Genomic DNA, 72089 nt, shown 5'->3' with positions numbered 1-72089 from the left:
GGCATATCACTTCTCTAGGCAACGCAGGAAGGAAAACACAAACAGAACAGAAGGACTACAGCCTCACAGGGCCTAAGGTCCAAGATTTAAGCTTATGGCCAAATGCTTTTGCCAAACCAGAATTCTGCTTAAATTAAAATCAAACTGCAAAGGACAGAAAATTATAAGCAGATACAAAGATCAAGAAGTAACTGAAATTAGTATGTGGTAGTTAATTTTAAGAAAACACTGCTAAGTGTGTTTGACAGCTAGTCTTACTGATCAGTGTTGGACACCACAGTAGGAATGAAAGGGGGTTGAACAGTTGCCCACCAACAAATGAGTATAGCACCCCTACCTCAAGGAACAACAGGACAGAGACAGTGGATAGCTGCTGGCATGGAGCAAAATCCTGAGCATGTGAGCAAGGACAGAGGAACTGTAAGAAGGTTTAAATATATGGGATGGGAAGGTGGCATACAAATAACCTAACAACTGAAGGAGCCAAATAAAGGATCTACACATTCTGAATGACCAGATCTTCCCCACTGCTCTCATTCTCTCTCTTACATAGGAACAAAAAATGTATGTATTGCTTATTAAGTATCAAGGAACATAAAAAGTTTATACTCTGAAATGCTGTTATTCACAGTGGGAAAATTTTGCTTACTTTTCCTGTTACTCCCACCCCACAAAATGCAAAGTAGCAAAAACCTGTTCAGCTTCTGGACTTAAGAGGAAAAGAGAGGCTGCAAAGACAATGGAATTTTGCAGAGTATGCCCAAAGTGCAGTTAGACTGCAGGCTGCTTAAGCACTTAGATCAAACACTGGAGAAGAGCAGCAGCACATGACTCTAGGGGCAATACTGACCTGTAAAATGCATGTGTCTCTGTAATTGCTCTGTAGAGTCCACTTGCTGCCCTTGTACTGATCATCTTAAACAACAGAACCACACTATTACCAGACTCCTTGGTAACAGTCAGATATACATTCTTTCCAGACTGAGTTGCCATCTGAACAACAGGATAAGCAATCCTATAAATTAATGTAAAAAAAGGTTATTTAGTTGTTAAGGATTAGGGCATTTTCCACTAACTATTACAGTGCATTTTCATCAGAAGTTACAATGATTTCTGATGGTAGTCAGCAATGCTGACTGAAGATGCTGCGTCAAAAATATATATAAAAACCAAGATTATTAAAGTCACCACTTCATCTTGATTACAAGCAGGTACTGCCCTCAGACCCTACAACCCAATAGTCACTTTTAGTAATTCTCAGAGCCGTTTTGTGTATTTATGTGAAAACTAGAGGCGCGCTCCATATTTTTGAAAAATTGATCATGCCAACGGTTCCAGGAAACACATACCTGTTGATTGGACTGAAGTCATCTTTGCAGATGGATATGCCTTCAGGTCCAACACCAATAAGGAGTTTTTGCCCTTCACTATCTCTCACTGAGTGCCACTCTACCCCATAGTTCTCCAGTGTTGTAACAATCTGTAGAATCTGGTATTCAGCAGATGCTTGACTTAGACCTTCTAGCTCCTTGTGCTTTGTAATAATGCTGTTGATAAAAAGATTAAGGATAGGTGAAATAATTCAAGTATCTGCTGTTACTGTCAGCAGCTTGTTTTAACACGGGTTTTTAGATGACCTAGTTAAACCAATTAGTAAATGCTCCTGACCTGCTTTATCTGTCTATAGATTTCCAGCAATTATGAACTGGAAATAGTTGAGAATTACCAAAACATCCTGAGAATGTCAAGGAGAAAATACTGTGCATTTGCTTAGAAATGAAAGCTACATGTAATCAAAGCTTTCCAAACACCACCAGCCCCAACATATTTCCCTGAGCTACCACTAAGTTTATAGTTCAAGAAAACACTACAGAAAACTATGACACACAATGTTTCCTGATATTCAGGAGCTATAAAGATGTTTCAGAATTGTGTTTACTTTTCAGAGTAAGGGTATTAAGCCAGATAAATTCCTTCATTCACAAGTACAGGTCTAAGACATACTTACAATTTAAATACCTGTTCCAGGTACTTAAATATATCTGTATTTCCTTACCTACCAGAGTTTTCGTAAGAAACAAACAAACAAAAAAAACGCCTCATAACTGAGTTTGAAAATTTAACTGAAATCAGAACATCAAACATTCGGGTTGGAGATTTTGAGCTCCAAAGCTATTACTGTTAAATTACTCATTTACACTGTATCACCAGCAATTAAACGCATAACAAAATCTTCTGCTGCTGGTCTCCAAAAAGGAGACCAGATCATCCACTAGAGATCATTGTGCTTTTTACCTCTCCAAAATGGTAGTGGTGAGCTCTTTTGCACACAACTCTTCATAATTGTACTTGGCAGTGTTCTGGTTATAATCTCCAAACTTCATCTGCGCCAACAACGCACTAAGTTCAATTGCATGCTCTGAAGAACACTGAAGATTACCAGCAAGAAGATCTTCTTTTATATGCAAGAAAAACATATGCCTGCAACACAATCAGAAACATTTGCTTACACAAATTGTTACACAATATCTGTAATCAAGACATGTAACAAGTAACAGCTATGTTTGGTAATCAAGAATTTGCAATGAATGCCCCAAGCAGATGAAGCCTGGCACAAGGGAAAGAAAAGGGCCTCCATCTTTTTCTTTACTTACTCTTAAACATGAAGCTACAACTGAAGATGGCATCTAAAATCACTACTAAAAAAAATGAGCACTTCACCATCACCCTGAGCATCTCAAGAATAAGAACTGCTTTAACTCCTAAGGCCACTTAGTAATTTCAATTTAGTGAGTAAAATATCAATGAAAGATTTCAATTCGTTTCCCATGTTTACATTTTTGTTGTGACTTACAAGTTATTCTTTGTTTCACAAAAGCAAATTTGGGAAGAGCATCTGAAAACATACACACTTCTGTCATGCAAGAGGGGAAGCCATATTCTCTCTGCACACTGGAAGTGCCCCTGCCACTACAGCCATGGTGTTTTTGCCAGTACAGGATTAACAGAGTAACTTGAAATACCTGAAAAGGCATTGGGGAATGAAATAGAATAACAGCTACGGTGTAAGCATTCATCAGACCAACCTTTGCACTTGAGACCAAGACAGGTTTGACAGCTTGATGAAAATTCAAAAAGCTGCTCTTAATTATCCAATAGGTTACTTGACAGACAAATCAACATTTTCACCAACATTAACAGCAGCATGTCATTATCCCCTATGGTTTGGCCTAACTTCTAGAGATCATCCTTGTTTTCCTTCAGGGGACACAATATAAATGTTTTACTGTTTAAGGCTCAACATATTTATGGAAGCCAGATGGAGAATTATGTCTCACAGAAAAAAAAATCTTTAAATAAATGAAGCCTAGCACCCACATGGATGTGTCTTGGCTTCCACAGGAACACAACATTTACTCTTCTAAAATGAAGTCAAATCTACTTTTCAGAAAAGATTTACTGAAGCTCTGTATTTAACCTCTCATCACTGAAGTTGAAGATGCTAATAAGTGATAAGCTTTCCTTCCAACTGGAATTTTGAATATCTTACATATATTATATTGTAGCATTCTATAATTCCTCTGTACAAGAAGGCAAATAGGACTTTTTTCAGCATTATGAGCAATTACAGAACTCACAAAAGTTGTGTTCTTTCTTACCTCTATTGGTAAATATTGCAACTAAGAAGATACCAGCCCAAAAGATGCCTCATATCCACAACTTTTTGAATCAGGACAAACAGAATTGATATTAAATTATCCTGTAAGCTTTCCTACAGTCCACTTCATGCAAGAATTCACAGCTCCAACACTTCCCTTTGCAAACCATTTGTCATGCTACAGCATCATGCTAGTTGTGATGCAAGTGCTTAATCGCATCACTCTCAAGTCTAAACATCAACCTACACCCTTCAGCAGTTCCAGAGGGGGGGTCTGGTGGAAGCCAATGTCCTCACACTGTGCAGGACACACTTTAGGTGGCAAGAGGAGCAGACTTTCAGACAGAGTTGTGTCCACTGTCAGCAGGTTATTCCTTCTTTAGGCTTTTTTTTTTTTTTTTTTTTTTTCTGAGAGAGAGTCAAACCTCTGCTCCCATGTGTTTCTCCTACCTTGCAGAGTCACAGCTCTTTGGGCTTGGGGCCCAGAAGGGCATATCTGTGGTCTTTTAACATTATTCAGTTGTACAGACACTTTTTTATGCTCAGCCCATAAATCTAAAGAATTCAGTATAAATTAGGAAAACACTAGGGCCAAAATAAATTCAAATAGTAGGCCTTTCCCTAACTCCAATCAATATTTCATAAAATAAACAGCTTCTCATGCACTCTTGATCCTCTGACAATACTAGAACAGGATTTCCAGTCATTTTAAGTACTAATTAAACAATTTCAAAGAAAGATTAGACTTTTTTTTTCTCATTACACAATTACAGCTACCACACCTACATTCTTGTATCTTCAGATTATTTTTCATATGACCGCACTGACTACACAGGGTAAAGTCAAGAGTTCTCCTTTTGCTGGGAAGACCTTATTGACACCTCAAGGGGAGCTGAAAACCAAAATGCTGCTCCTGCAAATACAGATCAATTACAGAAACAAATACAGCAGATGCATGGCTGGTCACATTCCATTACTACAAAGCCAGTAATGGCATAGGAAGACAAATGGGTTTAAGGCACAATGTGAAGTAGCATCACATCAGCTAATGTGCAGTAACTTCCCATAACTGGCTCACATCACATAAAGGAAAACATCTCACAAATACTCAGCTAACTTTGCATTTTTTTGATAAATAGAACAAACAGCACATATAAAGGACAGTTATTGCAAAGTAACTAGCCCTGCAAATTCAGTCCATCTGCACCTAAATAACCTAAACTGCGCTCATAACAAGACAGTGAATGACTTCACACTGACCTGTTAGAGCAGCTGCCCTGAACCAAAGTTCAGGTAGCAAATTCTGTGCTGCCTTTTTTTGTGTGCATGTTGGTGGGGGCTTTTTGTTTGTTTTGACTCTTTAAGTGTGTTTGATGAACAAAAGGCACCTAAAAACTGAAAGACAGTGAGGCTTACAAACACATCTGAAAAAGTGGTTTTGATTAGCCCATCCAGCTGCAGACTGCACTCCTTCAAAGTTGTATAATATCCATTGTAAAATCATTCCTCTTCAAAGGTCCCAAAACATGACACTAGCCACCATCTGATAACAAACACAGGCTTAATTTATTTTACACTAAACTAAACAAAGTCTTTTGATCCTTAAATAAAAAGGCCTAAGAATTTGATTTTATTGCTGAATACAGTCAAGCAGAACTAAAGCATCAGGATCCTTGATGCAGTTCCTTATCTAATTCTGCAAATTCTAAAGGACCTGACAGACTGTCTTGTAGAAAACCTGCTCAAGTATCACAGACACTACTAGTTGCAAGAAAGGATTTATGTAAGTTTTTGTAAATTTGATTGTGATCACTTCATACACAATCCACCATCCTGTCTCTCTCTTAGAACCTTTGGATATGATAAAAAAAATTAAGACTTTCCTCACCTCTAAAGATAGCCAGGTGGTACAGTAAAAGGATACATTTTTTTCCAAGGAATTATTTCAGCAGTAGTATTTTAGACTTAATGGAATTCTTACCTAGCAAGTTTTAGAACAACGAACTGTTAAAACTAAAAACTGGACTATTTTTACATTCCCTAAAGGTTGCATTTCCAACATTGCTGGTAGAAAATCTAAAGTTTGTCCACCATGTAAGAAACTAAATGTTTTTGTTTCTGCATCATTCACACTTCAATTGCACTTGATACATTAATATTACATGTTACAAATTTGAGAAGTAAGTGAAGTCAGACCAAAGGTATGTCTGACTGTTCCTACCCCCTGCCCCAGCCCCAACAGTCTCTTAGCACATTCTGCAGCTTTTTACTACCCTAGCCAAGGGTTCATTTAGTCTTTAAATCTCCACAACTCTGAACTTTGCCCATCAATTGTTGTGACTCCTAGTCATCTTAACACCTGCCAGACATGTTGGGACATTGATCAACTAGTGGCAACTTTAAGGACAATCAGAACTTCCCATGGCACTTGTAGCCAAAGTTCTCTACACGTGACAGCATCAGCGCAGAAGACAGCCTGTGTAAGCCAAAAAAGCCTTTTCTGCCCCTCTGAACCCCATGCTACCTAGACATACCTGTGTATTCAATTGTGGAACATTTCCTCTGAGTTTGGCAGCTCAAAACACTACATAAGCATACTGACTAGAGGGCAACACTAAGTCTGCCAAAGCGACACTCCATCAGTCACTGCCCAGACAGATTTCTTCCTTTCCAGAAGAACAAAGGGCAGTTTTACAATTAGAACAGGAACACAGATTTTCTTCAAGCATTAGCTACACTGGTGATTTTATATTCATTTTGCATTCTTAGTTTTGGATCCATGTTCTGCATATAATTTAAGATTTATGTACATACAAAACACTCAGTAAAATCAAATGTGGTGTGATTAATGTATGGCAGTTGTATGTAAATAATTTGATAGAAAAACTGTAGAGAGGGGAGGTTGCAAGGAGATTTCAGCAGATGGTCCATTTCACAAAAAAAGTATAGCTATCAAACCAAAGCCACAGACCCAGATATCAATCACATTAATTGCTTTTTGCCTCCCTCTGAAGCAATTTATGCAGGCTGATGATACTGAACACTGCTACCAGAAACAGACACCAGTACTTCAATACAATGGAACTCCAAGAGGGGGCAAATCACCTAGCTAGTGTTCATCCAAATGAACTGGCAGTAAGAACTCCACAAAAAAATACTATAAAAAGTACATGTAACACAAGATCATATTTTCTTTTGTAACTCATTGAAGACAATTATGTGCATTAGGAATCAAGGCTCTGCACTACTAGCAGTAGTTTCTACTATTTATTTTAATCAAGGCTAGGGAAACAGAGCAAATAGGTAGCTAAAATTTTTAAGCTCTAAACTTAGCTGTCAGTGGAAGAAGTGACAAACCCCAAGCTTTTACCAAAGAGGTGTCTCCATATGACTAATGACCCCTAGAAGCATAACCAAAAGACCTCATTCTCTTGCCAGACTACTGGCAAGAATCTTGGCATACCTCCCAAGGAACTACCTGTTCTCTTTGGGGTATGATTCCTTACCACAGGTTAATGCTCTTTCCTACTGTGCAGTACATTTACTGCTCTGTAGTCTAAAATCAAAACTAAGAGGCATGATTGTTCTTCCTAAAAATATATTGATAAAGACTTCTAAATCTACAGAATATAATTCTGTTTTTAAAATAAGACAAGGCTACCTTACATTAAAAAAAGCAATGTTTTTTTCTTTTTTATGCTCCTCACTCGTAACAGACTGGAGAGCAGTTTACCAACTGCAATTTAACTCTGACTTAGACAAACAGATCCATTAAACTCACCCCAGTGTCAGTCACACACACTTATATTGCCTTGTAACAAAGGCCACACCACTGCTGCACTGGCTACCCGATGTTCTAGGATAAAGAGCAAGAAAACCATCCTGCTGTATGTCTCTGACTCCTCAACAGATTTAAGGCCATTCTTAATTTCAACTAGTTCATCGACACAACTGGACAACACAGCAAAAAAGTGTACTTTGTAATTATAATTCAAATACTGGCAAACATCACACAATTTTTTAACAACCTCAAAACCAGTAATTGCCACTTTCAAAGTTGGCAAAACACCGCTCTTATGAATGCTTCATGCTATGGTGTGGCTCACTGGAATTTGACATATTTTGTGGCCTACATGTGAATACATATTTGACTTTCAGTCGTGCTACGCAAGACAAATAATGCTGAATTTAAAACCTAAATCCATCATTCTCCCAGGCTGCTGCCGTGCACCATTGGCCTCTTGGGCGGCTCGGCAAACACTCTTCCCGGTAAAAGGTAGGTACAAGCTTCAAGACTCCTGTGCTCCACGTTCCACACCAGCGTGTGGCCGACGCCCGGAGCTCTCTGCCCTGGGCAGGGGTTGCGGTATCTCAAACCGGAGCTGGCTCCCGGGCCGCGGCCACTCCCGGTCCCTGCCCCCGGCACCCGCACCCGGCACGGCGGGACCGCCCGGCCCGCACCGCTCCTGGGCACCTCCTCCCGGCCCCACCCCCGGGAAAAAGTCTCCTGAAAACTCCGATTAGCGAAGTATAATCCTTTCTCTAAGCCCTAGCTCCTTACTGCAATTCAACACTTCACAACATTTGATACGTGAGCCACCCACAAGTCATTTCGTAAAGAAGTGAAAAGCAGGTTTGCTTTTTTCCACCCCTGTTGCACGACCCATCAAAGAAATACAGAAAACAGTGAAAATGAACAAGACACAAGCCAGAGTTATGATCTCGATCTTGGACCATCACATGTGTCTTTAACCAAAGAGATAACAATCCTTTCAAGCCAGTGTGATTTTTCCATGCTAAAGAAAACTTATAGCTAGCTCTTCAAACTTCTCTAAAGCAGCACACTGTTCACATCTCAGACTTGTTTGTAAATCTCTGACAGCAGCAGATTAAATTTGAATGACATTCTTGCACTGAAGCACTTTTATTCCATTGAAAACAATTCTAAACTATGTAATCATGTGGTGCAGTTCAGTACCAGGTAGTCAAATAAAAAAACCTAGAAGCTGACATCCAAAGAAGAATAAACTCCTTTTAACCCTGTAAAAAAAAGTGCAGTAGAAAGGGTTTCTCCACGCAGTTCTCAGATTCACACTTTGTGAACATGGTTTGTTGCCACAGTAGTCAGAAGTAAAATTATAATCTGCTGTCTTGGTGCTCTGTAGCAAGAAGGCTGCCTTTTATAAGAATATTTAAAATTGGCTGCAACCTCCCTCTGGGCTGATGAAGATAACAGAAGCAGAGGTCGATGTTCTGTTGCCAGATCGGCTTTCACAGCATGTAGAAACCTGAACATTAAATTGCTAAAAACAAACATACACCTAAGTTCTAAACTCAAGTGCAAGGCAAGGGTCCCTAATGAAGCACTGCAACTGGGGTTGGCAAAGGCTCCTAAGTATACAGAAAAAAACCTGGTAACTCAGTCACAACGCTTGCCAATATAATCACGATGAAGCACATCAACAAAATTTAGAATTACTTGCAGCTTCTCAGATTTCAAAAGTAGTTTCAACATGCATCTAATTTATATGTAAAAACAGGATCAGAAGCTGCAAGCAAAAGACTGCAAAACTTCCCCAGCATTCTTCACACACAGGACCACAAGGCAACAGCTCTGCCAGAAACAGCCCATACATCAAATGTGGACACAACAGCTAAAGAAAACTAAGGATACCCATCACTTTCTTCAAGACTTTGCACACAAAGATGAAACGATCTGTCAGCTTTAACTGTACTGCTAATCTTTGCAATTCTATGATATATCTATTGATTTTTAGTTTGGCAACAGGTTTACAAGTTTTTAATCTTTTTCTTGATGTTTACACACAAACTGAGTATGAATTCACAGTTACATACATGTGTAAATCCTCAAGCAGACCTAAGCAGAAAAAAAAAAGACACTCTACTAAAACTCAGTGTCAAGAATCCAGGAGAACAGACATTTACCACAGGCACTGGAATTCTAGATCTGCTACATGTGGACTACTGGGCTTACACAACTAAAAGGCAGTAATTACAACTTGACATAAAACTTGTATTTGGTTTTATATATCTCTTCTGATGCCTAAGCCTGGGTTAATTTTTAAAATGTTTGTTAAAAATATTAGTTTCAGATCAGCCTTAACACATAACAGAAAGCTTGCCCCACCTACATGCTTTTAAATCATCTTTACAGTGGAGAAAGACTTGCTGCTTTGATGTAGGTGTATAAACTCTGTTACATTTTAGCTACACAAGCCAGCATTTGAGGCCCTTGAGGCATGTTTCACCAGTTCAACCTCTCTATTAACTTCCACCTCCTGCCGGGTCTTGCATTGACAGTGTTGAAGGCAAGGACACAGACATCTGTAAAAGCCTTGTGAAGTTGAACAAGCATTCATCAATGATAGCATAAAAATGCCACTTTGAGGTTTCCTCAGATTTTCACCCTGATTTGCTTTGTGAGCGGAGACACATCCGACATGCTCAGGGTAATCTCTTCTGCCTCATGAGGTACGAAATTGTGTGGCTCCTTTTGTTCGACATAAATCCCATTTGTTATTTGGTTTTATACTTACCAAGAATATTTAAATAATAGTTTCTTTAAGGAAAAATACTCCACCATATGCCATGGACAGCAGAAATTATTTCCTAAATAAAAGTATATCAGAACTGGAATTCAGTTTAAATGCATTTGCCTAACTGAAACTACTATCCTGGACAACCATGGTCTACCACCACAGCATTCTGAAAACTTCAACCATATTGATGAGCTGGAACCACTGCCCCCCAAAAGCCTCCCTCCTACATATTAGATCAAAAAATAAACTCAAAACCTTTTTCCTATGAAATAAACATCAAATCAGACTGTCAGCCTCTGACCAAGTTCTTTAGACATTCTGTGGAAATGCACCATGTTGTACTCATAGTCTTAATTCTGAAAGTACTAAGTTAACTATTCTGAGAGTAACAAGTTCAGGTGAATAGTGAAAATGGGTTTTGGCATGATCATACAGACAGTAGATTTCAGTTGGCCCCATTCACATCAACTGTACTATCCAAAACTAACAGGAAAAAGTAGTTGGAAGGTCAGCATTAAATACACAAGTGTACAGCATTCCTTAAAGGTAATTCCATTGCAATTCATGTGGTAATCAAGCTCGAGGAGTAAAAGCAAATGTACCCTACTAATCTTTGAAGACTATTTCTTCTGATTTAATAACAGTACAACAATTTGGTTAAGAGGACTTGCCACAGAAGCAGCCAGACAGCTGTTTCTTCTGTAGCCTCTAAGAGCCTGTAGCTATATGAAAGTTACTGTAACATAATACCAGACAAAAAGGAATTCAGCAAGTTTTTTTGCACTGTGGGAGGAATTGTTTCCTGCCTTTCTGTACTAGTGGTTCAGAATGACCTAGAGTAACACCACAGAAGGGAGGTTACTATCGGACACACAAATACCATATAAAAAGTTTGCTACTAGTAACTTAGTTTCTTCCAGTTCCAACACTAAGTGCTCACAAAATTACTCACATTCATTAGTTACTGGCAGCTACACGAAGCTTAATGTTGCCACTTTCATTAATTTTTTCTTAAAAAAAGCAATAAACTTCAAAAACACTTATATTTTAAAGCTACATAGGAAAGTCATAAAAATTACCACATGATAAAAAAATAAAACCAGTGTGCAATCACTTTTGTAAGTTACAGAAATTGAAAACAAAATATTAAATTAAATGCGCTTGCAACCATATTTACTTACCTTGTCTGTTCCTGTAAGATAAGATGTGGCTCAACAAAAAACTTGACTCTCAGTTTCAATCGATAAGGGGCTAAACCATCCATCTGCTGGGAGATCCTGTTCCTCAAATTCAGCCAGAGATTCTCCCCTTTGCTGCCAGTGAACTGCAGTCCAAAATAATCAACTTCTATAATCCCCAGCCTTCTGCAAACCTGAAAGAATAAGATTCTTTACAATCAGGCTACATGACAATGAAAAGTAACATCTGAAGGGTCTTTCAGACTGCTCACTTTAAACGCACACACAAAATCCTGCTGTTAGCACCTTCATACAAAGGCTTAATCACTTGGATTTTAGGTTGCATACAAAACAGCCCAGAAAAACGCACAAAGCATGAACTAGGAATTTCTCCACTAGCCAAAATATACATGGGCTTCCACGGTCAAATTTCACCCCTAGGACAGTCATTTCAGAGGGTCAGCGGATTTCTACAAGAGGAGAATATCTGCTACTTAATCAACATCACAGCCAACAGCACTTGCTGGGCAAGGAGGAGTAAAGAGTACAGTCACCCACAAGTTTTATTTAGGTGCCAGCAGCAGACCGGACTGTTCGCCTGTGTCCCCCCAGCATCCCCACGGCAGCCACAGCGAGGCGGTGATGACGGAAAGGCGAGAAATGCACCTGGACGGCAGCTCCAACCCGCCCGGCCCCGGATGCAGAGGATTGGATGCAGTGGGTGCCACATCCCCTGCCTCTGGCCCCACTCCTGTCCCCTCCCGGGGACACTTCCAGTGAGATTCAGTGGCGAGGCCCGGGCCTGCGCTTCCTACGGGAGAGGGGTCGGAGAGCCCCGTGGCGTGGGATGCAGCACCTTCTGCATTCAACACCGAGAAGGGGTTGGGGAAAAAAAAAGGAAAAAAAGCCACCGGAAAATAAAAATAAGAAACCAAAACCGTAAGGGAAGCGGGGAGACTGCGGCGCTCCCCGCCCCCACCGCCGCGGCCGCCCCCGCACGGCCCAGCCCCGCGCCACCGCCGCCCCTCGCCTGGCGCCCGGGCCCCACCGCGGGGAGAGGGCGGCGGGCTGGCAGGAGAGCCGCGCGGTCGCCGGGCACCAGCGCTCGGCGCTGCCCCGTGGCCACGGCTGCGCTCGTCACAGCCCCCGGCCCGAGCGCTGGCACCCGGCGAGCGGGCGGCGGGGAGAAGCCCCTCACCTGGTTGAGGCAGTCCTCGCCGTTGGCTTTCGCCTCTACCTCCACCTCCATCACCACCGCGTCCGGCCTGGTCACATAGCACAGCATGGTTGGGGACAGCCGGTTCCGCTGCTGCCGCCACGGACACCCGGAGCGGCCGCCGCCGCTGTCGCCACGGGCTGAGCCCCCTAAGTGTCGCCCCCCGCCGCCGCCCGCACCTCACCAGCGCCCGTCCCGCGCCCCTCGCCGCCTGCGCGCCGCCTCCGCCGCTCCCTCATTATGTAGCCTCCGCCGCCCCGCCCCGCCCGGGTCCGCACCTGCGGACCAATCAGAAGCCGCCTCTCATGGCTGCGGGCCGCCGCCGCCGCCAATCAGCGCCGCCATGGCCGCGCGGGCCTGTGTTGTGCTCGCTCTCTGGCGCCCCCCGCCGTGCCCGCGGGGTCGCGGCGCGCGCTGGGGCTGTCGGCGGGGATCCCTGAGTGTCCCTCAGCCTCCCTTAGCCTCCCTCAGCTTCCTTCAGCCTCCCTTGGCTTCCCTAAGCCTCCCTCAGCCTCCCTGAGCTGCCAACGGCCCAGAGCTGCTCACCCTGGCGTTGTGTCCGCTTAAATCAAAAAATCAAAGCAAAGTGTGCTCTTCCAAATGCAGGTGGGGGCCAAGCCTGCTGGGCAGGGACAATCTGTGATACATGTGAGAGAGGGCAGCCATGGGATGTGTGACAACCAAATATTGCCTTCACAGAATCAGAGCGTCGGTTAGGTTGGAAAAGACCTTTGAGATCGTCGAGTCCCACCTATGCTGCATCACCACCACGTCAAGTAGACCGTGGCACTGAGCGCTATGTTGAGTCCTTCCTTAGACCCCTGCGGGGGCAGTGTCACCACCACCTCTCTGGGCAGCCCATTCCACTGTCTAATCACCTTTTCTAGGAAGAAATTATTTCTAATTTCCAAACAAAACTTCCCCTGGTGCAGCTTGAGACTGTGTCCTCTTTTCCTGTTGCTGGTTGCCTGGCAGAAGAGGCTGCTCCCCACCTGGCTACACCCTCCTTTCAGGTGACTATAAAGTAATAGGGTCCCCCTGAGCCCTGGCTCATGTCTCAGCTTTCAAACACTCCTTTTTTGTTAAATGCAAGATAAAATTCAAATTTATATTCTCACTCCCATATTCTCTCTGGCCTCCTCAACTCTGTGTTATGCAGAATGCAAAACCCTGGAAAAGATGGAAATTTGAAGAACGACCGGTCAAGCCCTGTCACAGCCTCCATGCGCCGCCAGGTCAAGGGATGGTGGAGATTTTACGCTCATTAAACTCCGTAGATATGAATCTCATAGGTGATTCCTAACCAGGGGAAGAACACTTGCACCAGGCAAGCCCTTGGAATTACATGTTTGTCAAGCATACCCAAGGTGCATAAAGTAGTTTATGGCTGCTTTAACAGTGTAAATTGAAACAACAGGGAGGACTAAGTACAAAATGCACACTGTCTGTGTTGCCCAAGAGAAGTGTAGATCAAAGACATCCTGAGCAGTGCAGTGGTGAGGAACATGTAGGCTGTCACCAGGCAGAGCACTGTAAGATATTTCAGCTTTATCTCTCAGACAGTGCCCAAAGGGCTGCAGCGGGCACTTGTCACACGAGCTGTCTCCTGTGTGCAAACAAAGTAGCTGAACAAGTAGCTATGACAGGAAATGGGGATCTGGAAACAGAGTGAAGAATGTTAGGAAGAAGAACAAACCACAGCACTAATGCAAGGTCACAACAGGGCTGAATATTAGCTTGTTCACATGTGTATGGGTCACTTGCTTCTGTTTCACAATTTCTGCTATGCTTGTCAGGGTTGCTGGTATTTTCAGTTTTTAATAAAAAAAACGCTCAGAACAGATACTTATTCTGCTGGGAACTCTAGTACACATGGGATATGGAGCTTAATCCATTTTGTTCATGTGAACTCTAGAAGACCTCTCAGTTCTGAACAAGGCAGAACAGTAGGAGACAAATAAGAGTCAGGACATGAGATGTCAAACCTGAGTGGTGCTACATTTCACCTGCACACTTCCTAGCTCAGATTTTCCTGCTCAGGTCTAGAGTGTTTAATTTGAAGAACTTACAGTCTTAAAGGACCAGACTCATAGAGTGGAGGGTTGAAAAAGGGAAGTAATATGAAAGAAAGATGAACAAAATTGCAAAATTATTTGCATCTCAACTCTGTGGTTTTCTGGTGGAAAAAACCCAAACTCTTTGGGAGAGGCTTAATTATAAGGGGATTAGCTACTAATGCAAAATTACAAAATACTTTAGTATGGGGAAAAAAGCCTGCAGTTCCCACTTCTTGGTTTTTTTTTTTTCTTGGAGTCGATGCAGGAAATTAGATTTTAGTTCTATTTTAGTTTTACTTCTATATATTGTGGCGTTGTGGTATTTTGTGTGATTTTGATATTTCTTTCATAATCAAAAAAGTCCTAGATGTGTTATGAAGAAGAAACACCAAAACTGCCACAATGACTCATGCCATTAGTGTTCTGATATCCTCTCCCTGACAGTAGCTCATATCAGATGTTACAGAGGAAGGTGCAAGAAATGTTTATACAATTGTGAGATAATAATGTGCTTGTATATTTTCTCTAACACTAAACAGTTAAAGCTGGCCTATACCCGATAGATCAGCCTTTACCTTATTATCCATTTTTCTTGTGTAGCAGAAATCAGTTCACTTTATGCTGGGCGTTGTCCAAAGAGAAACTTACCCTTTCTTTATTAATATCCATCCAGTGTTTTCCTTTTATCTGACTTAATGTAAGTGCAGGTGTTCTTATTATGTCTGTAAAAGTGTTATCCTGCTTTGAAATCTGCTAAACTCTAAGCCACAAAAATAGCTTGTGGCAGTAAATTGCGTAGATTGGTTAAGCTTTGTGTAAAACAAGCATTTATTTTTGAGAGTGTAATCTGGACACTGCTGTCACAGAAATACATTTCCCTTTGCAGTCTCTCTGTGATATTTTATTCATACTGTACAGGAGAGAGTAAAGGACCAAGCCCTGTGTTTGCACACAGGAGACAGCTCATGTGACAAGTGCCCGCTGCAACCCTTTGGGCACTGTCTGAGAGAAAAAGCTGAAATATCTTAGTGTTCTGCCTGGTGTCTTTGATAAATTATCAACACTCAGTGAGCTACACTGTCAAACTGCTCATAGCATGGATGTTCACCTTTTGTGTATCATAAAAGAGCAATGTTTATCAACATGTCATCTCAGTGCTGTATTTCACAAAATGATGTGTGCTGTATGACATGGATCTCTATGGTGGGTCAGCCTTTTGCTATGGTGTCAGTTTGAGCATAAGTGATTCACCTTATATACATTGATATATTTACATTTCTTTGCCTAATACTGGTTGATCATTTTTCCTAATTGTAATCTAACTATAAGGTTAATTATTTGTCACATCCTGCTTCAAATAGTTATAGTGCCTCCTTGTCTTTGACACTTGAATGGAAATCCTGTGAAAAGTCTAATTGTTAAGAGAAGGGAAAAATTATTCTAGACCTTTGAATTTAGTTCCCATCATGACAAGATTCACCCTAGTTTCCAAAGAACACTTATGCCTCACACAGGTTTTTTATTCTCAAGGCTTCCCAGGTGGTTCCCTCCAACCTATTGTCATGATACTCCATCTTGTGAGCAATTCTGTAGTGTAGCTGTGGTCTCTTTACCCAGATGTTTATGCAAAGTCTTAGAAAAGATCCTCAGTTGTTGCTTGTTGTCCATGGTATTGACTCTGATCAAGTTCAGGTTATTTTACTGCCACAGAAAGCCAGGGTAAAAGGTTCAAAATGCTCAGTTGCTGCTGGTGCTCAGGATGAGGCTTCATCAAGTATTTAGAAGTTCCTACCATTTATCTTTGCTCTTCATTTGTGGCAGTCACATTAAAGGCATGAATGAAGTGCTGCATTACCTCAGCTCTTGCTGGCAAAGGTGTGCTCTGCTGAGGGAGACAATAACCCAGACAAATGAGCTTCTGTAGCCCTACATAGAAGAGGCCTGCCCCTCTCTAGGAATGCTAGGCACTAACAGACTTCTCACAGTGCTGGTTGTGTGTGATGTCTGTTGTACTCCATTTTCAGAAGGCTTCAAACCCGGTTTTATTATAGCATACATGCTTTTTATACATTCTTACGAATCTCGTGAGTTTACACTTTAGTCATTGGTCAGGAAAGACAAACAAAGTGTTTATTGGAATAGACAGTTGCAGGTTTCTCTTAATTATCCTTCTTTCTTTCTTGGTTTCTATGTCAATGACCTTGGTAGAGAATTCTTTCAGGGGTAAATATGGACCCTCTTATCAAACTTCTCTCTGGCTCACAGAAGTCGCTGTAAAACCTCTTCCACACCAGTTGATACAACAATCACTAGCAGTATGATGATGTAGATTCTGGGTTTCTGTTTCCCTACTCTTGTACTTTGTATATGCTCTCCTGTTCCTATTTGCTGTTGTCTAACATTGTTTGGTTTAAATAAGAGATATTAAGTAGATTTAAATACATGGTTTGTTAGGCAACTGACAGATTGATTGGTTGCCGCCACAGAAGAGTCATGAAAGGGCCATCTTTGCAAGCCCAAAGGAGCACAGTGGCAATGGCAGATAGCAAAGCAAAGTAAGGACAAAGACGAAAGGAGACCCACTCTGGTCCCCTCCCAGGCCTGGCCCAGCAAAGGCTCAGCCCTGGTGTCCAGGTATGAAATCTATCAACCCATCTATGTGTGATGGGAAGCAGCTTTCCAGGTTACTAAGGGGACATGCTAGCTGGAGGTGTGGGACACATAACATGGTGCTGGACAAGAACTTCTGGGGATTGCACAGAATTCATCATGGGTATTCAGAGGAGAAATCAAAAGCAGGACAAAGTAGGGGTTTAAGAGACTGGTCACTAACAAGTGTGGAACAAGGGAATAAACAGGTTTACCTGTGTGGAGAGTTGTCTAGTTGTGCTGTACCCTGCTCCTGACCAGCACAATCTGTCTTCTCTCTTCAATAACTCCACCTCCAACTGCTTTCCAATAAGGGGCTCTTTACTCCCTGTGTACATGGGGGTAGAGGAGGTTGTTTGTGGTGCAGCAGCTGGTGCAAGAGTGGGTGTGATTGCTGGCAAAGATAATGCAGATGAGTCGGTTGGGGGCAGGGATGGCTTTGGAGTTTTCTGAGGGCCACATCTGGGTGGGGAGTGGCTGCTGGTGTCTAGGGGCAAGAGCACAGGAAAGGGACTGTAGGGACCAGGGAAATCCCCATCTCCAGCTCTGGATATGTGTGCCTGCACGCGCGCGTGTGTGTGTGTGTGTGTGTGTGTATGTGTGTGATGAGAGTTTGTACCAACAGCAGGAGTGGGGCTGTGGCTTTGAGAGCTTGTAGGTCCAGGTGGCAGTAAATGGGGAGACCAGGATCCAGGAGCAGCTGCTGGACACACCAAAGTCTTCTGCTGGAAGGCTCCATCTTGTAGCTGTGTATGTATGCTGCCACTTAAGGACCTCTGTTCTCCTCAGCTAGAGCAGACAGCAGGATGAGGCTGGTGGTGCTGTCACTGTTGGTGTGAGCGGTCTGTGTGTCTTTACGTGATCTGTATGGCCAGCAGCGTATATATGTGTATTTTGTGCTGTGTGCTTGTGCTCTGTGTGTGTCAGCTGGGAATACATGTTCAGCCTCATTACAGGTTGAAGCTGGGGATCTGGAGTGGCAGCAGTCTTGCCTCTGTCAGGCTGCTGAAATAGGTATTTTCCACTAACACAAATCCTTAGAGAAAAGAACAGGAAAGCACATATCATGCCATTGCTATTTTAGTCCTGCTTTCCTTTTTTTTTTTTTTCATTATATTTTCTGACCGTCTCTTTGTATTCTGTATCAAATTGAGTAACCACAGACCAGGTCAGCACAAATGCAGTTTAGGATGATTTGAAATGAAACTGAGCGGGATCATATGATTGTCTGCTGTCTTCTCCCAGGGTAAAATTGCTTTGTGCATGAACACAACAGTAGTGTCTGTCCTCCTTCTTGTCACTGTCAAGACTTCTGATCACGTTGCAAATGCGCGTCACTCACGTGGATGATGATTTTCTGACTGAAGCATGGAGAGAAGCATTAAACTGAGAAGCTATCCTGACAGTGATGGTTGCTTAGAGGAAACACCATAATCCATCCATAAAAGCACAAACTTTTTTTTCCTACCTATAATATTCTTTTAGCATTTGCACATACATCATGCCTTCGCCTGAACTTTTTGAAAAATATTCCTCTGCTCCACACTGTCCATGGTGCATAATTGGCTTCTATGGGAAAAAGAGTGTGTCAGTGACTGACATTCCCACAGCACTGGTTCTCCTTTACCAAAATAATGAATATGGAATAAAGTGCTGAGATTGTCCATGAAGCTAACAGGCCGTAAGCTGATTGCTTTGCAAAACATTATTTGGTGGTCATCCCCAGGAGTTTTGATAAAACTGGTCTAGAATGTTTTATGAACACAACAACTATCCTGCCAGATCACACCAAGGATTCACATAGCCCTGAATCCTGTTTCTTGGGAATTTCATCCAGTGGTACATGACATGTGTAACATACAAGAGGTACCTATTGATGTCTATATGCTGCAAAGTGCCCAAGACAAATACCTCATATCAAAGAGTATTAGAAGAAATTCTTATTCTTACTCCCCATAATCCTCTCCCAGCTTCTAGTGGTTTGTAATTCAAGGACTTTTTTGTATTAGATAAATAATTTTATCATGAATTGCATTTCATACTCCAAAACTTTCCCAGCTGGAGACCAGACTTATTGTAGAAATCCTGTTCTTGTTGTTGGGACATATATCAGCTGCTCATGAAATCTATTAACTCAGTTTAATAACTAATTATTTTGTAATTGCTATCAGAAAGAAATTCCTCAGTCTGCACTTTTTCAGAAGCTCCAAACATCAAATCACCTTTGAATTTGAGCTTGTTTTCTGGGTCATTGATTCCGTTTCTGAGCACTTTGCTTCCTTTAGTGCTTGTAAAATGGAGTCATCATTGATTATTTTCACGTTGTAAAAATGTGCTCTTGTGGTCTGGAATCAAAGATTTCACAAATTAAATTCTCACCAACGTTTGTTCCTACTACTGTCACTATAAGCTCATAAATTAAAGCTGTTTGCCCTTCCTCACACCACCTTCAGAACTGCCAAGACATTCAGAAAAATGAGCTGGAATTTGAACAGATTGAAATATGAAGAAAGACTTGTATAATAGCTATTTTTCTATGTGTCAAATAACTGATAACCACAATATAAAAAAATTTACATGTATCTCAGAAGATTTTACATTGTCATAATAATAGTCAGTTCCTCAAAGTAGAAAAGAATATAATGATAATAAAAAAGTCTTTAAAAAGACTTTTTTATTCTGCTATATCAGATCTGTCAAACATTGATTTTATAAATCTTGTAGTGTAACTCTTCTGTTTTAACTCTGTCCATCAATCAATATAAATTTCGTAATGTGCTTTTATTACAAATAACACCTAAGAAAGAGACTTGACAAAATATATCTCTATTTTTAGTTGAGTTGATCAGTGCATTTCACCTAACTATGGCTGCACTAATTTCCATTGTTTCTCTCCTGCAAATGAATTAGTTTTTTGTCCGAAGAATATGCAAAATATCATCACTGGCAGAAAAATTGAAACAAACTTAGCAGTGTCATTAATGGTTGATGTAATAATAGATAATATAAAATAGTAAAATAATGTAAACTCTCATAATCAATTCTTCTACTTCTTTTTCTGGTTTTCTCGCCTTTTTTTAAAAAACTTTTTTATTTTTAGATTGATTTTTGATCCATGTACATTTTCCTCATTTCACAGACCCTGCACATTCTGAGCTCAGATCCATCTTCACTTTCTAAGTATCTGTCTGGGCAATCAAAAACATATATGATAGGCCTCATATACAAGCAAAGTGAATACTAATGACAACGATGGTTTAAATTGTAACATTTTCTAAAATTCTGAATTTGTGTCTTTGAAAATTCAATTAGTATTCAACAAACTAAACTACAATAATTTCAAATGGTTTACAAAAAATGTCCTCTCGTTGCCTCTTTTTCTTCTTTTCCTTGTTGCATTTTAACCATCAAACAATCTTGGCATGACATTCTACAGAAACATTAATTCTACCACACTGATGTAGCTTAAGCTAATAAAATTATTAATAGCAGTGGTATTATATTACAAAACCAAGCAATTAAATTGTCCTTTTATGATTGGAAAATGTAGGCTTCTGAGAGTACGCAGAGTTCAGATGATGTTGCACTGGTTATATGATTACAGAAACATTGGAATTACGTGAGGTGAATTCCTCCAGAATTTTGTTTAGGCAAAAGGAGTGATTTCTAATTCTGCTGTTGTGTAATAATGGTCTGTCCTTCTGATTTTAGAGCTACTTATCGGATTTCATGGATCTATGTGCAGATCAAAAGTGTCACATCAAGTTTTAAAAAAAATAAGCTAACCTATGAATCATTCACGAAAGTCGGAAAGGGAAGTATCTATTTTATGCCAAAAATTTAACAGTAGGTTTTCCCCTGCTTGAAATTCCCCTTGTTTGAAATACTAATTCTGAGGAAAAGAAAATAATATAGTTACAATTATCAATTTAGTTTATATTTTTATTTCACTTAGAATTTACAAAAAGGTAAGAATTTTCTTTAACCTAGCAGTAGTTTTTTCAATGTTTTCTATCTTCAAAATATTTCATTATATTATTTTAGTCTGTGCCCTAATATCCTTGTATAAGATTAATTCACACCATTCTTTTAAGAAATTGAATAAAAAAATTGCTTCTAGCCTAAAAAGGATTGATAAGAAATAAAAAAAATACTTGGGCTATCATATATCTATCTTCTGATACACACTGAGGAACACTGTTTACTGCTAAATATTGTGTCCCCCAAGTGTTATTATTGAAAGAGCTTGTTTGAGAAGATGGGATTTTATAGCAATCAACTGATTTCCTCCAAAAAATACAGTCTCTAGGAATTGATGTCCCAGTGTTTAGCCATTGAATGTCTGAAACAAAGGCACATGAGCACAAAAGCACTCTGATTGCACAATTTTATGAGCATATTTTTCAGGAAGGCATTTTCATGGACTATTATCTTTCAATCGCAAGTATTTGCAGTCAAAACAATTACGTTTTGTTCTAAATGTCAGCCAACAAGATTGCCAACAAAACAGAAGCAAAGCTGGTTGCTCTTAGAAACAACATAACTCACCACGGTTAGTCATTTTTTCTCTTACAATCTCTTCAAACTAGAGTATCTCTAGTAGAGATCTAGAGTAGCTTCACTGTTCTCATTTCATAATTAGAATAGAGTTTAGGGTCTACAGATCTCATGATCACAGTAAAGAGTTCATAAACTAATTATAGGGATTAATACTTTCATAATTTTCAAGTGTTGTTCATTATTTTTAACAAAAGCAGAAGTCTAATACATCTACATATCAGAAATTCCTTTTTAGGACTTGAAGCCTGCATGGAATTTGTTGTGAGCAGAAGAGGAACAGATAGCAAGTTGTGGTAATTCCAGTTAAGTGGAAGTAGAATGAGCAAATTAAGAAAAGTCTGAAATTTTCAACTCTTTCATAAAATGGGAACAAACATTTTGCAGCGGTGATTATTCTTTTCTGTGAATAAGCTTATCCTTTCCTAAGAAAGGTCACAGCAAGCAACTGCAGATAGAGTGGGATTGAGAAGTTAAAGCTATGTGTGTGGGTTCTCTCTCCATACCATGTTTTAGGGAGAATTTAGGTCACAGCCAATGATTTTGTCACTTGACAGATCCAGTACTTATCACTTCTACAAATAAGGGAAGATCCAAGTGACACAGAATTTTGCCACACTGGCAGCACATAGTGTTTTTCTGTGATGAGGTACAGAGTAGATAATAGCTTCTTTTGAATCCTGATGGGAAATTAGTTCACAGATTAGCTTTTTGCCTGTGTACTTATATCAAAAACAACACAATGTGGGGGGGGGGGGGGGGGGGGGGGGAGTGAAGGGAGGAAAGAAACAAAAGAAAGGGAAAAAAGGTGTCTTGTCATTGAGGTAAACACAAAATATCAGTTCCTGCTAAAAATATATAGACAGGTGTATGTATACTTCTATACATGTATGTAGTTGCACATATACCTTGATTATTACGGAGTGTGAGAGGTTACTTGTTTTGCCTTGTAATTGTTGTTCTAGCTGTATACTCCAAATGTATCAAAGGGTAATACCAATTGTTTAATGAACTCAATGAAAACATGGCCAGTTTCAAGAAATAAATGAAGTGTGACAATTGATTTGCTGACACATTTGTCTCACAGTTACATGACACGTTTTTAGCAGGATCAGGAACTTGTTAGACAAGAGGCAAAGCTCATGATACTCATTGTGAATGAATTTGTTCGCCTGCATCAGCTCCCCAAACTGATATTTGCTCAGTGTATTCTTGAATCACAAGGAAAAACAGTAATCATTTTCTCAAAGCTGGGATCTGGTTAGGTAGACTTCTTATTGCAAATGTTTTTAATAAGCTCATGAAGAAAGATATTTTATTCATAGAACGCCCCCACTTCCACCCGCAAAGTCAGCTGTGGTTGCTTTTACAGCAGATAACAAAAGTGCTAACAGTTGGTGGAAATAATTTGATAAATTGTTTGATTAAGCTAGTATAGTAAATAATCCCAACAGAAGTCACAAATGTCATACATTTGTAAGGATACATAGTTGATATATGTGAAAGGCTCCAATAGCCATATCTGCAGCTGAAGGGCACTGCCATTCTTCTCTGGTACAGAAGGCATCTACTGTAGAGCATGAAAAGAACATCAGCAAAGAGAAAAAACTCATGAGGGTTTGTGGAGCTGCATTTTGTAGGAGGAGAAAGAGGTTGTTTGCCTGGTGCAATTTGGGAAATTGGGGAATAGCTTGAGCACTCAGTAGTGAGCTAACGATCTGGGGAACCAAGGCAGTGCAAAGGAGAGAAATACAAACATAACAGAAAAATAACATAAACAAGTTTAGGTATAGGAAGAAACACAATGAAAAAGTTATATCCCTGATAATGAAAGAAGATAATTGGGATTTGTTTCTCTTCAGTTCTGAAAGACTGGAGAAAGAAAGGGGATAAAATTGAAAATATTAAGAAAACTATATGAAAAAGCTATCTGGAAACTCTTTGAGGAGAACTCTGTACAGTGACCACAAAACACACAATTGAATGCAATACTTCACAGACATCATAACTTCTTGATTCAGGATCATCAAAAACTTAAAAGAGACTTTGATTTTTTTTTTCTGCATTTGCCTTCTATTTAGTTTGAGTTCCTGCTTGGTGAGTGAGGATGTCTATCTATAGAAAGCAAAATATTCTGATAATCTCTTATGTCACAAGTGAAAGTATTGGTCGGACTTTAAGAGAAATCCAAGAAAAGTGACCCGGAATTGTACTTTAACTTTACAAACAAAACAAAAACATCCATTCATAGTTCTCAGAAGACAGACTGGACATGCAAAAATGGGCATCCTGTATGCAAATATCTTGAAGTTATGGTTGATTTGCAGTTGACCATACCTGTGAAGAAAACAAAAAGCAAATTGTAGAGTTTTCTATAAAATATATGCGGCAAAAGTAGAAGTCAGAAAAAACTAAAAATTATCCCTATTCTCAGAGGCTACTTTGTGTGTCTAGAGCTTTGAAAGAAAAACAATACTTTCCATTGCAGTTTTTGTAGGAAAACTGTATTGCTCTGAAAGAAGTACAATGTGTTTTGTTGTAGTCTGTGTGAGTCATGTGCAAGTCGTTAAAGTTAGAGCCTGTCCTCTGTAAACACCAATTATGGAGGCCAAGGTTAAAGAGAAAATGTCTGGTTTATGATTCTCCTCACTCTTCGAGCTGTACACAAATTCTTCTAATGAGAAAAAAAAGTTTTTGAGAAATGAAAATTCTTTGCAATTTCCAAAATATAGTTCAACATCCATTACACAGCATCTGTCACAGACTCACTTGGCTAAAGTATTATGTTTGCACCTGGTAACTCTCACAAAAATGGAAAGAAATGAAAGACCGGTAGCTATGAAAGACTACATGCAAAACTCTAACTTTCAGCTCTGGAAATGCCATTTCCCTGTTTCTACAGAAGGTCTTACATGTTCAGAAATTTCATTTACAGAGAGGACCATCTTTCTTTTAAATAATATTTTTGACTGAAGAGAAAACTAAATCAAACCAGGAAAAAAGTAGAGTGATATGCCCATGAAAGAGCACAGGAGTGTATCTCTTGCTTGAGGAAACCTTATTTTTCATGTGCCATCAACATGGGCTCTTTCACTTGACCTGTTCTGTATTTTTCACGGAGCTCTAACAACTACTTTAATGTCAACGTTCATTTAAGGGCAGTAGGGAAGAAACTATCTTTTCCCATAGATTTTTAAATCCCTAAATGACCTCCAGATAGTTTTAAGAAGTTTTTTTTCCCCATAGTGTCTTTGGAATGACTAACCCTGTGCCTTTTAGTATTGCCTTGCTCTTATTACTGAGGTCTTTTAATTAGCTGGTGACTGGAAATATGTTGTCCTGTGCATTAGTTTAATTACTGTTGTGGGAACTCATTCTCAGCAGGAGCTCTGTGAGTCAAAACCTACATTTTGTAAGAACCCAAGTTCCCTTTTTAAGCTGTTACCATATAGGTAACACAGTCCTCAATCTTGTTCTGCTATTCCTTCTTAGATGTTCAAAAGGTTGTGATTTTGGTCTATTGTTTTTTTTTAAACATCAAACCACTTCCAGTTTTGTATTCTATGGGCAAATTATATTATGGTAGGTGAAAAAAAATGATCTGTTTGTGAAGCTGCTTTTTGCTATGGCAGGAAGTCATTAAAGGGAGGTTTCAGTGTGCGCTGGCCTCCCATAAATAACAACTATTTCCATGAGCATCAAAACTAATGAAGCCTATGGATTTGTCTTGTGGTTGGATTCCCAGCTGCTTCATAACTTGCTGCCTCTCACTGAAGCTTTTCCTTTTACTGGAGCATTCATAATGTTCCTCTTGTGGTTTCTCTGGTGTCTAATACAGGCTGAGTTTGTGGTGCAATCTTTCCTCTCTGAAGAGACAGATACTGTCTCTCTTCTTTGCACAGGTATCCACTTTTGCAAAGCTTATATAATAATTTGGTGTCTTTGAGACAGCTGCCTCTCTGTCAGACTTAGCTCAGACTAGTCCACAGTTCCAAATGTTACTAGATTAGGAGTCAGCAGAGTTAGTGAGGTATTTACTTAATTAGGTACTTACATAACTCAATGTCTTTTTTTTTTTTTTTTTTTTTTTTTTTTTTTTTTTTTTTTTTTTTTTTGGTGAGTTTCTTTACTTCCAGGAACTGACCGAAGCCACAGGCTCCACGTTGATTCAGCCTCTGGGTTTGACTATACAATTGTAAGAGGAGTGTGTTTGCAACCTTCTTGTACTATCCATGGCCATTTCCCATAGGACAGACTCTCTAATTCAGTATCATAAATTCCCTTAAACTTTCTGTTCCAGGCATCTTGCAGTACAGGTTGCTTGGCAGAGCACTACCCTCAGATTGCTCGTGTGGGCAGACTGGATTAGGCACGATTTCTACAGCTTTTCCAGTGACTACTTGCACCCCTTCTCTGTTGCACAGAATTACCAGTGAAAACTAGTACCTCAGGGAATTTCTATATATGTTGTGACATTTGCTAATTGTAGCATGCAAATTCCATTATTATGGATTGATATTTGTGTTTACTCAGTTTTGGCCCAGTAATCTTGTTGCTACCCCAATTTTTATGTGAGATTTTTCAGATGATCTCTCTTAGATCAAAGCCAACCTCTATGCAAACATTCTTACTCTACATCAAAAACAAACCATGACACTTTCTGGTGAAACACCTCATGCCAAACAAAACAGATGTGGCAGTGTGTGGGGAACATCTTACAGAAGAGGTCTTTAAGTGTACACTGTTCTGTCTTTAAGTGTTCTGTTTTGCTAACAGAACCCGACAGAACCCTGCAGATACAAAAAGGAGAGAAAAATGTTTGACATAATTTCATCTAGAATTTCTTCCTGTGTAAAGAGCAGGAGCAGTAGAAAGTTTTCCCTTTTATAGATTTGATTATTTTTGCTATGCGAAGCATTACATCCATGCAGTGCTTAATTTCTTCTTTAAATGTGCAAAGTTATTCCCCCTATTTCCCCCATCACTTCCTGAGGAAAAATCTTTTCAGACATTATTACAGCATATGCTTTATCATGGGCTTTTGCTGGGGTCACAAACTGTGGCCCAGCCACAATCCTTTCCATGCTGCTCTGCAGAGATCTTCCTTTTGCCTTGGATGATATCCTTCATCTCTTCCTCAGTTGTTCTATTCCCCTGAACTTCAATGGAGATAGTCCTATTGATTTGAGCAAAAAGTAGAGAAGAGAAGGCTCTGGCATGACCTAGCTGTGGCCTTCCTGTACCTAAAGGTAGCCTTGGAGAAAGATGGAGAGAGACTATTTACAAAAGCAGGTAGTGATAGGACAAGGGAGAGTGGCTTTAAATGGAAAGAGGGGAGCTCCTAGGTTAGATACTAGGAAAACAAACCCCTACTGTAAGGGGGGTGAGGCACTGGCACAGGTTGCCCAGAGAAGCTGTGGATGCCCCATCTCTGGAAATGTACAAGGGCAGGCTGGATGTCTCTCTTGAGTAATCTGGTCAAATGAAAAGTGTTCCTGCTCATGACAGGGGTGTTGGAACTTGATGACCTTCAGGGTCCCTTCGTGCACAAATAATTCCACGATTCTATAATAATCTTAAATTCAGTAATGGATACTTTGAATATAATACTACTGCAGATTAACATGCTGCATAGAGACAGAGATAGGGGCTCAAAGCAGCTTTTTGAACTGCTAGTAGTTTTTTCTTCATTGCTCCTGTACTTTTTGGAGCACCATACTGCCTTGTACATCTTTGTCCAATTACAAGAGACACACAAGTATCCCATTTACTGTCAGATCTCCATCTTCTACTGCAAGTATTGGTTTTTGCTATGGTGGTGATTTTTTTTTTTTCAGAAATGTGGGTGCTGGTTTTGGTGCTGTTTCACTGTATTTACACCAGCATGCTCTGCTAGTACCAGCAAATCTTTGTTGCAGTGATATGTTCGCTGAAATTTCTCTGTCTTATGTTATGACTAACAAGCCAAGCTCAGCTTGTGTTATTTACCACAGCATGTGCTGGTTTTTTGCAGACTCACTTTGACCTCCACATGTCTTTCCGCTTCAAGCTTCTTTTATCAGAACTGTGTTATCTGAGCATTGTCTATTCTCTACAGCTGCTCTTCTGGACAAAATAATTTCTTCTTATCAAATCTGTGTTATTTTGTCATGGACTAGTTTTAGCCTGTCTGTTGTACTTGTAAACAGAGTGAAGACACAGAAGAATTTCTTACTAGGAGAACTGCGGCATTTAAACTGGATTTTGAATTATTGTTTAAGGATCCTACTTCTTTCAGCCCTTCCCTTTCTCTCTCTCTTCATTAATAACATATGAAAACTATCCCTCTAATTTAGTTACCTAATTTATAAGACCAAATTTAGACAGTCCGAGTAGTCTTAAATGCTCAATAATGTATTTTTCCTGGTATGTTTCTTTAGAGTTTTAAAGTTACCTTCTGCTTGAGCTAACTGGAAGCTATTAAAATAGTGCAATACTATTACCCAAAAAAGCTACTTTCTGACCAACCATCCTGGTTTTGTTGTCATCCACTCATTTAACCTTCCCTTGTTGTCCTTTGCACTGTACCTCTCCTGCAGAGATTTTAATTGCTCCATCCCTTTGCTGAGGTTATTTTCTTAATTTGTACCACTGCTCCTGATATCACATTCTGCAGTTAGAAAAGCATTCAGAGCCAAATATCTGACAGAGCCCTGCTTCATTCAGCATCTGACTCTGACTGATCATCCCTATCTGTCATAAGTCTCTGAATAATCTCAGCATCCACTTGCAGCTGGCTCATGTCCCAGCTTCTTAAAAAACCACAGTTGTTCAGAAACAGTGTGTTTTCCAAAACATTGATATTATAAATCCAAATATATTCTTCAAAGCAAATCCAAAGAAAGGTCCAGAACATAAAAGTCAGACTTTGAAGTCTGTCCCAACCCCAGCATGCCAGTTTCTGATGGCATTAGTCTACATTCAGCCATAACTAATAACCAAAATCAAGAAGAAACAATATTGTAGGATGCACTCTGCAAAGCAGATTCCTAAATCACTTTAGCCAGATGGCTGTGCTAATCCATGAAGACTAATTTACAAAACAAACAAAAAAAAAAGTTCCAATGAACAAATTGCAAATAGTGGTACTAAACCAGGATGTGCTTTTATTGAAAGTTATGTAGAGTTGCATTAAATCACTGTCTGTGCTCTAAAATATGTAGAAGTAATGCCTAGTTGCTCTAGCTTTACATGTGCAATTACAGTTTTTGAAGGTTTGCATCATTCATATCAAGACCAACACTCAATTGTTGAACAGGGGGTGAGGGATTTAGAGAGTGGAGTTTTGTGCCTACATCTTGCAGACAGTTATTGAAGAAAATAAGGTTTTCTTTTAAACAATTTTAGTTAACATGTCAGTGAATCTTTTATGCTTTTCAAATTTGAATAACTTGCTAGGAACTTGACATGCAGTACAATCTACAGATTTAAAAGTACCTGATGCTATTGTTCTTTGTTATTTAAAGTACTAAAATATTTAGTCATCTTCAGCATGAATCAGAGTCCTAATACTTCAGGTGCTTCAAGAGATGGGAGATCCAGGTTCCACTTCTCATATTTGTGCAATAGGTATGATATTGCTTTCATCATGTATTGAAATGGGTTGGCATCAGTCTGAAAATAGGAGATATTTTAAATGGGTATCACTAACCTATTAAATCATCCCTTTAAACCAGAAATTTGCTCTTGAATCATGGGTATCTACAAGCATGCACAACACAGTATTAGAGTCCAATATTTGGGAATTTGATGAAGCTTTTAGTAAAGCTTATCACTGTTTCTGCTCCTGGAGAGTACAAAGTGCTTTACAGATGCTCAAAACAGATTCCAAGTTCTTCAACCCCGTTGATATAATGTGGATTGTTGTTTTTTGTTATGCAGCAGATTCATCAGGATTTTTTGCTATCATACCTCTAGATAATCTCAATATGGGCCAAGTCTGGAGGTGAATACACCTCAATGTGAAAGGACAGAAGGCCGATAACAAGGAAGGAGATCTGAAGGATAGATAAACATTTTATCTTCAGTGGTATTTATAGGCCAAAGGATTTTTCATCCCTTCACCAAGATTAAGTAAAGCAGAATTAAGTAAAAAGAATACAATAACATAGGAAGTTACATAGTAGAGGAAAATATCCTGAATCTGGCATGCTGCAACTCTGTGCCTCCAGGTCCAACCAGTAGAAAGGACAGACTGTACTGTTTGGTTGCAGGACATCACTAGACAGACATCTTTGCCAGCTCCTGTTTTCCATACGGCGTCCTTTGGGAACTTTAATGCTACTAGCTGCAGGATTTTGTACATCAGTCATGACAACTGTAGTTATAGATGATCTCTACACAGGTGTGTTTGAGTTTTCAAAAAGGTTTTACACCTCTTGAAAAGACTGTTCCCTAACAACAATTTCAACTGCCTCCAGGCATTTATCTTATTTAAATCATGTACATAAAAATGAGAAAATTAAATAAGACTTCTTAATAAGACATTCATTTGAATGAATCTGTAATTGTCTTGAACAGAAACTGTTTATGAACCCCTGAATACAACACTTAATCTTCACAAACGGTAAGGCAAAGAAAGAGTCTGGCAAGCAATTAGGAATCTCGATAGAAATTGCTATGAAAGTCCAAGGTATATTTGTTATTAATAATTGTGTAGCTCCCCACTACTGTAAATCAACACCAGTACACTGAAGTCAACATAGTAATTGAAGCAACATTGATTTTTCACAAGCTGCAAAGCTGACCCAGAGCATTTCAGTTTTATTCAGGTTTCTTTAAAGAAATATAGTTCCATTTTTTTATTTCTCCCCCTTTCTGTAAGTTGAAGAAAGTAAATACTAAAGCTAGATTACTTAAGTATTTAGAGTCGAGCACGAGAGGATTAAGAACTCATATTAAGGCCTTTTTTCAGTCTTTCATGTATAAAATGTTTCTATTCTTGTTTTGAACTAAATTGTAATTTCAGTTACAACACTGTACTTATGGAGCATTGCTGATGAGATACAGTGCTATTACTGAGATAAACATCTGACTCACAGTACTTTACATGCACTCCAGCAATGAATTTACAATGTAGCAATTTTTCATATAGGAAAAGTTTGCTAGAATACATTACAAAGATATTTGTGTAGTCACAGAATCATGGAATTGTTTGGGTTCAAGTGGACCTTAAAGATCATCTCATTCCAGTCCCCCTGGTGTGAACAGGGATACCTTTCACCAGATCAAGCTGCTCACAGCCCCATCCAACCTTGCCTTGAACACTTCCAGGGATGGGGCATCCACAGCTTCTCTGGCCAACCTGTGCCAGTGCTTTGCCACCCTCACAGTAAAGAATTTCTTACTAATAACTAAACCCACCCTCCTGCAGTTTAAAACAGTTCCACCTCATTCTATCACTACCCTCCCTAGCAAAGAGTCCCTCCCCATCCTTGTTACAGACCCCCTTGAAGTACTGGAAGGTTGCTACATTTGTGCTTGTTTTTCATCAGGGTGAAAAATAGATGCAATGGATTAATGAGAGGAAGAGAAGTTCCAACATATATCAAATAAAAAACTATGCTTGTTTGAAGTAAATTTTTGAGTATTGACTTTTCACAATAAATATACAGGATATGTCAGAAAATATTAGGATACAAACCATTTACCCCAGTGTTTTGGATTACCTAAATTTAAGGTGTTGATTTTGAGTTATCACATTTCCAAAAGCTAAAAAAGTGGAGCGGGCAGAGAGGAGAATATCTCCATAGCAGGATAAAAGGGGTGAGTGGGGAGCAACACTGTTCATGCCTGTGCTTGCTGTACAAGGTGAGAAGGACACAGACTGCCCTGAAGTGACCTCAGGGACTTTTGACTGTTCACCCCACTCCTCCCATCACGTCCCCATTCCCTTCTCCTTTCCTTCTCCCAAGTCACAAGTCTTTACTCTTTTGCCCCAAGTCTGCACACCCCAGTCTGTTACTGCAAACCTCCTCTTTACCTGCCTTCCTCACAAACACGTGCTGCAGCCCCTCACTCCCCACACCAGCCCACCTCCTTTGTGCTGAGAGCTCCTCCAGCCTTGGAGGTCTCCATTTGCTGGATGTCTCACACCTCTGCCTCAGGCCCAGCTTCCCTGGGAGCCTTCGGTATTTGTCACACCCCTGCAGTCTCCTCCAGCTGTTGCCAATCAGCTGCTGTTCACGCTGTCCTTCTTTCTGTCCATCCTCCCATGGCTACCAGCACAAACAGGGCTCCCTCCTGATTTCAGTGCCTTACCTACAAAATCTTGCTTGTTGCAGGTAGAAAGAAATCCATGGACAAGTTGCATTTACCAAAAATCCACTTGGATGGGACACTCAAGGAACAAAAAGGTATGTTCAGAAGAAAAGCCCACAGACGTATCATGGCCCTACTAATTTTTCAAAATTAGCACTGTATTAATACAGTATTTATTTGAACATGGTGCTAAATAAATGCAGATTCTGTTATGCAACATATCACAGAGAATACAGTGTACCAGAGATTCATCCCATCTGACATGGAATAACCTCCAGCAATAGGTCAAAATGGAAACACTTTTGATTCTTACTGACAGTTGGATCCAATTACCCCATGGAAAACATCCAGTTTTGAAAGAATGGGTCCGATTTGGAAGCCTGTGAAGCAATCCCTTAGAATCTGTTTGGGCTACTTTGCCAGATCTCTATTTACCCAAGCCTTGTCAAACTGCCTCCAAACAGATGTAAATTACTCTTGTCTAGAGTCATATAATTTTATTGCTGAAGTAAATGAACTGAGGAGGAGACAAAGAATGCAGAGCAGAATAGAAAAGGTCAGTGTTACTCTCTCCACAGTGACAATAAAACATGGTAAAGTGGGGATGCCAAAGCAGAGATGGGAGGGGGGGAATTGCACAGAAGGAAGGAGGGAAGGATAGATACCACAGTACTGTCTTGCAGTAGCACGTGATTCATAAAGCAGCAGTGCGTGAAGAGGAGGAAGGGTGATTCACCTGAGAAATTCACACTGCTTAGTACTGTAGCATCTCTCATTTCAGGGACTTGAAAACTTTGGCATTTCCATGCCACAGCCTCAGTGCTGCCCTTGGTACCGCACAGGCTTTCTCTGCAAGCAGCAAGTCTGAAAAAAAAGAGACCTCTAATGTCTAATCAGCTGCCATGGATATACAGCCAAAAAGTGTTAAACACCATCTCTCAGTGTCTTTTTGAAAAAGGAATTGTATTTTTACCCCAATTTCATTGAAAAAGAACTGAGGCACAGATAGATCAACTGCCTCTCCTGAACTCAAAATACAAATAAATCAATAGCTAAGCTTTCATTAAAACCCACATACATTCTCAGCTGTGTATCCTTCCTGCTCACCTTTTAAATGACCTCTAAAAGTCCATCTTTCCTTAGAGTTCCCCTGCATTAGCCAAAGGGCAGCAGTGGCAGCAGCTGCTGTGCAGCAGCAGCCGGCTAGGTCTCTCCATTCCACTCTCCTCACACCTTTCCCATGACTAGCTGCCTAAAAAGGACCTTTTAAAGTCACATTTCAAAATAAATACCTGCAATTTTTAAAATTCTATTTCAGTGTTGGACTCTCACACTACATAACTCAAATATAATGTCTGCTGAACTTGAGCATTTCATACACACAGGAGTATCAAACCTAGTAAGTAGAGAAAAGAGAGCTACAGGAGTAACGGCATCAACTTCCAAGCAGATTGGTTGAATTTAACAAACCATAAAACATTTCATTTTGGGGTCAGCAAGCTGCTAAGCCTAACATATGCAGATTCTATTAATTTCCATGCCTGGCTCTTGGAAAGACTGAAAGGGGAAGAGGAAGAGATACAGGATACACAGGCAGAGCTGGCTGCACTGCTGATGAAGAGGACACAAGAAAGCTTACTCTGCAGTACCGAGCGCTCGGATGCCATCTGTCTCTCCTCCTCAGAACATCCAAGTTCTGCAGTGCTGGACAAAGAGATGGGAGGGCTGTGGGTAACCCAGCCAGCCCCGGTAATTCACTGCTGCTCCTGATCTAGAAATAAAAGGATTCACTCATCTCTCATTTGCATGCCTGTCTGAGGCACGGAAAGGAGGATTTTGCTTTGGATGATTTCCACAGAAGTCATCGAATCTAGTGATAGGAGGGGGGGTGTTGCTTTGCTGGATATTGAGAAGCAATAACTGATACTACATTGCAACTGATATGTGACATGCTCAGCATAGCTAATTGTGCCGTCTTCTGCCCTCAAAGATCAATCACTTCCTGGTGAAGGCTGTCCCAGGTTTGTACTGAATTAAGGAGACTATAAAAGTAAATCAGGCAAGGCTGGAAACTCAGGAATGCTTTTTCCAATTAAGAACACAAGAAGCAATTAGGCAAAATGCAGTTGGAATTTGGCCAGTAAAATCAAACCCTGTTTTTATAAGAAGCAGCACAGGATCCTTAAGAGCACAAATCTAATCTAAAAAAGGAGAGAAGATGGAATTATTGCTCTTTTTTTCCCCTGTCATAGTATCGTTCTTTCATTTTCCTGATTTTTGCTTATAAATTACTTAATTATATTCTCTATTCATAAACATTCAATGATAGAGTTGCTTGGAAGTCTAATCCACAATTGTCATTGCAAATGAACAGAAATATGATTTGAAGGGCTATACATTGAGAATAATTCCTAGATCAGGAAATTAAGTTTATTTTAGTGAACTGAGTACAGGTCTTATAATAAATATATTCTAATACAACTGTGAAAACTTCAAATATGAATTTGGGGACACATTTAATTTTCATGTCTGAATCAGCCACTTTTTGCTACTCTAATGATTACAAAAGCCAGAGAGAAGGAAGGTGTCATTTTTGATACAGATGTAAATTTGTATTATATTGAACATATTTTTATTTGTTTGCAAAGAAAATTTCTGTTGCATAGAGTGTAGGTGAATTTCTAAACAAAATGAAGAACAAAGCATAGTCATAATAAGCAACATTCCCTGAAGCTTATAGGGCCACAGCTTGTTAAAAAAAACCCCAAACCTATGATAACAAAGCACCGTGAAGGTGGATAAAGGTTTGTTGGTAATATGAAAGGTATGAAAGCTGAACAAAGAAACCTGACAGGCTAAGATGATTTTAACTTTTAACTGTACATATAAATATATGTGTGTGTGAATGTTACTGAGAATGAAAAGAAAATATTTCTTTGGATGGGTTTACAAAGAGAAGAGCTAGAAGATGCAATTTCCATTTTTCTTTTGTAATCTAGATAGTGTAAAATTATTCTGTCTTCACAACCTCAAGGCAAAGAAGACAGTCTGCTTCTCTAGCTATAAAAAACAATCTGTCAGATTTTTTTAAAGGAAGTCACAACTGATCTTTCATAAAATAAAATGCAAGAGGATTAGAGCTTTGTGGCGACAATGAAATCTGCTCAAAACTCTTACAGTGAAACCCAGGGCTCCAGTGAGGTCATGCTTGGGGCATTGATCCTGCAATAAATGAAGTTTAGATTCTGTAGATTCGGGGCTTGAACTGCCAAATATGTAGACCTTCTTATTCATCCAGTCTTAATTTTTTTTCATAAACTCCTATATTTGAATAGATATAAAGGTTATCAAAGTGAAAACAACCCACAGCACACAGACCCCAAACCTTCAGCACCAACTCTGTCCTCGTAGAAAAGTGGTTGCAAGGCAGATGGAAAAATATTTCTCTGAAAATACAGTTCTAAACAAACTGTGTCATGTCATGTGTCTAATTTACTATTTTGCCATGTTACACACTACTGTGTCCAACTGGCATTCTTTTTGTATACTACTTATTTGCTGTAACAGGTGATTTCTGCCTCTGGGGTGATGCCTAATCATTTTTCTTTTAAAGATTTGAATAGTATCGGAGTCTCCCTAAAGTTTTCAAAAGCCCCAATATTAAGTTATTGGACTATTCTATAAGAAAATCAATGTTCTTCTCTGAGTCTAAGGCCCACTCAGGTGCTTGTGAAAAGAATCTAATGATGAACTTCTAAACACTAAGCTCAGGTAACTGGGGTAGAGTCTAATTAACTGAGTCAAGGATCCAGCTTTTCTGCTTAAAATCATTTTGTAAAAGCTGGATCATAGTCTTATTTAGAGGTAACAAGCTCAAATTTTCCAATTAGGGTGCAAGAAAATCTTCCAGTACTGTTCACATTTAGTCATTTGTCAAAACAAACCAGAATCTGTTTCCAAATTAGTGAGTACATAAGATCAGGAATTATATGTCTGTGTTTGTTTCTTTAGTAGTTAGCATGCTGTGCAAGGTGTACAAACAATCAGTCCCAAACCTCCTGAATACAGGCAGTGCCCCACTCTGTGCCAAGTTATTCCAAACCCCGGGTAGCATTTAATTTACCAGTGCACAGAAATTGCAGTTGTGTTAGTTGCTGGCTAGCACAGCAAGCTAACGCATCTCTACTGCAGATAAAAGAGATTCATCGTTCTCCACAGGAGTAACAGAGAGATTTTTAAAACAACAAGAGGAACAGCAGCCTACAACCAGCTGAAAGTCAGTTACAAAGATGATGGAGCCAAACTCTTCTCGGTAGTTATGGGCAATGTTGGAAGAGGCAACTTCCATGTCAGTTTGGTTTAGGGTTTAGGGGAAATACAGAGACATGGTGGAACCTCTGTCCTTGGAGATTTTAAGACTTTGGCCAGACAAGGCCATGACTGGCAGTAATTCTGCTTTGAGGGGATTTCCAGAGGTGCCTTCACCTGGCATTTCTGGAACAAAGGAAGCCACATATGAATTTCCTGTTGACTCACGTACGTCATCTTGTGCTTTTGGAAACCCCGGGTTTACAGGATTTTAACCTTCACATTTTGTGTACGAGACTGCAGATGGGAGAAGCAGCAAAACTGACAGGAAGGAATGAATACTCGTTGTGCTTACCTTGACTGGTGTTTTCCAAGCCCAAAAGACAATTTAAATAGGTATTTTGTTATTGACTGAAAAGATGTGTCATTCATGTAATCCCCAAAGAGACAACATTAAGCACCTTAAACTGAATTGTATTTGGATTTTGTGCATGCCTACAAAAACTTCAAAAATCAAGATAACTGAAATCTGAGGGACAGAACCTGAGTCCATAGAACTGACTGGTGTTTCACTCTTAAAATAAAAAGTGTGTTTTCCAGATAGATGCATTAGATAGATACTTCTCATTACACTCAGTTAGTTTCAACAATAGTATCTATCACTGTGCAAGTGGGCTAGTTACTGGAGAAATAGATTTGTTTTGTTGTTTGTAAATGGCATTCACCTTTTGCTTATTTAAATGGAAATTTCAAAATCAGCTTTGCTAGCACCTATATTATATTTAGAGATATTTATATATTTATATATTTTATGTATTTAGATCTATATTTAGAGTTATTTTCACTTCTATCAAAGAGAAGTTTCTACCCCCTCATCAAGAATAGTGTGATAATTCTCAAAGCCCAAACATGCAACCTATCCTCAGCTTGAAGTCATGCCTTTGAAAAGAAGTATCCATTTTCAGTTACTTGCAGAAGCTTTGGTTTGGGGAAGGGAGGAAGACTGGAGGCTGACTTATTTTTCTTGCAGTCAAGCGGAAGAAGTCTCACTCCATGTTACTGTAATAGAAACACAGGGAAGGAACGATCCATGTAGAAATCTGTGGAGTTGCCTGGAGGACAGAGCTGAGTTTACAGCAGGCTGCTCACCTCTGAGCATAACAGACTGTAGCAACACCAAAAAGCAAATATCCATGCCAGACTAAGCAGAATACCACACCTATTTACAAAGAAAAACATGTCAAGAGCAATTTTCTTTAGAAAATTCCTTATTACTCATGGTGGTTTAAAGGCCTCCTGCACAACTTAAGGAGACAAAAAAGGAAGAGAATATGTTACAACAGAACTAGAAATTCACCCATCACACTACCTGATGTTCCACTGGAACTAGAAAGGTACTCAGTCATTTCATAAAACGAAGGTAGCATTCTGGTTTCTTGTCTAGGAAAGGAGATGCTATTTACAGAATCACAGAATGTGCTGGATTAGAAGGGACCCACAAGGATCGTTGATTCCAACTCTTAACCCTGCACAGCATCATCCCCATGAGTTACACCACGTGATTCACTCTGGGAAGAACCTTTTTCTTAATTTCCTACCTAAATTCTTCCTTACACAAATTCAGGCCATCCCCTCATATCCTGTCACTGGTGACCACAGAGAACAGATCAATGTCTGCTCCTTCTCTTCCCGTCACATGGAAGTTGTAACTGCAGTGAGGTCTCCCCTCAGTCTCCTCCAGGCTGAACGGACCAAGTGGCCTCAGCTGCTCCTTACACGGCTTCCCCTCAAGGTGCTTCACCATCCTCATGGCCCTCCTTTGGATGCTCTCTAGAGGCTTGATGTTCTTCTTGTACTGTGGTGACCAAAACTGCACACAATATCCAATATCCAAGAAAAATAGTGAAAGATTGGGAGAACAACTTGGCAAGTCCTATCACATACTTCAGATTCCTCATTTATAGTTTATAATTTTATGAGGCCATTCAGTTTGTAATTTCCTTTCTTCCCTTTTCTATCATCAAAATGTGATAACAAAGACAGAAATAATGAATCAGAGAGAACCTTTTGCCTCTAGAAATTCCCTTCCCCTGAAAGTAGAAATCATATTATTAATTTATACAGTAAAGCAGAATGAATTAATTAGGAAGGCAAATCACAGAAATATATTTTAGCTTCAATTTTTATGCATACACATTTCTATATATATTACATATTTTATAAACTGTGTGCTCATCTCGAGCACATGATGGTACCCACCAGACCTGTGTTCTGGGACATCAGTGAGTTTTCCTGGCCCTGCAGCCTTGTGGTGCTCCACAGAAGTGCTGCCTACACTTGTTCTAAAGGAGACAAGACTACTTTTCTTTCTGCAGATAAACCAGAAGCAGCTCAAGCTTCCTTAAGCGTGTCTGCCATGTTCATCCAAATAACCTGAGGCATACCAGCAGACAGACTAGGCTGCATTTTCATGGCATTTTTCAGCCAGTCTAGATGCAGACGGCAGCTGAAATGTGTGATCTCACACTCCCCTGGCACCACAGGAGATGTTGCTGCTCCCAGCTTTGCACTGGCATTGCATTAATGTGTGAGGGAGAGCAAAAAGTGATCTGGCTGGAAACTATGGGCATTTTCTGGAGTTTCTGGCAGAGCAGCTCCCTGCTCTTATTTGCACGAGAATACATGAATGTGAGTGGGAATGCAAGGAGTCCTGGGCAAAGCACATCATGGAGCAGAGGGGTGGGTAGCAACCATCTCTTTCAGCAGCAACTATTACTTAAATTATCTCAAAATAATCATGTAATCACTGTCACGCCTACTGTTTTGTGATACCCCCTCTGTGGAGTTTGGAGCACAGCACAGGAGTGTCCTTCCTGGCTGGACACCTTCCAGGGACAGATGGCAGAAACCAGCAAAGTCCTTTACCTTCCTCCAGGGTCTTAATCTGTGGCATGCAAAGCTCATGTGGCATGCCTCAACCTTGAACTGTAAGTGCTGCTATTGCCTTTAAATATTCACTTTGGGCCAGCCAGAGATAGCACTTTTAAACACAGCTGCTAGCAGGTAGGTTAGACATTCAGTGGAAGAAAACACCCTTGTTTAATTTTTGGAGATACTTCCCAGTTTTCCAGCAGGACTTTGGTTCTTAAAGACTACATATGTGGTATAAACCCTGGATTGTGCTATAAAGGACCCGGGAATGTGACTCCTTACAAAATGTTACACTGCACTGAAGCACTGTGGGACAGCAATACATGGCAACAGCCAAAGGGGCAAAGGAGAGATAGAAGGAAAATTTTATAACTCTATAATTTTTATACTGTGTGGTTGTGAGATTTCAGTACAGATGAAATATGGTAAATCTTTATCAATCAGCCAATAGCTTCATAAGGGATAAAAATCTAAGGCTGCATTAGAAAAATTTTTTCTGTTCTAATGTCAACTTCCAGTTTGCAAAAGACAGAATTGTAGAATATGCAATTCCATAGGAATACTTGACAACACAGAAAAAGGCATAATATTCTACCTGTTGTCTGTGGGAAAAACACTGCCCATAGATTTGTGCGGCCTGTGTATGTATGGTCAGAAGAGATTTTGTTCATATACATATCTAACTAGAAAGATAAACAATTATGTAAGATCAGCACTCTGATTTGATACAGCACTTTAAATTATGTTCTGTTATGTCTTTATCTTTTTTGGAAGAGTTAAATAACACTTCTTTTTTGCTTTTTGTAAAGGCCATGTAGCAGGGTGGGGGAAAAAAGAATGGATTTAAAGTACATCTTGCAAATAGTAAGCTTAATCATTTTACCACCATTATTCCTAGTAGAAGGTTATTGAAGGACCTCATTGCTCTTACTATAAGGCACAGTCTTCTAATTTTCAGCCTAAATCAATATACCTTCTAAACCAGACCCAAAAATAAACCTCCAAAGTTGGTTATTTAGCTGAGTTCTCTTTTGTTGCAAATTAACTGATTTCATTTTGCCATTTTCCTTAGCAGAGTGACAATTACACAGCAACTTTTATTGATCCATTATCTATAGCCCTTTTTATATTAGAATTTTCTTGAATAGGACCAAAACCAGACAGTTGTTTGAACCTCTATTCATAGTTCCTATTTTCTAAAACTCTGGTTTCTGCTGCTCTCTCTCAGCCTCCTCAGAACATGGTGACCTAAGGTGGCACACACCTAAACCAGCACACACCTCCAGCCTCCAGAGGCCTCTACAGGAGGAGTGGAGCATGGTAATTATCTCCATGTGTTTCTTCATGACATTTACATGCCATTTCCTGGGTTTGGCAGCACATTTCTGGCTCATATTTCACCTGTAACTCTCTAACCTTGCCTTCTGCCATGCTGTTTCTCTGCCAGGTACTTCCCAAGGTTTTTCTGTTTCATTTCCTGTCTCTTCCATAGCTCTTTGTGCTCACCTCTCTCATAGTATTTATGCTGGAGGTGACACCATAATGCACATCATCATCATTAGCCTGGCTCTTTTATTGCAGAAGAAACACGTGGTAGCTCTTCTGTGAAACCCTGCTTACAGGTGTGTTGATGATTACTTACACCTGCTTGGGGGAAAAGGGAGAGCCATATGGTGGAAAAACATTGATCAACAATTGTGCAATTAAACAGCAGTGTGGGTCCAGCAGGCCCTCCAAGCTCTGTTGTGCTTGTAGATCACAGTCTGGAAGTGAGTGTACAGGTCTCCTGGAGAACATCACAGAAAGAAGGCAAACGGCAGTGGATTTATGACAAGAACAAATGCATGTATTTGTGCAGCACCCCACGAAACCGATGGATTGTGGCAGAACAGCAGGGCTGTAGGAGTCATTTGTTAGTGAAAAATGTGCAGAGCTGGTTTAAACCTTTCAAAGTACAAAAGGGAACAAAAATTCAAGCTCAGACATGACAGTTGCCATATGTCAGGGCTTTTTCGTATATTCTTCCTGAAAAAATACTGGGCAGGGGTGGGGGGTTGGGGCGGGGAGAACATCTCATTTAGGCACAGATTGTCCTTATTTGCATTTATGGATGTGTGTGAAGAATTTTTCATGTCCTTTGAACTCACAGAGTCAAGTCACCCACAGAGGAATTCTGATACTACAGAAACCATTTGTTTTTTGTGTAGGTTCTACTGCTCACCCCGGGAGACTGCTCAGCTCAAATCATTATCATAGCTCCCCTTCCATCTTCACCACCCTGCCAAACATGGCAAGTGGAATACACTGTAGACAGTCCAGTTCACACATTGCCAAGTGCACTTCATGAAAATTTTGAAAGCTCATCCCTGCCTGGTATCAGAGCTCCTTCTCAGGAGGTGACACTTCATAAATGTCACCTCATAATGATTGTGCTAATTGCAGCAACCCCGCCTTTGTCAGCAATTCTTTTAAAGGTGACAGCACGGAGGAATGGCAGGGAGTTTTCCCAAGGAAACCTGAGGTACCTCTTTCTGGAGCCAAAACAGTTCTGCATTTGCTTGGCTTGATGCACATCATCACCCTACCTGACACTTTTTGCCCACTATAAAGTGTGTCTGCATGTTATCTCGGTTTACTTGTACAAATGATCTGAAAACTTAATTTAGAAGAACTACCTGGGATGGTTAAATAAGGACCATTAGAGTAGCAGCTCTTGTGCACTACTGTTTTGGGTTTGAGAAGCAAAGAGTAAATTATTTGGTAGGGTAATGTAAAAATGAAATGGAAAATGATAAGCAAAAATTTTGTATCTCAACTATAGACACTGTATTAGTGCATCTATCAACAATTATTCAGCACAAATGACAGAACAAGTGAAATTTTCCCTGCTTATGCATAACTATTATGTTGTGTAGTTTGTACCCTTGAAACACTGGAAGATATACTGGATATTCAGATTCTTCTCTGACATGAGTATATGCACACATATATAAAGACACAGACAATGTTGCACTTGCAATTTTTTTTTGTTTTTGCATTTGTAAAGTGTGGGTAAAACCAGCTTAAAATGTCATACCAACCGAATATGTTTTTCACTTAAAAATTCCTATGAAGTTGTTTTATTCAAAACTATTTCATTATTCTTCTGTGCACTTCTCTTCACTCTCTTCTGATTCTTGAAGTTAGTATTCAGCTTGAAATATAAAGCATTAGGAATTAAATACAAAGCATGGGTCTCACTGAGAGCCTGCATGAACTCTGGACCAGTAAGATCACATTGCCTGAATACTCATGTCCTTGGCGGCTGTGTGCGCCTTGATAGTGAACAGTATTCACAAGTGGTTGATTTGCCTCTCTCTTTAGAGCCTGTGACAGGCTGAAGACACTTGGTCATTGAAATGTTACTTTAACTCCTTGCTTCTTGTCAGAGGACCACTGACTAACACTTTAGAAGAAAGATTTATTCTCAAAACTTTACTTTTCATGGTACAGACTCTCAACCCATTCCTCAAGACTTGGCAAAAAACATATCCCAGGCCAGAGACTCTCAGATATACTCAGGATTTATGTACAATGACAAAATCCATATTCTCATTGTGATTTCTGCTACTTAGAACAAGTGGTGGGGAAGCTGAAAGATTTTTTCTTGTTGATTGTCAGTATGAAACTAATTTAAAGCTAGTAGTTCCAAAAGTAGCAGATTATGGAACTGACCATCTCCAGATTGCCGCTGTCTGTGAACAAAGCAGTAAATGAAATATTTGTTGATATCCATTACACTACCATGGTCACAGTGTAGCAGTGTAGTTATTGAATGGTTTTAATGGTGCAATTTCATGGCAGCAAACTGCCATGGTGGCAGTCCAAGGTGGCCTCCAGGATGCCTTGGGAAATGCATGGCCTGAATGCCTCCCATGTACAGGTGGAAGAGTGAGTGTGGGTGTGGAAGATAATAACCAATATGCCTTGTTCCTGTCAAAGTCACCCCAGCATTTCTCTTAAAGCAGATAATCTTTAAAGGGGAAAATTTGTGTTGACTATAGCTGAATGTACACAGCCATTAAAGTATTGGAAACAGAGTTACTGGGTAAAAGCAAAACCCAACAAAATCCTTTTGCAAACTACAGAGTTACTAAGGTACATTCCTGTAAATCATTATGGACCTCCAAGAGTTAAGAAACTGAAGGAAAAACAGAAAATATTTTACCCTGAACGTTATCTTTAAGAATTAACTTTCTTCATTTTGTCTTGGTAATCTTACTTTGTGTCTCCAGGAAATGCTGCTAGGTAACTTTGCGTACTCTCCATCCATTTGTTCAGCACTGAGCAGTTTACTTCCCCAGGTTTTGCCATATTCCTCAATAATCACATTTCTTCTTCTTGATTGTTGGTTCATCCTACAAGCAACATGTTATATGAAGGAGTTTTTTCCTGTGTGGCTCCAAATCAACAGATGCTGGGCTCAGACTGAATCTGCTGAATTACTCTTTAGATTGCCTTGCCAAGCATTATTTAGCTGAGGCTGGATAAAATGATTTTGGGTAGCACTCACTTTCAACATGTGTCATAGTCCACAATGAAAACTCCTTCTGCAGAGGGCCAATATGCAGGGAGAATCAATTGCAGTAGCTATTAGGTCAGATGACTTTCTTTGACTTAGGTCCTACATCCTGTTTCATATATGCTTTCCATAAAATCAGTGCTCTTCAGTGCCCTTTCCATACAACAAGAGGGATGAAGTCAGCATCACTCTTACAGCTTAAGACAGGCCATGATACTTTTGGATGTAGTAAACACAGACTCTTACATCCTCCGATCCAGCCCTCAAACAAGGACCTAAACTCAGTCTCGTCATGTAGTACTCTATCCATAACTCAAATCACTGCACCTGCAGTTGTGACTGATCTCTGCCTTACTACTGTGGATAAGGACTGCTCTCTGCAAAACAGAAAAATGTAAACAAAATAATCAGCTGGAATTACATTAATTACTTGTAGGTAAAATAACTTGCTAACTATATTGATAAGCCAGTCTTTCAGAAAGGGGCCTTATCTCATTCTGACTACAGCCTATCTTACCCCAGAGTCCAAAACAACAGAGATTGTTTCCTTGTATAATCCACTGTCTGGCACGTGTCTTTTACCAGACTCCAAAGTTCAGGGGCATCTTCTCTCTTATCTCAAAGAGTGTCAATATGAAAAACTGGCTAGGCCAACATCTGATTCAAGCCACTGGCCTCCAAAAGAGCTGTACTTTGAACTCTGCTGTTTATCACTCTGCCAGCTCAGAGGAGCAGAAATGCAGGACAGGCTGATGCACCAGGGGTTCCTCATTTGCACCCACACGAAGACAACGACTGCTTGTGCAAATACAAACCAGCATGGAAGCAAGAAAAGGAATTATTTACCTTAAAGCTGCTGTGGATCTTGATGTCATCAATGTAGAGTTCATGGTTAACCCTCTTTGCCCATTTTCTTGCTCCCTCCAACAGCATCAGACCTGAATTTTGAAGGAGTAAGGACCAGATGGATCCCATTGTTTTCACCTCTGCTTATAAACATGGGGAGGTGTAGCACATGCAGTCAGCACTACCAGGTTAAAGGTTCCTCTGTCACACACAGGACATGCTTGTACATCTTTAGGGTCATCCTGGACCCTGACGCCTGCTAGATCACTGCTGTCTTTTTCTAGGGGAAAAGTAAAATTCCACAGCAGAGTACAGGAGTCACTCTGCAAAAGCAAAATAAATTAGCAAAGGAAGACAACATTGTTAAAAGGGTAAAGGATGGGGACATAGGATTTTTGCAGTTTGATGGATGACTTGTTTTATTTGGCTCCGCATACTGCTGGTATTTTCTCCTAAAATTTATACTGAAATTTTTTTGTCAGTAACTTTTTGACACTATCAACACCAGTAATAAAGTTTATAAAATCCTAATCTTTCAATCAATCTTTCTCAGTCCCCATTAATTCTGCTACCAAGAGGGCAAAGAGCAGGTTTGTGAATACAACTCTTGCAATTGTCTTGTGAATTGGAGCTTGTGAACTTTACGTCTGTTTTTTTTTCTGAGTTGACATGAGGGTGAGTCATATGATCCCTGTTTCTGTTTTCTTTTTCCAGCTGTTCCAGGTTTGCTGGAAATGACTCACATGACCATAGACATGTACTTGTGGCTTGCTAAGAGGAAATTTGCGAATCAGCTCTTTTTCAACTTGCTCTTTTTAAAGGGAATTAATTAATTCTCCTGCCTGACAAATACATTGGGAAAGGGACATACAAGTTTCTCTGTGTGGGTAGATCACCAAAATATGCCAAATCTTACCAAAGTTGTTAGATATCCATAAAATCCTTGTCATTATTTATACCACAAAGGATGCAGAGAAGAGAATCAGTGATTTTTGATGCTGTCATAGGAGAAACTGGGACTCGATGTGTAAATCCTCAACACTAGTCCTACAGTAATTGAAAGAGTTTGGAACTATCACTCTTTTAGCTGTCTCTGAATGTGCTGGACTCAAGTTTTCAGCTGGCATTAATTTTTTCTTTCTATTGGGTGCCACGGTCAGTCAGACAGCAAACAATACCTTTTTTCCTTTGTTAATGAGTTTGTCAGCATGAAAAAAGGCCTCATTTTAAAACTAAGATTTGTCTATTTGTCTCTAAAATGTGTTTTTCCGTTCTGGAGGACAGAACCATAATTTGAAAATCCTTTTTTATTTTGTCATCTTGGGACCTGCTGGCATATATTGCATTTATGGACATCTCACAGTGAATAAATTACTCATAACATTTGATTAAAAACAAACAAACAAACAAAAACCAACAAAAAAGTCAGTGTTCTGGCCAGACTCAGTGCCACAGTGAAAAAGAGACAAACTAGAGCAAAAGCAAACTTTCAAGGATGAAAATGCTTCTGGTATGGTCTGGATGATGAGATATGAAAAAGAATGCCCATTTTGTGACACGATGAAGTCTTTTAGGGTTTGTTGTTTTGTGGTTTCTGTTGGGACTTTTTTTTTTCCCTTTTTTTTTTTTTTTTTTTTTTTTTTTTTTTTTATCAGCACGGGTCTGGTTTTTGGTGGACAAAAAGTGACTTACTAAATCATGGTTCTCCCTTCCTGCTCCCTCCTTTCTCCTGGGGACTTATGACAGCTGCTTTTCAAAATTTGCTCTGTTTGGAAGTTGTATATAAATTACTTGCTGGAAATCTGTAATAATAGGAGCCACAAGAAACAAGCTTTTGAAAAATATTCACTTTATATTTGTTCTTAATATAGAAGAACAATGTTTGTTGGTTAAGAACTTCTGCTTCAGTTGCAAATTAAATACATTGAATTTGAATATTAAGACTGTCCAGCCTCTTGCTTCTCCCCTCTTCCATTCATACCATGCCTGTGGGAAATAATTGCCTTGTGTTCAAAATCTTCAGCTACAATGACAAATTGCTATCTTCAGCTACAATGACAAATGATTTTACTTATAGGAACATACCTCATCTGGAACATGTCCAGACAGAAGTGAATGAGTGAGCAGCTATTCAATAGACTGCTTTATTCTTACTTAGCATAAAGCTCCAAGGTCTCAACATCACCAGCCAAGCCCTAGTAAAAGGAACATTATAAATTAACTCAGGGGTTATCCCTGGCAGTCATCCCTACAGTATCTTGATGAATCATCAGCATGTTCTGGCCTAATTTCAGAATTTATAGGTCTGATGTTTTGTGACTACTTAACATTACACTGTCCCATTGATTGCAAATAAAATGCTGTGGCACTTCCACATGCCAGTTTCCTTAAACAAGGCACTCAGAAAAATCAAGAGTACAAATATGCAACTGTCTATGAAAAACTTGACTCAAATTTCTTACCTCACAAGAATCTGTTGTATAAGCAAAACTGTGTTATGTGGGATAATATTTATCTTTTACAGATAATTGAAAAGGTTAATAAAATTGAGGTCAGTCAAAGCTTCCATCCATCCATCCATCCATCCATCCATCCACCCACTCACCCACCCGCCTGTCTCTCTGCCTTAACAACATATGAACCTGCTGGGCAGTTTCAACCCAGTTTCACAGAAGGTCAGTGATGTCAAAGACAATTAATACTCTTCAGATTTGGCATGCTTGGGTAGAGCTGGGGACCTGGAATGGGCTCAGACACAATATGCAGACATTTGCTTAGGCAAACAGAGAAGTTACCAAAGTAGTGAAGGAGTTGAAGGAATGAATGGCTGGAAACCATGGGAAAACAGTTTCTTTATTGGTTCAGTGGTTCATGAAAATAGTTTTCTATGGACTTACATATCTTCAAAATTTTTTAGGCAGGGCCCCTGTTTGTTTGGGTTTTTTTTTATATTATTTTCTCCTTCACTATACAACCCTAATTAACTCCCAGAGAAAGCTTAGGCAAAAAAGGAATAGGTGGTACCTTTAAAGACTGTACAAGAACATATACATCAGTAAGAAAGGTGTGGATAGCAAATGATACCTGCACAAGACTGCCTTAATTCTGCCATTTCTTCTCTTATATGTGTTTGATGCTTGAGTCTCAGAAACCCTGCTTTTAACGGCGTGTTTTGCAAATCTAAGCTTTACACATACACAGATGGGAGCTGTAGAACTATGAAAGTGTGCAAAGCATTTCTGACTGCAGTTTCATTCCTGCAACTGAGAGTTTGAAATACAGAGTTCTTGGCATTATCTTATTAGTGAATTGCTAAATTTGGCCTGTCTTAAATTCACAGTTCAACCATATTATTTGAAAGCAGGAAACAATTACTGAATCCGCTTTTAGAAAAGCCTAAATGATAGCAAGACATATGAAGTACAACAGCTTTTTCATGTTGATGCAGCTCAAACCTGAGTTTGAGAACTTATTTATTTTATGGATTTCAAATTACACTATTAATGCTTTACATCTTGACAGAATTTAACAGACAGAGGTTCATTCATTTCAACAGACTGGCTTATGGACACCAAAAGGGTAAAAAATTTATTTGTGCAATTTTTTCTCCAGTATTCCTTGTTCTTACAGGAAAAATATGATATTTGTAAATATATCATTTCTTAATTCAGGAACTGGGAGATAATTGACTGAAGAGAAAGTCACATAAGGTACCTGTAGTTAATCAGTGTTAAAATATACGATCCCAGTGGGAAAGACAGGTCTGTAAGCAGGAGGGAAACCTCCAAGCTGCACATGCTAAATACACTTGTATGAAAGCAGCTGCTAGCTGCACAAACATTTGTGTTTGCCATTCTCTTCCTATATGGGTATGCACACCTCGTCATCTTCAGCCATTAATTAGGAAAAAAGTCATCCTGAGGAAAGATTTCTGAGGTCCTGGATCAATGTTCCAGACAAACACAGACAGTCCCAGCTCTCTCAGGCTGCAATGCTCTGGGCTCCCAGGGTCCAGGTCACCGTGACAAATTTGACATATGCTGATGCAGGTCTGGAAGCCTAAGGTAGAAATGTGCAACTGTGCATGACTAGGGCAGGAATTAAAAAAATACCAAGAGGATGACACAGAGAAAATAAAGACTAATATACTGGTGCAGGAAGCATCCAGTTAGATCAAGTGCAACACCTAGGATATATTGGAGATGCTTTATTGACTACATGGATTAATTTACTAAAATTCCTTTGGAGTCCTAACTTGTGGCTGAGGGATTTGAGTCAATTTGCTGACAGAAAGAATGAAACACAACATCATTTAATGGCAACAAAATCAGGTGTGTCTTGGAGATTTGGTGAATCCCATGGTGTTTCACCTTGGGATCTAGCTAGGAAAGGTTGGTTTGAAAAGCATGCTAAGCATCACCCAGGACTTTTTGCTTAGTTTCCCAGCAAATCTGGTCTTGTCCCCTGCAACCAGGAGCCCCACTCAGAAGTTATTTTCCTCTTCTGGAAAAAAAAAGGTTTTGCTGCTCTGTTTTTCCACTTGCAGAAACCAGCATAACATGGGAGGGAATCATACAGGAAATGAAGACAGTGTTTCCTGATTTGCTTAAGGAGAAGAAAGCATAGAGGGAATAATTGACAAAGGAAAGGCAAAGTTGTGAATGGAAGAGACATATCAAAGCACTCACTTAAACACTTGATGGTTTTAACCCTCTGTGAAATTTCAGATGGAGATTTGAAAGCAAGAGAGCCTGCTGCCTGTAGCCAGGTCAGTACTTCATCATTTGTAATGAGACGGGGTCACGGAACTGGAAAGAAACTGACTGCTCCTCCATGGAATCTAACAGACAAGCAAAATCCACAGTTCCTTACAGTTCATCAACACAGCTAGGCTAGAAACCATGATTTAAAGGCCTTTGAAATCCTGATTATCCAGGCATCTCCTCTGATGAACTGCCACACAATTTAATTATCTTCTGCAGTATCAATTTAGTGTGATCCCTTGAAACATGTCATTGAACTCCTGTCTTCATACTGAGCAAATGGGCAAATGGATCTGTTACATCCTCTTCTGCCCTTTGGACACAGAGGAGAGGCATCTTCAGCAGTCATGTGTCCCACTGAAGTGCCAGACACTAGCAGTCAGCTTTGGCAACTTGTCCTTGATGCTGTTTTTTTTTTTTTTTTTTTTTTTTTTGCATTTGTGCCAGCTGTGAGTCCTGTGTCCCACTGAAGAGCAGAAACCAAGAGACAGGGAGCAGAGTGAAACTCCCAGCAGGACACTTGCAGCACCTGCTCTTTGCCTTCTTCCTTGGTGCATGCTCCTGTCCCTGCCTGGAAAAGCTTCAAAAGGGAGAACATTTCCACCTCCTTTCCTTGTACAACCCAATGGTGGTTATGGCAAGAATCTAGGAAAGCATTCAAAGATACTTTCACTTAAGCAAGGCTTCATTCCCACACATTTCACAGGGACCAGGCTCCTTTTTATTTGATCCCACAGTGCAGCTGCGTAGCTGATACGCAACAGCCTCCTTAAATTTTGTGATGACAGGAGCTCACAAAGTCTTGTGTAAGCCCATAAGAATAGCATATGAAGGTAGCACTGAAGATTAAAGCAATGCTGAACAAAAAAATATCCAAATCCCACACTGGCCCTTAGCTTGCGACAGACCAAGGAAAAACCATTACCTGAACACACTCAACAACAGAATGCCTGGGATTATGAATCCAGAAGAGTGAATGAGAAACCTCAAAGTTTTCTGTTGTGGAGAGGTTTATGTAGAAATCTTACCTCAGAGCAGGCCAAACTTCATAACAGCTTGGCTCCAGACTTGGTGCTGTGGCTCAGACTTATCTCTGCTTATTGCAGGGTGTTGTTCTGAGAGAAGAATTCTGCTTTTCTGAGGTCTTTGCCAAGCTCAAGGTTATCCTTTAATCTTGCAGTGCAGGTTAATTCTGCCTGGCTGGAGGGCAGTGCCCCAGCTGCACAGCAGGTGCCCTGCATGTATGCATGCTTCAGAAATAAAAGTTGCACAGACTCCTGCTGGGTTTTTAAGAAAACCTGATCCTCCCTATAAGGGGAACAAAGCCAACACTTGCTGGAAAAATCATTATTAACAACCAAGGCAAGCAGGAGCTCAACAAAAAAGCTTTGACCTCTCCAAAATTCAAATGCCAGATCCCTGGAAACAACTGAACAACACTCAAGGAACTGATGCTGAGCAAGCTACCCAGCAGCTCTGGGACTGGAGCAAGCAGATGGATACAAGGAGATGGGTGCATTAGATCTGCAAAGTCAGCATTGTCCTGCCCTCTTGCTTGATTGAATTCCTGTAAGGGAAGTCTTTCTCCTTGTACAGTTTAAGAGACAGTGTCTTTTTCACTAAATTATTATCAGTATTACAAATAATATCTTAAAAGACCCTCTCACCCAAGCTGTGTCTTACACAGCTTTTAGAAAATTATTTAAGTTTGCTATGTTCCATCAGTATGAAGCACAGCTTGCTCAAGTGCACAAAGAGTATGGCAAGGAGGAAAACAATTTACGTGAGGGAAGCAGTCAATTACTCCATTGATGTGTGCTGCTTTATAGGGTTTTCACTGCCAATCAGTGTCACGGCTTTCCAACTCTTTTTACAAACCAGTGCACATCATTTCATGCAGTTCAACTGATTTTAGCCTGGCAGCAGTCTGTAAATAAAGCTGTCCCTTGTCAAACAGTTAACTCCTTTCCCTTTGCACATCACCTCTGAATATTGCCAAAGAAACCAGCCACCAGCAGTGGTTACTGGCCCAGACAGGCACCAGAAGGCAATCTGACCATCTCAATTTCATGTCAAAATGCAGCTGGAGTAGAAGCTGGGAGCCATCTCAAAGCAGAGCAAGGTTCACAGTATCCTCCTCTGGAGCCTAGGGGCAGGAGACAAACTGATTACTTGGTGCAAAGCTGAGTTAGTTCGAAATGTCAGCACTGCAGAGGGATCAGGGAGTGTGGGTTTAGTGTGCTGGGTGGCTCTGTTTCAGTTTTGGTGGTTTTTTTTTATTTTTGAAGTAGCAAAGCAAGGACCAGTATGATGTGGAAACAGCAGCAGTCTCATCACACTGGCATTGATTTTATCTGCCCTTTGTTGCAATTTTTTCTTTCCTATTGGCTTTAGCAAATGTTCCTGTTCAGCTAATAAAGACATAACCACGTAAGTTGTTGAATACCCTTCTCACTTGCAGTCAGAGCTCTTGAAGCTCTGAAAACACCTCCTGTTGCACCAGAGACCACTGATTATGCATCCTGACACAGGCTCTGGCAAAGGCTGTGCTAGAAACAGGAGATTGTTATGTCCCTCAGACACAGAAAAAGAAAAATAAAAGCAACATTCAACCGGGGCGTCCTCAAGAGGATCTTGCTTCAGTGAAATGGTGCTGGGAACTCCTAAAAGCTTTGCAATGTCCTACCCAGCTGGGAAATGCACTCACTGCTCAGGAGACAGCTTAGTTCATTCATGCTGTACTGCAACATTCATATTTTTCCAGCTCAGTGACTCTGATATGCAGACATGGGTAGAGACAGAGTTGAGAAGAAAGACATTTCAGCTTTTTCCTCCAGGCTTTTAGCTCCAAGACAACATTATTCAGTGACTAGGTTACTGCTCTCCAGACCCAGCTGTTATTTTTGAATCTGCCCTTTTCTAGGTTTCTGATATCAACCAGTTACTAAAATTCAGCATACCTCAGTTTCTTCAACTATAAAATGGGGGTGAAAACCACTTTTAAATCTAAAAGCAAAATATTTTTGAAATGCTGGGTGTTCACCTATCAATGCCTCTGTGGAAAGATAAACTATGCCCATTTTACAGGCTGTTACCTTTTTTTTGGACCTGTTCTCTCTCCAAATTCAAAACAAAAGGTTGTGACTGGGTAAATAGATTTTATTACATCCACCAGGAAACCTGCTACCAACACCTCTATTTAGCTGTTTGGATCCAAACCATCAAAAGCTTTATCCTGTAAGTCTGCACTTGGAGTTATCCAACAATCCAACAGATTTATTTCTTCCCTAAAGTAACTCCACATAGAAGCATGTCCTTAAGCTTCACATCTTTCACTGAAATCAATCAACAGTATAGGATCAGGGCCTAGTAAACTGCTTTAGAGATGCTTCATAGATTGATTTGCTCAGGCAAACAGTTATTTGATTTAATACAGAGCAATGTCCTGTCCCATCTCAATTCACACAGTTCCAGAGGGATGTCACAAGAAAATATTGTCCTCCTTGGAAGAGAAATAGAAAACATAATTCATTTTATTTCTTTCTAGTTAGAAACCAGTTTCTGCCTCTGACTCAAATTTTTCCTGAACTCTACAGGGAGAGTCAACTGAAGCACAGGCTCACCTCTGCAGTGTGAGCAGAGATATCCTTAGAGCAGGAATGAGGAGCTGTTCCTATAATCCAAATACAATCCTGACCTGAAGGGAAGAAGTCAGAGGGTATATATTTGCTCAACTCCATCGGCTGATTAGCAAAAAATTTTTCTCAAAGTATTTTATGATTCATGATAGTTGATTTGAGGGAAAAAAGAAATTGCACCAAGCATGGGAAAAAAAATCAAAATTTTTGTACAACATAGGAATGAAGAAATGACAGTCGTGCTGCTAAAAGACAAGTAACACCACTTAAATTTGCCTTGCAAAGGCAGATGAGCAAACAAATTCCCCTTTACTATATAAGGCAGCAACACCTGTTTCCTGAAAGGATTTTCCTTAAATTTTTAATGGTAAACAGTTCAAATCATCAGAAGAACTGCCTTTACTTTTCCCTATGATGAGCAAAACTTTATCCTTCTGCCCAAAACAAGACAAAAACAGTCCAGTTCGGGATTTTTACATATATTTAGATCAATTTTATTCCAAAATTAGAGAAAAGGAATGAAATTTACAAGGGTCAAAAGAGAAACTGAACGTTCCCATAGTTTGCAGCCTATTTAAGACATGCATGCTGAGCTTTTGAACTACAGCACCAAGGTAAATGCCTCTGCATCTACCCATTTGACCAGTAGTTTAGGGACAGGTAGGATGGAGAAGGATTTTATGAAGTGTAGCAGACATGGAAGAACTGAGAACCCTAGGATGAAATAATATCATATACATTGTTATAGAATAATTTAAAGGTGTAATCAGCAGAGGCATTATCTGATGTGGTGGACAAGGGAAAGTGTGTTCTATTATAAGCTAAAAATCAATGCAGAGAAGTCACAAGAACGTCTTTAAGAAAGACGAAGGTAACACCCTGATGAAAAAAGACAAAGACAGTGTTTTGAAAAGTGAGAGTTAGATGAATTGTTCAGGTGATCATTTACCTGTAAACTGTCGCACAGCATTGCTGAATAGTATTGCTTCATAAAATTTCTTAATTCTGGAAAATTTATGCAGAAATTAATAAGCTTTACAGATGAATATTTGCAATTTAAAAATCCAATAGATAATGTTTTCTAATCCAGCCTGCCTCTTTATGCCTGTGATCTTTTTTCTGCTTTATCAGAAGCAAAATGAAATTAGAGAGCCTGCCAAGACTTAACTTGCTCAGCAGGCTGCAGGCATTAGCATCAGCCTTGTAAGAAAATGCTTGTGCTGGCCTTATCTGGGGAAGGTCAGCACCCACAGCACTGGGTGGCAACAGCTCCAGCACTTATTAAATGCATAAGTTTTCAGTTCCTAGGACTGCTTCACAAAACAAATGAGTAAATCCAACTTATAAGAAGCCAGCAAACACCACAAGCTGATGCCTTCAAGGCTTCCTGGCCCTTGTGCTCAGGAGCACAAAGGTCAGTTGGCAAAGCAGGGTTTGGCAGACTGCATCAGAAAGTCTTCTTAATGTTTTCAGGAATGGTTTGAGTCTCTTTCATAATGACACTTTAATTTCAAGTCCTTAAAAAAAAAAAAGGCAAACAAGAAACCAAACCACAACACACCAAACCCCAGCAATAACAGGGAAGATGTTAGAAAAAAGGATACTGGGATACTGAAGGTATTGTAGCATCAGAGTAAGATGTCTGTGGCATAGCTTAGCTCTGCCTTACCCTGTGGCATCCAGAACACGTCTGGTTCTATCAGGTTTTTTTCCACAGCTTGTCTCTTGGCTCCCTCAGCCATCACAGCTCTGTATTTACACAGCTGCCTCTGAAGCTGTAAGTCAGCACAGAGATTGTTGCATAAACAAATGGAACATGTGGATCCTGCCAAATATCACTTACCCCAGTTTTCCTCCTCCTTCTTAAGCATTTTATGTTTTGGCACTAACAGACTCCCTGAAAATTAAAAAGAAAGTGCTTTGTGCTGTGTGTCATGTATAATACATATCTGTTTTGGCAGAAAAAAAAAAAGTTTTAAATAGCTTTAGGATAGGAGAAAATACAAATAAGAGAAGTTTCAGTATAAGGCAGCAAAATTCAGTGTCACACCAAGACCTCTGCTGAGGCTGCTGGGTGTTACACCCCCTGTGAGCCACAGAGCGCCCCTCCACACGACCCTTTGGTTTTGACTAGAGAAACAGATCCTGCCAGGTCAGGCTCATTCAGTCATGGTGTGCAGTCTGACACACTGAGGCCAGGCTCAGCACTTGCTTTCTCCCTCCTTCAAAACAGGTTATCCCTGACTAACCTTCAACATCTGGTTTTGCATTTACTTTAATCACACCAGTTGTGATAAATGAATTTATGCTGTTGCTAGTCTCTGGAAAATAGGCACTAAATGCTGAATAAATGCAGTGCAATGGGGACCATTACACTGAGTATGGGAGACAGATCAGATGAAGAGATATATATACTCTGAAATGAAGTAATCAAAGGTCTCTCAAGCTACAGATGTTGCTATAAATAGACTGACATCCTGCATGACTAGAAACTTCAGAGAAACCTGTTTCACAGTGCTTCATTCCTCCACTGCTCTCAGTAAAAATACAAACAGGGGAAGTTTGGGCTGTGCCAGGTGGAATAACAAAAGGTGTGTAACTGAACACAAGAAACAGCCAGATATCCATTTAGCAGCATCGAACTGAAGACTCCACAGGGGAATTTAGGCTGGGAGAAACCAGCTGGGTGAGGTCAGGTTGCACAGGGCAGGGTACTCCAAAGCATTCAGCAGAGGCTGTACCTCCATGGGCACCCATGCCAGCATGGGATCACCCTCAGGGGGAAAGAGTTTTCTGCATGTCTGACATCCATTTCCCTCGGCTTGTGTCTGCTGCCTCTGTGCACCCTCAAGAGAGTCATGGAATAAGCCGAGTTGGGAGGGACCCACATGGATCAATCAGGTCTGACTCGGCCTCCTCTGTGCCCTCATGTGAGGTAGGGGTACACAGCAATGAATCCTCCTCCATACCTTCTCTTCCTTGTGCTAAACAAATCCTATTTTCTGGGTAAATCTATCCAGCAGCTTCTAGCATTGAAGGAATTCATTCCCTCACTGTTCTGCTCCCCTCCCCATAACGCAAAGGGTGTTGAGGCAGACTGCACAGGTTAAACATGAAGAAATAGTGCATCTGGAGAAATGAGGGCCATAAAGAAGCAAAAGCACCTCCATATCACCCCTCCTTTTAGCAAATGGCCATGGGCTTTGCCAATTAGAGCTGTGCCAGCCAAGGATAATGATAAATCTGAGCCCATTAAACGGCACTACTGTAGCAGAAAGCAGTCTACCTGCGATCCCTCTACATTCCATTACAGCCTCATTGAACTACACAATCTGCTAAGTTTTAGTCAGGGCCAGCGCGTGGGCCGAAAAAAGGATCAAGCAGCAGCACCCGCTGCAGAAAGAGATCTCAGTTCTGCAGCGCTTCAGCTGCCGTGATGAGCTACCGCCACCCCCGTGTGCTCACAGGGCTGCCGCGCTGGCAGGGGCGGCCATAGCTGGGCCTTGCTCAAGTCCCGCAGGCCGCAGCTGCTGTGGCCCACAGGGAGGCCCAGGGCACCCACGGCCCCCGGCCGTGCTTGGCAGCCCTGCATGCCCTGCCCCTGCTGCAGGAGGGGACGATGGTGACCCTGCTCCAGGGCAGCACTCGGGTGCTGTTTCAGAGGCACGGATTGGGACGCTGTCAGCTTCAGGGCTTGCCACATGCCCCTCCCCTGAAACAGTAGGGTCCCTTCCATGCAGGGCAGCACTGGGTTAGGCAGGGATGCCTCAAACATCACGCCTTCGCCTTCACCTGGTAGAAGTCCCCTTTCTGGAAAATATCTGTACAAGGAAATTCATTGGCATTGAAGATCAATGTGAGTATGAGTCTTTGAAAAACTATAGGTTCACATAAGTCTACGTGAATTTTATTTTCCCAGTCAAAAAATGCTATTTTACTGCAGGATTTTCCTTTGAGGTGCTTTCAGTTAAGTACACTGCCAGTATCTGCAGCCAAAATACCACCATGTGTCTCTTTGTAGGTGGTTTCTTTTTCAGCTGAGACTAAATGAGACTTCAACCTTTGAATACACTTGGAGCGGTAACAAACAATTGTAGCCAACAGTGGTAGCTTCCTAAAGGCACTGAAAGGATTTAGGAAGACATTTCTTCACTTTGAATTTAGACCAGGTGGTGATACCTGAATTAGCATTACTATTGAAGAGCACCATCCTTAGGAATTAATTTTTTGGCAGTCAGTTTCAAGCTCCAAATTAGAATATTCCTATATTCAATTTATGCAGGTAATTTTCCATAATTATTATCAGTGACAAAATCTAGCACATGCTTTTTCAATTTACATAAAGAGAAACCGAAAACCTAAACTTCTAATGCAGTTCAAGATTTCTGGTATTTCTTGGACATCCTTTGACTTCTTACTGTGAACTTGTGCCAGAAAGTCCAGTACAATCTGTCCTGTGCTGCTGAAGAGTAATTATTCATTCATGGTAACCCATAAGGGGGTCAGACTTTATTAATTTTAATCTGTTTTACACAGACGTTAAAGCAAATTAAATTTCAAGTTTAATTAAAACACAGGTTTTAAATATAGATTAACAATATCTAAGGAACCAAAGAGGGTAGTACTGTTCTTATTGAACTTACGCCCATGGGACTTCAACAGATGAAGAATCAGACCCTTTTATTTCTTCTTTAGCTTAATGACCCAGACTCAGCAGTGTCTTATATGACTAATATGTGAAGAACAGACATTTCTCTGTTCTGTCAACCCAAGTAGGTTGTTTACAAAATTTACAACTTCATAAAACCAGTAATTTAATCTTTGATTTAAGTGATGCTTTACGGTTGTTAAACTTCCACCACAATAAATCCTGAATATTCTTAAAGTATTCGTTCTCCTTCATTTTTGGAAACAATGTTTGGGAAAATCATTGTAGGAATAAAGAAATTGATCAGAAACTAGAGACAATTGTTGCCATTATGAGGAAATCAGGTGATGCTTGGGAATGTTTATGCTGGGGACAAAAGATGGGCTTTTAAAAACACTTGATTCTGTGAATTGAAAGAACCATAGCTGGATAGAGGTTTCTGCATTACCCATCTGGTTTGCCAATTCAAGCTGTGTTAGTGGTGTATTAAGTGACAGAGCTGAACAAAAGAAATTCTACAGCTGAACAGTAATAGCACAGGATTTCTGCTGAAAAATCAACTGGGAAGCCCATGAATAGAGCATACAAGTAGTAAGAATACACTGCTTTGACAAGATTTCTTTTACAGTTTTGACACTACATAGTCTTACCCAAAGCAGATGGTATCCTTGAACAAGGTGGTGAAATTTCTCTAGCAGATATTCTTAACAAGAAATAATATTAATTACATACTATTACATGAAAGTTTCATAGTGCTATTAAAAGTGTTTTAAAGATGGATAAGCAAGAAACACAGTCCTGCAATTCATTGCACCCCAGAATCCCAAACAAAAAAGTCTAAATATGACCTCTTTGAGGCCATGTAGTGCTTGATATTATGTGGCAGGTAAGGAAGTGTTTTGTTAGGTACAGTGCAGGGCACTTACTTTATTTTTAATATTGAAATACAGCCAGCAGTGGAAATTACAAATCATCAGTGGAAAAAAAATTAAAATCCCAAGAAAAGAGACACATCATTTCCCAGCAAATCAAAGATATAAAAGGAAAATCATGCGTACAATAAGAAAACCAAAACCAATTGTCCAATATGTATTACTTCCCATAGATTTTTCTTTTTCCTTTAGTGTCCCACATCTTTAGCTTTTGTCTGCAGAATATACTTCAATTAAGGAACTTCTGGTGATACTGTATCTGAAGGACACTCTAGTGAAATATTCCTTTGATGTAGTCCTAGGAGAATCTCTGTTTGCATCACATTTTCTGAGCTCAGTTGAGCCATTAGATTTCAAGTTATATTTCAATATATCTCAGAGATTGAAAGAAGATTGAAAGAAGTGATGTAAGCACATAGGTCAGTCAGAGTGGTTGAGACTGGCCACTGATGACAGAACATGTCCTAATGCCAGTATTTCCTAAGGAAATGCAGGTTGTGTAAAGAGAGAAAGCACACTGCTCTTTTAGTACTCATGACTGACACTGAACATTTGAAATATGTGGTAGCAGTAGCCTCATACTCCAAGTGTTTATCCTGGGGGAATAGGTGGATTTATCCATTAAACTCATGTTTACCAATAAAAATTTTGAACTACTTGTCTAAGTAAATATTTCTTGCAAACAGTGAATGGGATTTTTTTTCAGCATGAATGAAATCACTTGAATTGTACACTGCCTTGAATGTGGAAAGAAAACTGGAGGCATTTAAAACAAGAATAAAAGTATGTAGAGCATTTGTAAGATCTTTTGCCAATTCACAAAGCACCTTTAAAGCAAATAAATAGGAGAAACCTCAGCTTAGGGGTAAAAAAACCCTGAATAGCAAAACATGTAGCAACACTCTTGCCCTGCTATACAAAGCAAAGAATATCACTGTTACACTGTCCAAATACTTCACATTTGAACTGCGGATGCTTTGTAGTTCCAGGAAGACTTTTTTGCAATGCTGATTTTGAAGCATATGCTAAGTTGTTCCAATGGTAACTGGCAGAGCTCAGAGTAATTCCATCCAGAGCAATTGAGTGAAAACTGATATTTCCATAATTTACAGCTTTGTTCCATTCTAGCCCATGGCACAAGAGAACAAGAGAAAAGCCAGCAAGAGAGATTCAGCTGTCCCATCTTTGTGCTCTAGCATAAAGCAGGCTCTGACAGAGAAAGTTACTCGCCTCTTTTGAAAGGTTAGTGCTTCTGGACACCTCTAACAGAGGTAACACGCATGTCATCACACACATCATCAGTTGTGCACACAACATACCTATGACCCTCTTCAAAATTTGGGGGCTGTAAACCTGTTTTGCAGGTTACCTTCACCTTCTCCAGAGGTTGCACTTACCCTAATACCAGGGGAGAGCAGCACCTGCCCCACTGTTGCAGATGGGATTCAGCTCTTCAAACTGTTCATTTCAGAGAAGATCCTCTCTACCTTGCTTTCCTCTTCTCTGATGCTGTTCTCCTGTAACTCCTCCACTTGGCAGCACAGCTCCTGCAGGACAGAGGGCCATCTCTCCTGGCCTCGGAAAGACTTCAAGCATTCCCTGCAGCCTAGGACACTTGCAGGGCTGCATCTACCATTTGCAACTTACTCTGTGTCAAAGCCTCTACCTTGGCATGGATAGTTTGTCAAGGAAACCACTCTGTGGTGTGTTAACACCATGTCTGAGATTTTGCAGCAGAAAAATTGCCCTGAGTCCCTCTTCTTTGCCCCCTTTTCTATAAAGTGCTCTAGCTATTAGCTGTGCTCTGGGACCTGCACTCCTATATATTTCTTAGTTGAGCACCAGCTAAAAAGGCTGTTTGGCCCTCTCCAGCTGGGGGCAGATAATAAAGGCAGCTGATTATGCTCATTAAAGCTGCTAGAGCAGATTCCTTATCTTGTCCTTGCCTGGTAGCAGCAAGTACCTTAAATTTCTTTAAAAGTTCCCAAGCATTCCCTGATGATCTTGGATCTTGTCAGAGGAAAGTCAAGAAGCTTCCAAAGCTGAGCCCAGAGATTGCTGCACAAAAAGCTACATCTTTAGCTGTGATCTTGTAATATCCATCCCTTAATATTCTGAATTTAGCCTCTTTTTAAACCATAAATGGAACAGTCGGTCAGTAAAATGACATGATTTATAAAAGACGAAAAATGATTAGGATTTCTCACAGCAGGTCCAGCTCCATCTGTAGCTGCCTCTCACTGCAGACAGGTCTGGTTGTTGCAGAAGATGATGAAATACTTCCCCTTCTTCCATTTCAACTTTAAAATTCAACTTCAGAGGCTGAAGATGGAAGATCAAACATTGATTCACTACCATGATTAATGGCACCAGTGTTTGTTTGTGTAAGATGTGCCTCTGTTCGGTTTTTAATCCTACTAAATTCTTGACTTCCACACTGTTTTATGTCAATGAATTAAAGTGTCTGTTCCCACAGAAAAATACAACGTTTCCTAGGACTTACTGCTTTACAACCATTATCCTGCAAAAATCTCTTCTCTGCAACTGCAAATGAGAAATCTGAGTCTTATATTGACCCTTCTACTTCATTTAATACAGGCCTTAAAATGAAATAGACTCTCCATCCTGCAGCCTCCAACACAACCCTGCTTCTGTGGATCAGTATTATGAGTGTCATTAAAAGGCAGTGTAGACTCTTAGTTATCGCAATGAAGGAGCTCAATTCTTCTGCTTTTCTGATTCAACAAGTATGAAAGGGGATACTTCTTATTTTACCAATATTGAGCACAAGAAAATATGGTTTATAGCACAATAGTCAAACTGGCTGTAAAAATTAATAGGTACTTCTGCTCAAGTTCACTACTCTGTTCCGCTCCAGCTGGAATGAAACTCATAAAACTTAAAACACAATTGAGTGAAGGCTTTCACGCCTTCCTTGCTTGATGTTGTTTCATGATTCATTATGTGGCTATTTCAGTCAATCTGACTACCATCAGGATAGGGCGCAAAATTATTGTTCAAACAGGAAATTTCAGGTCCAACAATTGGTTTCCTGTCTGACATAATTCACATGATGCATGGTTGGGGATTTTTTGTGTTTTGCATCTTTTCCAGCATAATATCAATATCAAGAAATCAATCAGTGTCTGATAATGAATGCTAAAACCCCTGAAATGCTAAAAGATAGTATATTTTGAATAGATAACAGCTTTCTGGAGGCAGAAGGAAAGGAGATCCAAAGGTCCAAAAAATTGTGAAGTTTGACAGACTCTGGCAATGCTTCTGGCACTTAATAAACCTACATTGCATTTGTCAATTCCTATTTCAGGATTCTCTCCTTATTTGCCTACAACTAGCAAATACATCACATGTTACTTTGTCTAACACCTTCACATCAAGGCACTGCTTGTGACTGAGGCAGCACTGTGGAAAGAAGCATCAGAAGATATTAGGAGATTACATATCACACTCATTGAATGCATTACAGAACAAATCAATTGTGATGGATAGAACTTCAAATAATAATCTGATTACAGAGGGCCAAACCCAAGAAATATCCAGGGAGTTCCACAATGTGGAAACCCAGCAGATTAGATCTGAAATTAATCTCAACTAAGTAAGTTGATAAGGTAATCACTTTTGTATTCTGAATTTACACTCACAAAGATAACTGACAAAAATGTATGTTCCCCTAAGTGACATAAATTGGTAGCCCCTGGGGCTACCACCAGTGTCAGGGAGAGAGACCCCTCTTCTTTGGTCAACATCAATTTTCCCATTCATTTCCAAAGGGCTTGCGCGTATCAGGACCAAATTGAACTTTATGGCTTTTTCTTTCTCAAGAGCACATTTCTGTTATGCTCCATAGATTTTGGCCATTTCAAAGGGTCATGATGAGCTCTTCTCAGAGAGACAATCTAAGTCTTCTATCCTTCATCTCCTTCTGTTTAAGTCTATGAGTAGTCCCACTGACTCCTCTGGGATTACATGGATAGCAAAAGTCAAGCATATATCAAAGAATATGAAATTCAGCACGATTGTTGCCTAGGGAGTGAGACACAAAAGGCTGTAGAAAAAATATTCTATAATGAGACTCTATTAAAAAAACCCACAAATGTTATTAAAGTTTGGTTATTTTGTTACTGGCAGAGAAGTACTCTGAATCCAGCAGTGTGTATTTTCCCTATAATCTTTATTGTTTGGATACATGCTATTATGCATGCATACAGTGATGTTATCTACTCTAATATCTTTCAGATATTTTACTCTGAATGTCATAAGCACATAAAATCAGTTAATTCCTTCCATGTTATGAATGCAGAATACTGATTGTGCAGCTATCAGTAATATGTATTCAGAGGATACACTGCACTGACTCTGAAGGATCCACAATTGAATACTGAATAATCCACAAAATATGCCAAAATGCAAATAAGGTGACTGACATGATATTGGAATGTTGAAGTAATGGAGAAATACAAAGGAGGTATTAGTAATTTGTTCCTCTTGTGGAAAAATTGCTTGTGAGACTCTGATTTAACTAATTTCAATTTCTATTAAAACCCTTTTCATTACTCTGACCCACTGCATATGACAGCTGCATTTCAAAATTAACACTAATTTGCAAGTGCAGCTGGCCTCCCTTGACAGTGAGACAGAGCACAAAACATTGTCAAGACAGAAACTGAGGGTGGAGTTACACACATACTTAATTTTATAGTACACATGTTTCAGAATAATTTATTATAAATATACCCCAGTGGCATCAGTGCCAATTTAGCACCACAGTTCCCTGCTTCTGATTTCCTATAAGCCAGATCTCTGCACCTCAGTTTGGGCCAGGTGTACCTTGCATTACTATTTTATCTCAGGCAGCTGTTCCCTCCCTCTTTATCCCTTCTGGGTTGCAAACACTGCTGCACAGAGATGTAGAGTCGGAGCTTAGGGAACTGAAAGACTGGTTTTCCCTTGCTGGAGGCAGTGACAGCTTTTGGAGGGAAAGTTTCTTGCAGACTCTTGCAGTGGCAAACACCAGCACACACTGCCCATTTGGCAATAATTAGCGTGGCACAGCAGGTCAGGCCCAGACTCGGCTGGATACATGCTTGCTAAGCATGTGTTTATCCAAAGATCTTGCTTGAAGATTTAATTTGATAAACTAGGGCCTTAAAAACACTGTTGGAGTTCATTGAGGTTTGCTAGCGCTGTGTGTTAATAAACTAGAAATAACTTAGACAGCAATTTAGATTTTGAACTTTCTAATATACATAAATAAATATGTATATAATCATACAATCATTAAGGCTCAAAAAGACCCATAAAAGTCCCACCATTAACCCTGCACCACCCTGCTCACCAAAAAAGTGAGTTCCCAAGTGCCACATCCACATGCCTTCTCAACCCTTCCAGCAATGGTGATTCCATCACTTCTCTGGGCAGCCTATTCCAATGCCTGACCATCCTTTCTGTGAATAATGTTTTCATCATATCTAATATACACCTCCCCTGGCACAACTTCAGGCCATTTCTTCTGGTACTGTCACTTACTACCTGGGAGAAGAGACTGACCCCTACTTAACTACAACCTTCTTTATGGTAGTTACAGAGAGATATAAGGTCCCCATTGAGCCTGAGATAGATAGATAGATGATAGATAGATAGATAGATAGATATAGAATATATACATATAACTTCTAAATTCTAAAACTTTTAAGCTCTACTGTATATCCAATTTAGTTTTGGAAAGATGCAGTACACTACCTTTCACCCTGAAAGCTTTCTAAAGGACTTTTTATTAACAAGTGATCTAAAATCTACATGCAAGAAGACAGTAAGGGAGGTTAGTGAAAAAAAATAGTCAGGATTCAGGCACCAGCACTGAAGGATTCTTGCTGGTCAGACACTTAGAGGTGTCTACATTAGGTTTTATGGGGCCATTTCCAGAGCAGAGGGATTGGTAACGTGCCATGGTTAGGTTATAATTAGGCATATTGCTAATGTTTTCTGCCTTTCCCTCCTCCATCCTGTGACAGTCAGTCCTAGTTAGAGCTGATCTAAGTTTCTAATGTTTCTTCTCGGGCACTGCTAACAGCCTGCAGCAGTGACTTCTCTCATCCTGCATTTTCTGCCTTTCTCTATAAGCTTTTACTACAAGCAAAATCTCTTCCTGCCCCTTTAGCTCTCATGTCACACACGTGCCAAGCTGTGACATGAGTACTGAAGGCAAATGAAGGAGCACCACCTTTTGTGCTTCAAGAGCTGAAGTTCACTGCAGGACATCCAAGCCCGCAGAGCATCTCGTAGGCTGTTACACAACGCGACCCGTTCCCACCCCCACGCTCTGTGGCGGTGTCTGTTCTGTCTGTGAGCAACACCCGGCAGCGTGGCACCACGCTCAGGGCCTGAGCCAATTCACTTCAGAGCTTATCTGGGCACCCACCACGGTACTGTGTCCTGACAGGGACACAGACCTTTTCAAGAAATGAGGAGAATACAGACTGGCAACTGCGGCAGTGCTGCTGCTGGGCTCACAAGCTACTTGGTGTTCAAAATATGCTTGATTAAAACCTGCCTCAGACATCACAGACTTCCATGGGTATTAATTTTAAATAAAAATGGAATTAATGGGAAATTTCAGCTCTTGATAAAATCAGATAGTCCTTCACATTAAACTCTCACTCACACAGACAGTGGTAATCTCTCTACTGTTTGTCTAATAAAATATGTTATTTATCTAGTTAAAGAGAACGTTATCATTTATCTATCAGTGGTTTGCTAAACATCTCATTCATTTTGATTTGGTAAGTGAAGCTTTAGGATCAGAGTGCTGATATTTTTGAATACCTGCCCATCCCCAGGGAAGCTGGAAAAGGTTAAAAATTTATTGTAGGCACTCCAAGTACACTAATGTCTTACAGACAGAGCTGGCATTGATCCTTTCCCCTCTCCTGTTAAATCTTCCACAGATGAGAACAGCTATTTACTTTACATTGTGCAAGCTGAGCTCCTCGAAGAGAAATCAAATCTTTCTAACTTGGAACATACTGGTTGGAGCAGACTTGGATTCCTGTTACACAACGCCTGATTATTCCCATCTTAGAAATATCTGGGGCAAAGAATATGTGTCTTCCAGGGCATCAGCTCCAGGTGAGTGGAAAAAGAACTGACAACCTGGAGATGTCTGCAGATGCACACAAGGCATTTATTTATCTGGGCACAGGCTGAGCTGGAGTAGCAGCAAAAAAAGCACTTTTTTAAGTTAGGAAAAAAATGGAAAAATGGTGGAGAGTGTTCAACAAGAAGGAGGTTCAATTAATATGAATATAAGGAATAACTCAGTAAAAAGACAGGAGTTTTATTGTGATGGTGAAGATAACTGAGGAGCAGTGTCATATCTCTCTAGATGTATCTGATGCTTCTTTTAGTAGAGCACTTACTGAAAATAATCAAGTTGATGCCACTTCAGGATTAGAGAAATGTGTCTTATGAGTGCATGACAACCCTCAGCCCTAACTTGAGACATACTAGATTAAAATGGTACATGCTACTATCAACATAGCTTTATCAGGATGCTACCAAATCTCATGCACTGTGGTGTCTGTATTGAAAAATATGGGGAACTTCCATTTAGTTCCAAATTTGGCCCTCAGAGATGTATGTTCTCAGTTCTTGTGAAAACTAATGGAAAGAGTATGTTAAATCTGGCTTTAGAGCACAGCCCCTTATGAACTTTGCTTCTGAAGCACTTCTTGTTGCTTTGATTTACAGCAGTAAGTGCTACAGTGGCATCTGAAGGTCTCACCTGCACTTAGGAGCCTTTTGAGCTAGGTACCATTCACATTTGTGACTGCAGGCAGTCTCTGTGAAGTCCTAGTTCAATTTGTTGTCCTCTCTGGGCAGCAGGGAGGGAGCCAGAAAGTTGAAAGATGCCCTGTGATACTCTCTGCTTTCATATAAACAATATTTTGTTAAGACATAAATGGGTTTGAGAGAAATTGAAGATGAATTTACATTATAACTATAGACTTCTAAGCAAATTTCTTTTGAAGGGACTTGGCTGGCTGGACTCCAGCAGTAGCCTTTTGCAAGAAGACTGGGTGGAAATGCAAAGATCAGGGTTGCACAACCTACAAAGCCAGGAAATAACATAATAGAAGCTGAAGGTGTCCATCAGCCAGAGTCACTTGCTGTGTGCCCAGGTCCCAAGAGTGGTTCTGTCTCCAATGTAACTGCTCCTTCCTCTGGGCAGATAATAAAAGCCAGTGACTGGCAGTACACAGCCATCAGAACTTTGCACACAGAAGGTCTGAGTTGTTATCAAATACAGAGCTGAACTCGTGGTTAGCCTTTTATGCATAAAGCCCACATCCTATTTTATGTGACTGCTGTAAGGGGAGCACAGTCACTCTCAGCCACACAGCCAAAGCACTCCATAAATGCACACATGAGCAGCAAAGCTTCACATTTGCCCTGAATACCAGAGTGCAGAAAGCAACTGTGTGAGGAAGGCAGAGTGAAAGAACATGGATGGTGTTTGCATGAATCTGGTAACCCACAAGCCTCAGAGAGAAACCTGAATGGGAGTGGTGGGCTGGCTGGGACAGCCCAGGACCGTCTGGCTGTGGCTGTGGCCTGGAGTTACCCTCCTGACTCATCACCACTTTTCTTGCACAGGACTTGCTTGTGAAATGTCTCTGCACATAAAGCAGGGCTCTCTCACCTACATTTCTCCCTCCAAAGAACAATACTCCTTGCACTAAAGATTGTGTAATTGAACATTGGAGTACAAAAAAAGTGCTCTCAAGCTGTATGAAATTCAAGAAGGTTTTTTTCTTTCCAGAGCTCCATTTTCATATGAAAAGGCTCTCTCTCTCTACAGATATGTTTCTTTGATATCTCTCTCTAAACATTCTTCCGTGTGTCTCACTGATCACCATGTCCCAAAATTTTCACCATTTTTACTAACAGACATGATGGTGAGGTTGGGAACTGACTTGCAGACTGCCTTTAACTTCAATTGCTTTTTAAACCAAGAGCAGCTAACGCACTAGAAAACCCTTGACAAAAGACAGCTCTGCTCTATTTAACAGAGGATTATTGTGCCTCAGTTTAAACTGCTTCCTTAATCAAATTGACATAAGCTTGCTTGATATCTATTTAAGTTACCATATTATTTTTTTCTCTTGTTTAATTAAATCCATTTTGAATTATGCTTTGAGGCAAACCTGCACAACTCTGTATGTACACAAGCTCTCAGATGGTGTTACCAACAGCCCATTTGGAAATGGTACAGCTCATTAGCTTTGCTGGCTCCCAGACAGTTCGGGACAGTTTGAATTTCCTGCCAACTCAATGGTATTATTTAGTTTGCATTTAAAAGCTCGTGTTTCCTTTTGACCCAGGATGGTCAGCAAGCACAAGCACTGAAGGGCCTGGCCTTTCATCAGCGACTGCAAGAGCAGAAGAGCCCTGAGACTCTGGATGAGTACAGTGCATTGCCTTTTGCTTCCTTTTACTGCTGTTTTATGAAACAGAAGGAAGAGACAATGTGAGCTTTTGTACAAAAGTGAGGTGACCTTTCCAAGTTACATGTGGGATCTGCTGCTGTTTCTATAGAGACCAAACGCATTAACCTGAGTCAAGTGGGAATGCCTGAGGCTCATTGAAAAGGATATCGTTTCTCAGAGAAAGCTGGAAGATTTAAGTAAAAGGCTTGATTCATGTGTTTTACTTTTTAAACAAAGAGAAGCTGCATTTAAACTTCCTCAATTGGATGTCTGAGCAAAGACAAACATTTTGTGTCTGACTTCAGCTTCCAATTTCCAACTTGCAACAGTCCTACCAAAAAGCTGTCCTACTTTAGGGCCCAAAATGCTTCTTTGGCTGAATAAGACTGTACAAGAACTAGGTTTAGACTGGTGAAATATGCTTCTTGTTCAGTCACAGAGACTGCAAAAATACTCTGAAATGCTGCATACTTTGTCCATCCTACATCCACAAACTCATAAACTGAAATAAAATCTCCCCTCAAGGCAGGTCCTAACTCATTCTTTTCAGACCTAAGCCAATTTTGTTTAAATAATGAGAACCAGTGTAAAGAATAAAATATTTTGCACAATGTGTGAGAAAGATTAAAAAAAAAAAATTCTTCAGAGATCAGTTGCACACCTTTTCTGGGAGCTAACAAGAAAAGACAATGATGATAAATTTCTATACTAGCTAATAAAATAAAATATTTTCACTGATTTTAGGCCTATTTAATTTGCAGGTGGGTGGACATGAATCATGTCACAAGTACTGCTTGTTGTCATCTGTCTAGATATATTCTGTCTGATCACTGGAGAAAATTCAGCTTCTGCCTATGTGCCCAGGCAGTTCAGTTTTTTGGTGAAGGAACAAAAGATAAAGAGGGAATTCTCTCCATATCTCCATTCCTACCTAGTCCAACAGGTATATTTGGTAAAACAAGACTTGTTCTGTGGAAAACTTTCCCCAAGCCCTCACCCTTTCAGTGGTTTCCCCACAGTGTATTTGAGAGTCTGGAAACAAGGGGGTTTTTAGTGATTTTTCTCTTTGCATCTCTTAGGCATGCACTCCTATTGCCAGCCCTAGCTTCGGGTAGTGGAGTATGCCTGCTTGGCTGTAGAAGTTAAGAGAAATAAAACAACAGTTAATACCAGCTCATTAAAATTTAAAAAAAAACCCTCCACATCCAAATAAAAAACTCCACATAGTTACAAAATGGCAGAGTTTAACGTTTGATTTGAAGGCTAATCTGACAAGTGTTGCATAGGAGAGAACCGTGTAACTTGCAAATAAGAAAATTTCTAATTATCACCCATGAAAAAGAAATGCTATGATTAGTTTGAACTGTGTTGAACCTGTCACTACTTAAGAAAAGAATTATTCAAAAAGGCAGCCAGTGCGCAAACAGCTCTTCATCTTTTTACCTAGCTTGGTTGGCTTTTAGATCAAACAAGTCGGATCAAAGTTTGTTTTTACAAAGTCCCCTTTAGATGCAAGAGTCCCAAAAGAACTTTATAAAATGGTCCTTTGAGAAATACATCTCTTAAGCAATGTTAGGTATGCAGAGTTAAGCAGAATAAAGAGCAATGCTGGGTATCAGCAACAAAATAATTGGTTTTGTCATCTCAAATAAAAAAATAAATATTTCTAGCTGAATTTCATTTTCCATTCTGCTCCCTGATCGCAAAACACACACAAAATGCTGCCATAAGGGCCTGAACACACTATTGATTTTAATAGTTCTGGTGGCACCACTCACTGCTGGTGTTCACGTTCCCAGTACGCTTAGTGGTCAATTTTAGGGTGTCCTTTGAACAGTCATCAATTGTGAAACCCAAGGGTGAAGGTTGTGTCCCAAACAGAACTCACTGAAAGTGTCTTCCTGTCTTCTGGCTTGCTGCTGCTGGGAAACGGGATCAGCACCGTCTGTACCTGGTGCTCTGGTTGTGAGGAGAGCACTGACAAGGACCAGAAAAGCTTTCTAAACTGGAGGTGCTCTGGCCTGGTGCTCCATGGGTTCTTTGGTTGCTAAGGGTTAAGCTTTTCATTAAGGACCTTCATGTGGGTGCTTTGTGTACCTGCGCAATACGATACCTGCAGATAAATGAAAGAGCATTAGTTTTGAACACAATCCTGGTTTACCCAGTGCAATGGCACATGCATATGAATAGACTGGAAATATTGACATAGAGTAGCGGAAAAGGTTAAGTCAATGTTGCTCAGTGCTGCAATCCAGAAGTCATTTTGAGTGCAGCAAATTCTGAGACTCCCGAGCAGGAAGTAAACAAACAGGTCAAAGCAATTAACAGATAAGTTAGGCGAGTTCAGTGCATGCACAAATAGGCTCAGCAAAACACTCTGTTCCAGTCTGCAGCCCAGCCTGAACACTTTGGCAACGTCCTATTGCCTGTGGTTCTGCACTCGTGCGTTTTGCTCCTTGCAGTGGGCATTAAGTTCATGCTTACTTAGGGAAGTGTGACAGCCTGCAAGGGCACTGAGGCCCTCCTTGGGGGCAAGGAATAGAGGGAGGTACATTTGTGGGGATTGTGTTTTATCGAGATAGGGAGCTGCTCCTGCTCATATTGGCAATGAATGTATTGACTTCTATAGGAGCAGGACTGGGAGCTGAAGGAGTCATCAATCTTGTTACACAGTATTGAGCAGAAGTGTAATAGTGCTCAATCTGGTCCATATATTTTTCATTTGCAGTAGCTGTGTTTCGGGGATAACACACGCTCATAGGAATTGATCTGACGGCCAGAATCTGTAACTAAGGGCAAGTTGTGCAGCCCAGGAAGGTGGGATCAAGCAGGCAGGACAGTAGCAGATCTTTGAGTTCCTGGCTAGCAGCAAGGAGAGACAGTAGCCTGCCAACCCCCTATCTGTCTTACTGCTGCAAATTACAGCATCAGCATCACCTCACGCTGGGCAGCAGTGAAGCAGTTAATGTGACTTTTGAGGGAGAGATATAAGCTCCTTGCCAGCCCAGGTAAGTGAGTCAATATTACAAAGCAAACTCCATAAAAGAACTTCGTGTTCTCTGGCAAAGGACCTTCATTAAAGCAGCAAGTGAAGCAGTACGCTTATTTCCCAGGGGTCAACCACTTACACCTTAAACTTTCAAAAATGAAATTTATTCCCTGTTCTCCCAAAGACATTTTACATAGTAGTGCCCTTTTGGGATTAAAAAATCAAAATCTCTGACATTTTCCTGAAATTTCTGTGATGAGAAGAGATCACGTTGTTAGAGCTGAAGGACACTAGAGTGCCTCACAGTGCAAGAGCTCTCTTTTTGAATATCTGAGCTACTGTTGTCTGAGATAGGGTACCTGCTGGAAAAAATCAACACTTCAGTAAACTCTTGAAGTACAGATGGTTTCCAGAGAGAAGCAGAACTGAAGTCTCAGACTGGACCTTCTCAAAAGTCTGCATTCAGCTGACAGTGATTTTCAGATGAGGCTTATTCTGTCTGAAGTCTCTGTCACGTTTCTGTGAATTTGCAGCCACAAATGTGAGAACGTTAACAAGCACGTGGCCACTGGAAGAAGTCCTCAGTGGATGAAGGCAGTTTAGTACTTGGGGCAAAAAACAAAAGGTTATCTTGGGGCTTTTCATCCTTGACATGAAAAGATGAAAAGGGAACATCATAACTTCAGAGTACATGAAAGACTGCTGCAAAAGAAGCAGCTTCTTTTCTTCATTTACTTGTCAGATGGGACAAGACATAATGTGGCTAAATGGAAGGAAGAATCAGGTCAGGCAC

At 40.2% G+C, this 72089-nt stretch overlaps 1 protein-coding gene and 1 long non-coding RNA gene across 4 annotated transcripts in view; both read right to left on the bottom strand.

Moving 5' to 3' along the window:
• LOC119697636 (myosin regulatory light chain interacting protein) overlaps positions 1–12818 on the bottom strand; it is a 15528-nt gene extending 2710 nt beyond the window's left edge. The window contains exons 1-5 of the mRNA XM_038128622.1: positions 12595–12818; positions 11400–11590; positions 2296–2481; positions 1350–1547; positions 851–1015 (exon numbers count right to left, since the gene is read on the bottom strand). Of these exons, the coding sequence (XP_037984550.1) occupies positions 851–1015; positions 1350–1547; positions 2296–2481; positions 11400–11590; positions 12595–12681 (827 nt within the window). The 5' untranslated portion in view covers positions 12682–12818. The remainder of the gene's footprint in view (positions 1–850; positions 1016–1349; positions 1548–2295; positions 2482–11399; positions 11591–12594) is intronic.
• Positions 12819–23173: 10355 nt separating this feature from the next.
• Positions 23174–54160, bottom strand: LOC119697635. Of its 3 annotated transcripts, XR_005255902.1 has the most exons (6): positions 50612–54160; positions 46906–47015; positions 44821–44912; positions 43675–43810; positions 32911–33038; positions 23174–23445 (listed from the first exon to the last, which is right to left on the bottom strand). It is a non-coding gene; the product is annotated as an uncharacterized LOC119697635 (long non-coding RNA). The 3 variants fall into 3 exon arrangements; XR_005255900.1 differs by lacking the exon at positions 32911–33038 and having other exon boundaries at positions 23174–24212; XR_005255901.1 differs by lacking the exons at positions 32911–33038; positions 46906–47015 and having other exon boundaries at positions 23174–24212; positions 50612–54159.
• Between the last annotated feature and the right edge of the window lie 17929 nt (positions 54161–72089).

Source organism: Motacilla alba, chromosome 2 (genome assembly GCF_015832195.1).
Source record: "Motacilla alba alba isolate MOTALB_02 chromosome 2, Motacilla_alba_V1.0_pri, whole genome shotgun sequence".
In the NCBI taxonomy this organism is placed as follows: Eukaryota; Metazoa; Chordata; class Aves; order Passeriformes; family Motacillidae; genus Motacilla; species Motacilla alba.
This window is presented reverse-complemented; position numbering and strand designations above follow the sequence as displayed.